The sequence below is a fragment of the Oncorhynchus gorbuscha genome, unplaced genomic scaffold (assembly GCF_021184085.1).
Source record: "Oncorhynchus gorbuscha isolate QuinsamMale2020 ecotype Even-year unplaced genomic scaffold, OgorEven_v1.0 Un_scaffold_3247, whole genome shotgun sequence".
NCBI lineage: Eukaryota > Metazoa > Chordata > Actinopteri > Salmoniformes > Salmonidae > Oncorhynchus > Oncorhynchus gorbuscha.
In genome coordinates, this window is record NW_025747543.1 from 1 (window position 1) to 53,185 (window position 53,185).

General features: G+C 44.1%; 2 protein-coding genes and 1 long non-coding RNA gene across 7 annotated transcripts; 1 reads left to right on the plus strand and 2 right to left on the minus strand.

Annotated features, from left to right (window-relative positions):
• The first annotated feature begins 3,695 nt into the window (after positions 1-3,695).
• On the plus strand, positions 3,696-10,582 carry LOC124027454 (butyrophilin-like protein 8). Its single transcript, XM_046339878.1, has 5 exons — positions 3,696-3,964; positions 6,670-7,008; positions 7,510-7,794; positions 8,055-8,177; positions 10,318-10,582. The coding sequence occupies exons 1-5, from the start codon at positions 3,751-3,753 to the stop codon at positions 10,461-10,463; spliced, it is 1,107 nt and encodes a 368-aa protein (XP_046195834.1). The 5' UTR covers positions 3,696-3,750; the 3' UTR covers positions 10,464-10,582.
• Positions 10,583-17,691: 7,109 nt separating this feature from the next.
• On the minus strand, positions 17,692-44,551 carry LOC124027455 (zinc finger protein 239-like). Of its 5 annotated transcripts, XR_006837412.1 has the most exons (3): positions 44,283-44,551; positions 33,574-33,654; positions 17,692-19,359 (listed from the first exon to the last, which is right to left on the minus strand). XR_006837412.1 is itself a non-coding variant. In XM_046339880.1 (2 exons), the coding sequence occupies exons 1-2, from the start codon at positions 44,446-44,448 to the stop codon at positions 18,368-18,370; spliced, it is 1,158 nt and encodes a 385-aa protein (XP_046195836.1). In that variant the 5' UTR covers positions 44,449-44,551; the 3' UTR covers positions 17,692-18,367. The 5 variants fall into 5 exon arrangements, 4 of the variants coding, with proteins under 4 accessions (XP_046195836.1, XP_046195835.1, XP_046195837.1 ...); XM_046339880.1 differs by lacking the exon at positions 33,574-33,654; XM_046339879.1 differs by lacking the exons at positions 33,574-33,654; positions 44,283-44,551 and adding an exon at positions 30,279-31,323.
• Positions 44,552-48,997: 4,446 nt separating this feature from the next.
• Positions 48,998-50,989, minus strand: LOC124027457. The gene is made up of 2 exons (XR_006837413.1): positions 50,904-50,989; positions 48,998-50,154 (listed from the first exon to the last, which is right to left on the minus strand). It is a non-coding gene; the product is annotated as an uncharacterized LOC124027457 (long non-coding RNA).
• Positions 50,990-53,185: the final 2,196 nt, after the last annotated feature.

Here is a 53,185-nt window from a genome sequence, read left to right on the forward strand (position 1 = left end):
CATTCGTAATTTCGTTCAAGTTGCTGCCCCTCTCACAGCTCTTACTTCTGTCAAGACGTGTTTTAAGTGGTCCGGTTCCGCCCAGGGAGCTTTTGATCTTCTAAAAGAACGTTTTACGTCCGCTCCTATCCTCGTTACTCCTGACGTCACTAGACAATTCATTGTCGAGGTTGACGCTTCAGAGGTAGGCGTGGGAGCCATTCTATCCCAGCGCTTCCAAGTCTGACGATAAGGTTCATCCTTGCGCTTATTTTTCTCATCGCCTGTCGCCATCTGAACGCAACTATGATGTGGGTAACCGCGAACTGCTCGCCATCCGCTTAGCCCTAGGCGAATGGCGACAGTGGTTGGAGGGGGCGACCGTTCCTTTTGTCGTTTGGACAGACCATAAGAACCTTGAGTACATCCGTTCTGCCAAACGACTTAATGCCCGTCAAGCTCGTTGGGTGTTGTTTTTCGCTCGTTTCGAGTTTGTGATTTCTTACCGTCCGGGTAGCAAAAACACCAAGCCTGATGCCTTATCCCGTCTGTTTAGTTCTTCTGTGGCTTCTACTGATCCCGAGGGGATTCTTCCTTATGGGCGTGTTGTCGGGTTGACAGTCTGGGAATTGAAAGACAGGTTAAGCAAGCACTCACGCACACTGCGTCGCGCGCGCTTGTCCTAGTAACCTCCTTTTTCGTTCCTGTTTCCACTCGTCTGGCTGTTCTTCAGTGGGCTCACTCTGCCAAGTTAGCTGGTCATCCCGGTGTTCGAGGCACTCTTGCGTCTATTCGCCAGCGCTTTTGGTGGCCGACTCAGGAGCGTGACACGCGCCGTTTCGTGGCTGCTTGTTCGGACTGCGCGCAGACTAAGTCGGGTAACTCTCCTCCTGCCGGTCGTCTCAGACCGCTCCCCATTCCTTCTCGACCATGGTCTCACATCGCCCTAGACTTCATTAACGGTCTGCCTTTGTCTGCGGGGAAGACTGTGATTCTTACGGTTGTCGATAGGTTCTCTAAGGCGGCACATTTCATTCCCCTCGCTAAACTTCCTTCCGCTAAGGAGACGGCACAAATCATCATCGAGAATGTGTTCAGAATTCATGGCCTCCCGTTAGACGCCGTTTCAGACAGAGGCCCGCAATTCACGTCACAGTTTTGGAGGGAGTTCTGTCGTTTGATTGGTGCGTCCGTCAGTCTCTCTTCCGGGTTTCATCCCCAGTCTAACGGTCAAGCAGAGAGGGCCAATCAGACGATTGGTCGCATACTACGCAGCCTTTCTTTCAGAAACCCTGCGTCTTGGGCAGAACAGCTCCCTGGGCAGAATACGCTCACAACTCGCTTCCTTCGTCTGCTACCGGGTTATCTCCGTTTCAGAGTAGTCTGGGTTACCAGCCTCCTCTGTTCTCATCCCAGCTTGCCGAGTCCAGCGTTCCCTCCGCTCAAGCGTTTGTCCAACGTTGTGAGCGCACCTGGAGGAGGGTGAGGTCTGCACTTTGCCGTTACAGGGCACAGACTGTGAGAGCCGCCAATAAACGCAGGATTAAGAGTCCAAGGTATTGTTGCGGCCAGAGAGTGTGGCTTTCCACTCGCAACCTTCCTCTTACGACAGCTTCTCGTAAGTTGACTCCGCGGTTCATTGGTCCGTTCCGTGTCTCCCAGGTCGTCAATCCTGTCGCTGTGCGACTGCTTCTTCCGCGACATCTTCGTCGCGTCCATCCTGTCTTCCATGTCTCCTGTGTCAAGCCCTTTCTTCGCACCCCGTTCGTCTTCCCTCCCCCTCCCGTCCTTGTCGAGAGCGCACCTATTTACAAGGTACGTAGGATCATGGACATGCGTTCTCGGGGACGGGGTCACCAATACTTAGTGGATTGGGAGGGTTACGGTCCTGAGGAGAGGAGTTGGGTTCCGTCTCGGGACGTGCTGGACCGTTCACTTATTGATGATTTCCTCCGTTGCCGCCAGGATTCCTCCTCGAGTGCGCCAGGAGGCGCTCGGTGAGTGGGGGGTACTGTCATGTTTTGTCTTAGATTGTCTTGTCATTTTGCTTTTCCCTCTGTTCATTTTCCCCCTGCTGGTCTTTTTAGGTTCGTTCCCCTTTTTCTCTCTCCCTTCCTCTCTCTCTTCTCTCTATCGTTCCGTTCCTGCTCCCAGCTGTTCCTATTCCCCTAATCAATCATTTAGTCTTCCCACACCTGTTCCCGATCCTTTTCCCTGATTAGAGTCCCTATTTCTCTCCTTGTTTTCCGTTCCTGCCCTGTCGGATCCTTGTCTATTGTTCACCGTGCTGTGTCTATGTATCGCCCTGTCGTGTCGTGTTTCCCTCAGATGCTGCGTGGTGAGCAGGTGTCTGAGTCTGCTACGTTCAAGTGCCTTCCCGAGGCAACCTGCAGTTCTTGATCAAGTCTCCAGTCTGTTCTCGTCATTACGAGTAGAATTATGCCTTTTGATTGTAAAGTTACTTTACTGGATTAAAGACTCTGTTTTCGCCAAGTCGCTTTTGGGTCCTCATTCACCTGCATAACAACTACTAGCTTGCTCTCGCCCTGCTTTTCCTGAACATGTTTATCTGATATAGCTAGTTGTTATTGTTCTTCCTTGCTCATCCAAAGCAGGCTTTTCTCCTCCTCGCTAGTCTTCAGATGCATTTATTTGATTTATTTCACCTTTATTTAACCAGGTAGGCCAGTTGAGAACAAGTTCTCATTTACAACTGCGACCTGGCCAAGATAAAGCATAGCAGTGTGAACAGACAACAAGGCATACAGTAATCGCAAGTGTTGATTGGGAGAGCTAGCTAAAACAATAGGTGAGACAACAACAGCTAATCAGCTAGCACAACAACAGCAGGTAAAATGGCATTGACTAGGCAGAGGGTCAGATTAAGTATACATCAAAACATAAACAAACATAATGGAGTACCGTGATTAATGGACAGTCCAGCAGGCATCAGCTATGTAGCCAAGTGATCATAGTGTCCAGGGGGAAGCAGTAGATGGAACAGGGGAGCCCCACTACGCTAGCGACACAGCGTTTAAAGTTAGTTGCCCGGGGGGGTGTTTGAACGTTAAATGAAGAGACAGAGGCATTGATGCGAGTAACCAGTCTTGTTCAGTACATGACAACACATCCGGGTATCTCAAGCACCCTGGTAAATCACAAGAGTTGCACTAATGAACATTTACCAACAGATGGAATCACTGTGCCATCTTACACCCATAACAGGGGCGTTGGCTGGGAGATGTGCCTGGCTCCGTGGGAGTGGCGTTAGCCAATGTCCAGGGTTTACAGCAAGGATCCGGTGGAGTATTGGGCTCTAGCCGTGTATGAGTGTGGTTCGGGTGAACAGCTGAGTAGGCCGGGAAGTGGGCCTCAGGGATAGCTTCGGTACTGGGTGCAAGCTAGCTGTAGTGGTCCAGGGATTACGGCTGGAATCCGGCGTTGTTGTGGAGAGACAGTTCGATACTGGTAGACTGGCGAGTATTATCCAGGCTAAAAAAAAAATGGCTGGCTGTGCAGAACGTAAAAGCCGCTAGCAGTGGCTAACAATGACTAAATAGCTTGTAGCTGGTTAGCTTCTGGAGGTTCTTGAATGTGTTCTAACATTTAAAATGGATATTCCGTATCACATTGGGTGAGGCAGGTTACCGGAAGGTATACTCGAATTAAAAATCGAAAAGAGATTGAAAATAAATATGGGTCAAGTGAGTGGTTGGGCTGGCTGGGGACACGGCGATTCAGACAGTTAGCAGTTAGTTGGGGGAATTGTTCATGCTACTTTGTATGCGTTATTTGTTATTTACTACGTTTTTGGAACAGATTCCTGTTGTAAACGCATACACTTCAGTTGGTTGTGTTGCGCTGCCTATGTTAAAGAAAATGAAGGATTATCGTATGCGAGGAGTGGTCGGAAACATTTTCAACAGATGGGTGGTCTGTCTGTTTCTGGAACTCCACTCGGCTGTCTCCAGTGCGGATCATCCGGGTAGGTCTGAAACCTTTCGTATTCATTGTCAAACACCACAGTACCGTCTGACGTTACAGCCGGAGAACGTTCAAACAAGTAAATAAATGGGGTCACAATTTGCATGAGCGCCCTTAAGGCTAGTTTACAGTCCGTGTATCAACATTATCTGTAGAGAAAATCCTCAAAGCACATTCCACGCCAGAACTTCCCAAGCCCTCGTTTTATACGAGGAGCCGTCTCCGGTGCGTTGTCCAACATTGCCAACGGGGAGGTTGTTAAATATGGTTCGAATTCTTAAAAATGACTACATTTCAGAATTTAAAAGTTCTGCACTTGTGAGAAAAAAAGGGAGGATCCGTGAGATACACCTGCTGGAGCGCGTGCTACGGGTGGGTGTTGCCATCGTGACCAGTGAACTGAGATAGGGCGGAGCTTTACCTAGCATGGACTTGTAGATGACCTGGAGCCAGTGGGTCTGGCCACGAATATGTAGCGAGGGCCAACTTGTTTATTGTTTACTCCATGTGTAACTCTGTGTTGTTGTCTGTTCACACTGCTATGCTTTATCTTGGCCAGGTCGCAGATGTAAATGAGAACTTGTTCTCAACTAGCCTACCTGGTTAAATAAAGGTGAAATAAAAATAATAATAAAAAGGGGTTAGTCATACAGGGTTTTTACACAACATTGGTTGAAACTCGTTTAAAAAAAAAAATTCTCACAAGCGCAGAACTTTTAAATTCTGTAATTTAGTCATTTATAACAATTCGAACCATATTTAACAACATTTAACAACCTCCCTGTTGGTAATGTTGGACAACGCACCGGAGACGGCTCAAAGGGGGAGGCAATCCAAACCCAAACTGTTATAGACCTGTATCCATCCTGCACTGCCTTTCTAAAATGTTCAAAAGCCAAGTTAAAACAGATCACCGACCATTTCGAATCCCACCGTACTTTCTCCACTATGCAATCTGGTTTCCGAGCTGGTCATGGGTGCACCTCAGCCACGCTCAAGGTCCTAAACGATATCATAACCGCCATCGATAAAAGACAGTACTGTTCAGCCGTCTTCATCGACCTGGCCAAGGCTTTTGACTCTGTCAATTACCGCATTCTTATCGGCAGACTCAATAGCCTTGGTTTTTCAAAGGACTGCCTCGCCTGATTCACCAAGTACTTCCCAGATAGAGTTCAGTGTGTCAAATCGGAGGGCCTGTCGTCCGGACCTCTGGCAGTCTCTATGGGGTTACCAAAGGGTTCAATTCTCGGGCTGACTCTTTTCTCTGTATATATCAATGATGTTGCTCTTGCTGCTGGTGATTCTCTGATCCACCTCTACGCATACAACACCATTCTGTACACATCTGGCCCTTCTTTGGACACTGTGTTAACAAACCTCCAAACGAGCTTCAATGCCATACAACACTCCTTCCGTGGCCTCCAACTTATTTTAAATGCTATTAAAACTAAATGCATGCTCTTCAACCGATTGCTGCCCGCACCCGCCCGACCAGCATCACTACTCTAGTCTGGACGGTTCTGACTTAGAATATGTGAACAACTACAAATACATAGGTGTCTGGTTAGACTGTAAACTCTCCTTCCAGACTCACATTAAGCATCTCCAATCCAAAATTAAATCTAGACTCTGCTTCCTATTTCGCAAACAAAGCTGCCTCCTCCTTAAAAAAAAGCCTCCTTCACAAAATAGCCTCCAACACTCTACTCAGACTACATCCAGTTTGCTATCACAGTGCCATCCGGGATGGCCGGTTTGGCTCTGGGGGTGCTTTGGTTCGAGGGTGAGCTTAGGGGGGGACGAAGGCCACTGGAGGGGGAGTTTTCAGTGGGCATGACACGCTGGTCATTGGAGCGGGAACGCTTTGGTGGCATGAGACACTGACCACTGGAAGGGCGGCACTTCTTTGGGTGCGTGGCACATGACCACTGGGGGAGTTGTACTTCTGGTGGCAGGATGGGGCTTGATAATGTCTATGGGACTCTTGCTGAGGGTAGATGGGGCTGGGTATAGCTGGCAGGCAAAAGCTGAGTGCAGCTGGCAGGCTCTGGGTAACTGGCAGGGCAGGCTGGGGCTAGGTGTAGCTGGTACCCTTGGGTTGAGGGTAGCTAGCAAGCTGAGGCTTAGGATAGCTAGCGGACTGGGTGTAGCTGGAGCCTGAAGGTAGCTGGCAGGCTGGGTCAGGGTCTCTCTTTTTCTCTCCCCTCTCTCTCTCTGGTCTTTGTGCTGTAGCAATTTGTTTACAATAAATGATAAAATATTTGAACAAAAATGTAGTGTTTATACACATTACACAATAAACATCTCATAAGTAATAAAAAACAACATGGAATTGATAACTAGTTAAAGATGTGTTCCAGAGGGTTTGTATACTTTTTATCCATTAACCGTAGTTCTGAAAGTAGAACTCACAACGGGTCCCTGAATAATTGTGCACAATTGTGAATTTCAATTCGTACAATATGTTGCTTAAGATCTTATTCTATCTTTAATTCACCCAATATAATTCTCTCTGGTGGTCACCTCTCTATATGCGCTCGTCTGTCTGCCTGCCTGCCCTTCTGGCTGTCTACTTGTTTGTCTAGCCGTGCTCTCATCTGTCTGGCTGCATGCATCCATGTTCCTGAAATAACTAATAAAACAATTGTTTTGCTATGTAGGCCAAGTGTCTCATAATGTGATCTGCTTTTTTTTCTGTTTCAGTTCTTGTTGTTGGTTCAACGGACCCTGTTCGTGGCATAGTTGGCAGGGATGTCATCTTGCCTTGTTTCCTGAGACCTACCACAAGTGCTGTTGAAGAGTCCGTAGAGTGGCAGAGACCAGTTCTAGAGCCAAAAGAGGTGCATTTGTACCGAGACCGTAGTGATGACAATGTGATCCAGTATCCATCCTACAGTGGTAGGACGTCACTGTTCAGGGAAGAACTGAATAACGGAAACGTCTCACTAAAGCTGACCAATGTGAAACTCTCTGATGCTGGAAATTACACCTGTTACATACCAACGTTAGGCCACCAGAAAACCACCATTGAACTCTATGTCGGCGGTGAGTCATTTGATTACCAAACACATGGTTCAGATTTCTTTGTCAGTCGATCAAATGCCAACAAAGTGATTGGCTAACTTGAATGATCAGCATGTTTATCCTTCCTCTCATTTATTGATTAACGGTGTTATATGATGCATTGGATGTCAAGAAAGGTGCCTGGCCCCAAAAATTGTTATTATGACATCACGCACATTGAGTACAGAGGTCTGAAATCTGTTCTTCTATCTCTACAATGTATAGAGGATGGGACTCCTTCATCCTCCCTCCAACCCACCCAACCACCCCTGAAAGACCAATCAGGGAAAGTCAGGGGTGAGTTTCCAAAACCTAATCAATTCATATTAGAAATGTCAACCTCTGTACAAACAAAAAGTGATATTTGATGTCATAATTACAATTATTTAATCAAATATACTTCGACATCATACTTTTAAAGGTCCATCAATATCAGGATGATAAATCCTATAAACCTTTTATGTCTTTGTGTCTGTGTAGGTGCAGCCCCTCGGCCATGGCTTTCCATTGTGAGAACCAAAGACAAGGAAGTGGTCCTGAAGTGTGAGGCAGAAGGGTTAGTCTATAAGCCTGAGTTGGTGTTGCTGAACAGTAAGGGAACCCTCCTCCCTGCTGATGAACCTACAGAGAGACCCATGGATTCCGAGGGCTTGTACACAGTGACACGCTATTTCACTGTCCAGAAGACTGCCACCAATGTGTTCACCTGTCGAGTTCAACAGCTGGAGATCAAACACATGAGGGAGACACAGATTCATGTTCCAGGTGAGTTGGTTTTTGGATACAGGACTGAATTTACTATGTTGCGAGGAATTTTAAAACCTCCTTGTTGAGGGTTGGAATGATGGCCTGAATCTCTGTGTGGGGTTATTTACTGTTGCTGTTTTCAATTGTATTTATGAACTATTTAATTTTTTATTAAATTCCAACATACAGGTCATTCACAGTTATGAACTATTTTGAAGTAATCTTTCACACTGTAGGTACTAATGTCTTATGATGGTTTCACGTTACTTGTTTTTCAGACAAAATATTTCAAGAGGAATACCCCTTGGGATGGAAAGTTGGAATTGGATTTCTAGGAGCTGTTGTAGGAGGTGTTGTAGGAGCTGTTGTAGTTTTTCTGTTCATGCGGAGAAACGCGGAAGGTAAGTCATGGATGTGTGACCTGTACTTCTTAGTTTTAGCCTTGTTCCAATACTTTAAAGTCACACTCCAGTCTCGTTTTCACCTCATTTATCACCGGATGACATCATAGGGCACCATCAGACCAACACCTTAAATGGCATACTCCTTGTTTCCAAAAGAAAACAAGTTTGGTGAACATTACTGTATTTATACATGGTATATTTTCTTTCAACAGGAAAAGTAAAAAAATATATCTATATTTTTTAAATGGAATGGGTCTTTAAAATGCATCCTTCCTTCTCTCCTCCCTTATTTACAGTATTCACTGATCTAATAAGTGACACATGAAGGGCTCCACTACATAGTAGCTTTCACCAGTCCAGTGATTTACATTTACATTTAAGTCATTTAGCAGACGCTCTTATCCAGAGCGACTTACAAATTGGTGCATTCACCTTATGACATCCAGTGGAACAGCCACTTTACAATAGTGCATCTAAATATTTTAAGGGGGGGGTGAGAAGGATTACTTTATCCTATCCTAAGTATTCCTTAAAGAGGTGGGGTTTCAGGTGTCTCCGGAAGGTGGTGATTGACTCCGCTGTCCTGGCGTCGTGAGGGAGTTTGTTCCACCATTGGGGAGCCAGAGCAGCGAACAGTTTTGACTGGGCTGAGCGGGAACTGTACTTCCTCAGTGGTAGGGAGACGAGCAGGCCAGAGGTGGATGAACGCAGTGCCCTTATTTGGGTGTAGGGCCTGATCAGAGCCTGGAGGTACTGAGGTGCCGTTCCCCTCACAGCTCCGTAGGCAAGCACCATGGTCTTGTAGCGTATGCGAGCTTCAACTGGAAGCCAGTGGAGAGAGCGGAGGAGCGGGGTGACGTGAGAGAACTTGGGAAGGTTGAACACTAGACGGGCTGCGGCGTTCTGGATGAGTTGTAGGGGTTTAATGGCACAGGCAGGGAGCCCAGCCAACAGCGAGTTGCAGTAATCCAGACGGGAGATGACAAGTGCCTGGATTAGGACCTGCGCCGCTTCCTGTGTGAGGCAGGGTCGTACTCTGCGGATGTTGTAGAGCATGAACCTACAGGAACGGGCCACCGCCTTGATGTTAGTTGAGAACGACAGGGTGTTGTCCAGGATCACACCAAGGTTCTTAGCGCTCTGGGAGGAGGACACAATGGAGTTGTCAACCGTGATGGCGAGATCATGGAACGGGCAGTCCTTCCCCGGGAGGAAGAGCAGCTCCGTCTTGCCGAAGTTCAGCTTGAGGTGGTGATCCGTCATCCACACTGATATGTCTGCCAGACATGCAGAGATGCGATTCGCCACCTGGTCATCAGAAGGGGGAAAGGAGAAGATTAATTGTGTGTCGTCTGCATAGCAATGATAGGAGAGACCATGTGAGGTTATGACAGAGCCAAGTGACTTGGTGTATAGCGAGAATAGGAGAGGGCCTAGAACAGAGCCCTGGGGGACACCAGTGGTGAGAGCGCGTGGTGAGGAGACAGATTCTCGCCACGCCACCTGGTAGGAGCGACCTGTCAGGTAGGACGCAATCCAAGCGTGGGCCGCGCCAGAGATGCCCAACTCGGAGAGGGTGGAGAGGAGGATCTGATGGTTCACAGTATCGAAGGCAGCCGATAGGTCTAGAAGGATGAGAGCAGAGGAGAGAGAGTTAGCTTTAGCGGTGCGGAGCGCCTCCGTGATACAGAGAAGAGCAGTCTCAGTTGAATGACTAGTCTTGAAACCTGACTGATTTGGATCAAGAAGGTCATTCTGAGAGAGATAGCGGGAGAGCTGACCAAGGACGGCACGTTCAAGAGTTTTGGAGAGAAAAGAAAGAAGGGATACTGGTCTGTAGTTGTTAACATCGGAGGGATCGAGTGTAGGTTTTTTCAGAAGGGGTGCAACTCTCGCTCTCTTGAAGACGGAAGGGACGTAGCCAGCAGTCAGGGATAAGTTGATGAGCGAGGTGAGGTAAGGGAGAAGGTCTCCGGAAATGGTCTGTGATGATACCAATGAATGTTTCAAATGATAGTCATAGTTATTTTCCCAAAGTAACACGTGTTTAAATGTGTCACTTAGTTGACTGTGTTCACGTGGTGTATTATTAGTCTGTTCTGTAAGAGTAAATCCCGTCTCTCATCCATTTACACAGGAACCAATAGCGGGCATGCAGTGGGATGTAACAGGAATGCCGTCCCCCTGGTTCCTGTTCTCGATAACTTCAATGTAAATGGCCATCCTAATGGTGTACGTGTGTCACAATCTGGAGAATGGGACAGCCAACATATCCTTGATTGATTCCACCAGCCACCCTCTGCGATGTAATTGAGAGAGACACTTATCACCTACAGTGAAGCCGCTCAACATTTACCATACAAGACAGTCGTGAAGAGGTATGGTATGGCAACTGCTTGGCCTCCGACCACAATGCGCTACAGATGGTAGTGCGTACTAGAGGTCGACCAATACCGATTATTGGAGGACCAAAAAACTTAATATAATACATAATTAAAATCAATTTAGCCTCAACTAAATAATGAAACATGTTCAATTTGGTTTAAATAATGCAAAAACAAAAAGTTGGAGAAGAAAGTAAAAGTGCAATATGTGCCATGTAAAAAGCTAACGTTTAAGTTCCTTGCTCAGAACATGAGAACATATGAAAGCTGGTGGTTCTGCATATACCCAAACTTCTGCATATATCCTGACTCTGCTTGCACGGAACGCAAGAGAAGTGACATAAGTTAACAAGTTTCCCTAGTTAATAGAAATTCATGTTAGCAGGCAATATTAATGAAATATACAGGTTTTTAAAAAATATTTGTGTATTGATTTTAAAGAAAGGCATTGATGTTTATGGTTAGGTACACATTGTTGCAACGACAGTGCTTTATTTGTGAATGCGCTTGTTAAATCATTACCCGCTTGGCGAAGTAGGCTGTGATTCAATGAGAAATTAACAGGCACCGCATCAATTATATGCAACGCAGGACGAGCTAGATAAACTAGTAATATCATCAACAATGTGGTTAACTAGTGATTATGTTAAGATTGATTGATTGTTTTTTATAAGATAACTTTAATGCTAGCTAGCACCTTACTGTGGTTCCTTGCTGCTCTCGCGTAACAGGTAGTCAGCCTGTCACGCAGTCTCCTCGTGGAGTGTAATGTAATCGGTCGGTGTAATGTAATTGATCGGTGTCCAAAAAGGCAGATTACCGATTGTTAGGAAAACTTTAAATCGGCCCTAATTAATCAGCCATTCTGATTAATCGGTCGACCTCTTGTGCGTACGACCCAGTACACCACTGGGGCCAAGCTTCCTGCCATCCAGGACCTCTATACCAGGCGGTGTCAGAGGAAGGCTCTACAAATGACCAAAGACTCTAACCACCCTAGTCATGGATTGTTCTCTCTGCTACTACACGGCAAGCGGTACCGGAGCGCCAAGTCTACGTACTAAAGTCTTTTTAACAGCTTCTACCTCCAAGCTATGAGACTGTTGAACAGCTAATCAAATGGCTACCTGGACTATTTGCATTGGCTGCGGCTACCCGCTGTTCATTATTTATGCATAGTCACTTTATGACTACTACGTGTACAGTTTCAGTCAAATGTTTGAACACCTACTCATTCAAGGGTTTTTCTGTATTTGTACAATTTTATACATTGTGGAATAATAGTGAAGACACCAAAACTATGAAATAACACATGGAATCATGTAGTAAACTAAAAAAAAGGTTTTATATTTGAGATTCTTCAAAGTAGCCACCCTTTGCCTTGATGACAGCTTTGCACACTCTTGGCATTCTCTTGAATTAGGTTACGGACACACTCGGATGCATTAACATACAGTGCCTTCCGAAAGTATTCAGATCCCTTGACTTTTTCTACATTTTGTTACATTACAGCCTTATTCTAACATTGATTAGTGTTTTTACTCTTTGATCTAACACAATACCCCATAATGACAAAGCAAATACAGGTTTAGTTTTGTTTTTGCTAGTTTATAAAAAATATCAGATTTACATAACTATTCAGACCCTTTACTCAGTAATTTGTTGAAGCACCTTTGGTAGCGATTACAGCATTGAGTCTTCTTTGGTATGACGCTACAAGTTTGGCACACCTGTATTTGGGGAGTTTCGTCCATTCTTCTCTGAAGATCCTCTCAAGCTCTCAGGTTGGATGGGGAGCGTTGATGCACAGCTATTTTCAGGTCTCCAGAGATGTTTGATCGGGTTGAAGTCTGGACTCTGGCTGGACCAGTCATGGACATGGACCACTCGAAGCCACTCCTGCGTTGTCTTGGCTGGGTGCTCCGGGTCGTTGTTCTGTTGGAAGGTGAGCCTTTGCCCCAGTCTGAGTTCCAGAAAGCTCTTCATCAAGGAGCTTTCTGTACATTGCTCCGTTCATCTTTGCCTCGATCCTGACTAGTCTCCCAGTCCCTGCCGCTGAAAAACATCCCCCATAGTATGATGCTGCCACCGTAGGAATTATGCCAGGTTTCCTCCAGGCGTGATGCTTAATATTCAGGCCAAAGAGTTCAATCTTGGTTTCATCAGACCAGAGAATCTTGTTTCTCATGGTCTAAGAGTCTTTAGGTGCTTTTTTTGAAAACTCCAAGCGGGCTGTCGTGCCTTTTTACTGAGGAGTGGCTTTTGCCTGGCCACTCTACCATAAAGGCCTGATTGGTGGAGTGCTGCAGAGATGTTGTCCTTCTGGAAGGTTCTCCCATCACCACAAAGGAACTTTAGAGCTCTGTCAGGGTGACCATCGGGTTCTTGGTCTGCTCCCTGACCAAGGCACTTCTCCCCCGTTTGGCCAGGCAGCCAGTTCTAGGAAGAGTCTTGGTGGTTCCAAACTTCTTCAATTTAAGAATGCTGGAGGCCACTGTGTTCTTGGGGACCTTCAATTACTAGACATTTTTTGGTACCCTTACCCAGATCTCAGCCTCGACACATCCTGTCTCGGAGCACTACGGATGGTTCCTTCGACCTCATCGCTTGGTGTTTGCTCTGACATGCACTGTCAACTGTGGGACCTTCTATAGACAGGTGTGTACCTTTCCAAATCATGTCCAATCAATTGAATTTACGACAGCATGTTCCAGTTCCCGCCAATATCGATCAACTTCGCACAGCCATTGAAGAGGAGTGGGACAACATTCCACAGGCCACAATCAACAGCCTGAGATGTGTCATGCTGCATGAGGAAAATGGAAAACACCAGATACTGACTGGTTTTCTGATCCATTGCCCTATTTTTTATATATATATTTTTTTAAGCTATATGTGACCAACAGATGCATATCTGTATTCCCAGTCATGTGAAACCCACAAATTAGGGTCTAATACATGTATTTCAATTGACTGATTTCCTTAAGACTGTAAAATCCTTGAAATTGTTGCGTTTTATATTTTGTTTCAGTATATATGTATCCACCCTATATAAGTACATACACTGGGTGTACAAAACATTAGGAACACCTTCCTAATAATGAGTTGCACCCACTTTTGCCCTCAGGACAGCCTCAATTCGTCAGGGCATGGACTCAGCAAGACGTCAGCAGCGTCTCACAGGGATGCTGGCCCATGTTGACTCCAATGCTTCCCACAGTTGTGTCAAGTTGGCTGCATGTCCTTTGGTTGCTGGACCATTTTTGATACACACAGGAAGCTGTTGAGCGTGAAACTCAATAGCATTGCACTTCTTGACACACTCAGACGCAAACCGGTGTGCCTGGCTCCTACTACCAAATCCCCATTCAAAGGCACTTCAATCTTTTGTCTTGGCCATTCACCCTCTGAATGGCGGACATACACCATCCATATCGCATGTTTTAAAAATCCTTTAAACGGTCTCCTCCCCTTCATCTACACTGATTGAAGTGGATGTAACAAGTGACATCAACAGCAGATCATAGCGTTCACCTGGCCAGTCGCTCATGGAAAGTGCAGGTGTTCCTAAAGTTTTGTACACTCAAATGTATTTGTGTTGTTTATTTGTATGTGTTGGGCTTTAGCTGAGATTATTCTTTCGAGTCCTGAATGCTGATTGGCTGACAGCCGTGTTATATCTGACTGTATATCACACGCAGGACAAAACATGTATTTTTACTGCTCCAATTACATTGGTAACTACTTTATAATAGCAATAAGGCACCTCAGGGGTTTGTGAGATATGGCCAATACCAATGCTATAAACATTACCCGGAAACTCTTATTTTTATGTATCTTGGAATGTTCTCAAACCATGATATCGGCAAGCATACGGATTTCCCATTTGAACTATTGGGGGAGGGTTCAAAAGGCCAACCTCCAGATTTCAAGGAATTTATGTGAAAATATTGGGAGTATGTGCATGCTATTTTGATTCCCAGTTACATTGTTTTTCCATTTTGAAACAAATAGAAATTGTGCGAGCAATGATGGGACCAAAGCATAGTTTACATTGTTTAAAGAATTTATCAGTGACTCAAGACCACCTCTGCCATGGAAATGTGAGACACCATATTTCTCTTTATACACAGCCAGAGGGCAGAAGAATCACGTATAAACCGATTTAGGATGGGGAAAATGCTAGAGCCTGGAAATACAACTGAAAGTTTGGGACGGATAGTCCTAAATATTCCCCTCTTTGTAAGAGTAAGTTTATCTGGAGTCGTTAACCTTGCCATATACATTTTGAAAGTGTATCCCAACAGTCACAAGGGGGAGCCATGGGATAAGGGGGAGCCATTTGACAATAGATATTCTGCTGGTTATAGCAACTGGGATAGTAAAATGGCAAAGGCGAAATTGGATCACCTTGTCTGCTGCTTCTAGTGATATTGACATAACATTTGAATCCTATTAATGAAATTGGAGCCAATTACCATATGTTCCAAGACCAGAGATACTGTATGCCCATTCTAGTCTATCAAAAGCTTTTTCTGCATCGAGAGATAATACAGCCCAAGGCACTGTTTTTAACAAAGTGTTTAAGATATGTAATAGTAAACATTTTTTAACAAACCCGCTTTGGTAAATTAATTAAATTAAGTAAATCTCGAGATGGGACGACAACATTTAGGAAAATAATGTATCTGTGTTTATCAAAGGTAAGGGGCTATAGTGAGAATACTGGGTGGCATAGTTACCTTAATATATACAAAAATAAAAGCAAAATTAGTACTATATTCACATCTCTCCCAAATCAACCTTTGTGAATGGCCTTGTTAATCATTGAGCAATAGTGGACCTAATTGATTACAAAATGTTAAATAGACCTATGGTGGGTGGAGTTGGGAGGGTCGTCAGCTACATGGGGAACACCTGGACCACTTACACTACTGATTACACACACCATTGTATATTGTACTTGGTTTACTTTATTTAATAAATATATGTTTTGTTACTCCTTATCTCCACGTTCTCCCTTTTTAATACAGGCTTTGAGCCGGTTTGTGACAGTTGAGAACGTTCTAATACTGTCAAATACTTTATTACAACATCGTCTCCCCTGGCAATATATAAAGTTGACAGTACCATGTAAGAGCATGACGCGCTTCCTTTGAGCCTAAAACTAAGAAAACCGGTGCAAAATAGCAGGAGATCCTCGCACAGGGCTGACGATATTATTATATAGATGCTATTGAATTGGGACAGGAAAAACACTGTTGGGCACTTACAATAGTGTGCACTCATGAGGAGTCTACTGTATATCATTTGTCCAAATTTTAAACAATATCATAAATGACTCGCATGAGGTCAAAATGGATTAAATATACTCTTGGACAGATGGAAGGACATTTTCTGGATAAAGTGGATAAGTATACATTTTTAACAAATCAATAACATCAGTCATTCCATTTTCTCATCACCCTGAGAATTATACACTGCTCAAAAAAATAAAGGGAACACAAACAACACAATGTAACTCCAAGTCAATCACACTTCTGTGAAATCAAACTGTCCACTTAGGAAGCAACACTGACAAATTTCACATGCTGTTGTGCAAATGGAATAGACAACAGGTGGAAATTATAGGCAATTAGCAAGACAACCCCAATAAAATGAGTGGTTCTGCAGGTGATAACCAGAGACCACTTCTCAGTTATGCTCTGTTATGCTTCCTGGCTGATGTTTTGGTCACTTTTGAATGCTGGCGGTGCTTTCACTCAAGTGGTAGCATGAGACGGAGTCTACAACCCACACAAGTGGCTCAGGTAGTGCAGCTCATCCAGGATGGCACATCAATTCGAGCTGTGGCAAGAAGGTTTGCTGTGTCTGTCAGCGTAGTGTCCAGAGCATGGAGGCGCTACCAGGAGACAGGCCAGTACACCAGGAGACATGGAGGAGGCCGTAGGAGGGCAACAACCCAGCAGCAGGACTGCTACCTCCGCCTTTGTGCAAGGAGGAGCACTGCCAGAGCCCTGCAAAATGACCTCCAGCAGGGCACAAATGTGCATGTGTCTGCTCAAACGGTCAGAAACAGACTCCATGATGGTGGTATGAGAGCCCGACGTCCACAGGTGGGGGTCGTGCTTACAGCCCAACACCGTGCAGGACGTTTGGCATTTGCCAGAGAACAAATTCGCCACTGGCGCCCTGTGCTCTTCACAGATGAAAGCAGGTTCACACTGGGCACATGTAAGTCGCTCTGGATAAGAGCGTCTGCTAAATGACTTAAATGTAAATGTAAAATGTGACAGACGTGACAGTCTGGAGACGCCATGGAGAACGTTCTGCTGCCTGCAACATCCTCCAGCATGACCGGTTTGGCGGTGGGTCAGTCATGGTGTGGGGGGGCATTTCTTTGGGGGGCCGCACAGCCCTCCATGTGCTCGCCAGAGGTAGCCTGACTGCCATTAGGTACCGAGATGAGATCCTCAGACCCCTTGTGAGACCATATGCTGGTGCGGTTGGCCCTGGGTTCCTCCTAATGCAAGACAATGCTAGACCTCATGTGGCTGGAGTGTGTCAGCAGTTCCTACAAGAGGAACGCATTGATGCTATGGACTGGCCTGCCCGTTCCCCAGACCTGAATCCAATTGAGCACATCTGGGACATCATGTCTCGCTCCATCCACCAACTCCACGTTGCACCACAGACTGTCCAGGAGTTGGCGGATGCTTTAGTCCAGGTCTGGGAGGAGATCCTTCAGGAGACCATCCGCCACCTCATCAGGGGCATGCCCAGGCGTTGTAGGGAGGCCACACACACACTACTGAGTCTCATTTTACATCAAAGTTGGATCAGCCGGTAGTGTGGTTTTCCACTTTAATTTTGAGTGTGACTCCAAATCCAGACCTCCATGGGTTGTTTTGTTGTCAGCACATTCAACTATGTAAAGAAAAAAGTATTTAATAAGAATATTTCATTCATTCAGATCTAGGATGTGTTATTTTAGTGTTCCCTTTATTTTTTTGAGCAGTGTATATTTTTCCCATCCAGATCTTCCGGTTTCTAATAAGGTGAAAACAAAAACAGAACAGTAGATTGGTGAGATTCCCATTATAAATGCACTACTCCTGGTTCATTTCTTAATAATTTAAATCCAATCAAACTTTATGTACATAGAACATTTTACAAAAGTAAATCCATAATGTATCTCTCTAAAATACACAGCATGAATGATCCAGTTGATTTTTATTCCCATCTTCTGACAGAACATCTAAGTCCATTTTCTTCCTTCTTTCAGTTTATCTTGTTTGTGTATGTTCTTTTTCCATGCTTCAGTAAGTTTACCTTCTGAGTGACTCTTTTACCACAAACTGGGCAGCCATGTGATATCTCTCCTGTGTGTCAGTATATGCCTGGTTAGGTCCCCCTTCTTAGTGAGGCTTTCCCCGCGGTCACCACAGCTAAATGATTTCTCCCCTGTGTGAGTCCGTAAATATGTTAGGTTAGGGCTCTATATCGCTGAAGCGGTACAGATTGCACAATAGAAATGTTAAGGTAAATTCTGATTGAGGCGACGTATGCAGTGTTTATCGTGAATACAGTCTCCGCTAACTCAGCAACATCGAAATGTAATGGCAATCATGCTGAACTTCCAAAATACTGATTGAATAGAGCCCTTAGGCTTCGTAATTAAACAATTCCAGCAGTCATCACAGATAAATGAGTCCATATATGAATTCTCAGCTTCCCCTTACAATTGAAGCTTTTCCCGCAGTCACCACAGATAAATCTCTACTCTCCTGTGTGAGTCCGCATCTACTCTCCTGTGTGAGTCCGCATATGTGCAGTTAGGTGCTCCTTGCGAATGAAGCCTTTACCGCAGTCGCCACAGCTATATGGTTTCTCTCCTGTGTGAATCAGTATATGCCTCCTTAGATCCCTCTTCTGCCTGAAGCTTTTACAGCAAAAATGACAGCTAAAAGGTTTCTCTCCTGTGTGAGTCAGTATATGTCTTCCTAGGCCCCCCTTCTGATTGAAGCTCTTCCCACAGTCACCACAGCTAAAAGGTTTCTCTCCTGTGTGAATACTCATGTGCCTAGACAGATGTCCTTTGTGTTTGAAGGTCTTGCCACAGAAGGGGCAGGTGCTGGGTTTCCCACCGTGACATAGTCGGGCATGGGCCTTCAGTTTACAGGTGGAGTTGTACTGTTTTTTGCAGAAGTGGCATTCACTGAGTCTCTTCTTGTCGAGATTCACATGCCTCTGCAAGCCCGCTTTCAGAGGAAACGTTTTGCCACAGTCCCGGCAGCGGTAAGCTTTTATAGATATGGTGCTGGGTTTGGAACAATGTTCCCCCATTGGTAGGTTCGGATCCAATGGTTGGCTGCTGTCATGTCCTATTGGGTCGCTGCTTTTGGCTGAACTGTGGCTGGACGCATTGCTTTGATTATCTGGAGGGTCACAGGGAATATCAAAACCCTTTAGGTGGGTCACAGTGGAAAAATGTTTAGGGTCACTCTCTTTGTTTTCCACAGTCTGGGTTTGGGGAAGAGTCAAGGACCAAAGTGGGTCCTCCTGATCACATTCACCTTTCACACAGGAAGGAGTGAATTGGAACTCTATGATATCAGCCTCCAGCCCTTGAAGCTGCTCTTCCTTCTGACTGGTCCTGACTTCCTCCTGTTCCTCTTTAATCTGTGTGGGCTCGGGGTCCTCCTGCCCCAGACTGGGGCTCCACTCCGGCTCACAGTGCTGCTGCTCAGAGGGAATCTCCTCTTCAGAGACAGCGAGAGAGAGCTGCAGGGAGTCTGGAGGGAAGGAGGAGGAGAAGTGGTTATCGACAGGTGCCTATCATCATAAGTATTCACCCCCCCGGAGTCCTTCACATTGTAAAATGGATTTAATACCTTTTTGTTTTTGTCAACAATCCACACAAAATATGATAATGTCAAAGTGGAAGAACTAATATATATATATATATACATACATACACATATACATATATTTTAAATAAAACATATCTAAATCGTTATTAGATAAATATTCACCCTGAGCCAGTACATGTTAGAATCACCTCTGGCAGTGATTACAGCTGTGAGTCTTTCTGGGTAAAAGTCTCTTTACACACCTGGATTATGCAATATTTGCCCATTATATGACAAGCCTACAGACAGTTCCCCAGTAACGGAATTATTACAGAAACTAATTTTTCACTTCAAAATCTTACCAAACAAAAACATTGATTTCAAAGTTTAACAAACCACACAACTCTATGCACAAGGACTAATTGAAACAATTTCCACTGAACATTTTATTGTGCAGATGCAAAGTTCAGTAACAGAATTTCAGTAAAACTTCCCTCAGTTTATTTTTTGTGTCCACGCTTCCCCAAAACTCTTAAATATCTGCTCCAAATCAAGATTCAAAGATGCCTGCAGCAAGAATGGGGTGTCAGCTATGACATGACACCTTGAGATTGAAAAATATATATTTTGGTTATAGAACTACAGTAAGTGAAGTGGATCCAGTAAATCCAGTAACATAATTACAATTATGGGTCCCTGATCTGAACAACACAAAACTGCATAATTATGGTTATCAATACCATTATCGTCATGGTGATGTATCCTGAATAGATACACAAAAGGTAGAAATATGTAATACCCTCCACCCCAAGCAAACACAAATTTGGTTGGTAAGGACCAATCATAAATGTATATGCGTCACAAGTTTTGACATCACAATACAGCCCAGTTCAGTAACATTCAGTACAGTACATTATACTAGTGTGCTCTACTGTACAGTACTGTACTATCCAAACTTGTGAAACATAGACGTGATCTATGATTGGCTTAGATTTGGTCTGTCCGTGGACGTCCGGTGTTGGTCGGTGCTCAGTGGGTGAGGATGCTTGCTACAGTAAATGGAGAGGGTAGGTGGTAGGTGTCAGATAGATCCGGGAGGGGGGTCATTAACTGGAAAGTATGGATAGGTATCGTTAAGATTTGACCGGTATTACTACTCTTACCGATACTGCTTATCGATCCGGTACTTTAACGGTATTACTACTCTTACCGATACTGCTTATCGATCCGGTACTTTAACGGTATTACTACTCTTACCGATACTGCTTATCGATCCGGTACTTTAACGGTATTACTACTCTTACCGATACTGCTTATCGATCCGGTACTTTAACGGTATTACTAATCTTACCGATACTGCTTATCGATCTGGTACTTTAACGGTATTCTTATTTTTTACGAGAAAAAACCCCAAAACAAATTAAGAACAGAACATAGCTTTATTTTCTGAAATGTAAAATAAATTATTTACAGCAAAAGAAACAGCAATGTTTTTTAATAACAAATCACTATTATAGACTTAATTTGTTTTAGATTACCATCACAACATTAATGAACAATATTTTCCTGCAAAAGAAAAGACAGTGGTATAGACCAACACGGGTGGGTCATGCAGGTAGGCTGTAAAAGAAAAGACAGTGGTATAGAACAACACGGGTGGGTCCTGCAGGTAGGCTGTAAAAGAAAAGACAGTGGTATAGAACAACATGGGTGGGGCCTGCAGGTAGGCTGTAAAAGAAAAGACAGTGGTATAGAACAACACGGGTGGGTCCTGCAGGTAGGCTGTAAAAGAAAAGACAGTGGTATAGAACAACACGGGTGGGTCCTGCAGGTAGGCTGTAAAAGAAAAGACAGTGGTATAGAACAACACGGGTGGGGCCTGCAGGTAGGCTGTAAAAGAAAAGGCAGTGGTATAGAACAACACGGGTGGGTCCTGCAGGTAGGCTGTAAAAGAAAAGACAGTGGTATAGAACAACACGGGTGGGGCCTGCAGGTAGGCTGTAAAAGAAAAGACAGTGGTATAGAACAACACGGGTGGGTCCTGCAGGTAGGCTGTAAAAGAAAAGACAGTGGTATAGAACAACACGGGTGGGTCCTGCAGGTAGGCTGTAAAAGAAAAGACAGTGGTATAGAACAACACGGGTGGGGCCTGCAGGTAGGCTGTAAAAGAAAAGACAGTGGTATAGAACAACACGGGTGGGTCATGCAGGTAGGCTGTAAAAGAAAAGACAGTGGTATAGAACAACACGGGTGGGGCCTGCAGGTAGGCTGTAAAAGAAAAGACAGTGGTATAGAACAACACGGGTGGGTCCTGCAGGTAGGCTGTAAAAGAAAAGACAGTGGTATAGAACAACACGGGTGGGTCATGCAGGTAGGCTGTAAAAGAAAAGACTGTGGTATAGAACAACACGGGTGGGTCCTGCAGGTAGGCTGTAAAAGAAAAGACAGTGGTATAGAACAACACGGGTGGGTCCTGCAGGTAGGCTGTAAAAGAAAAGACAGTGGTATAGAACAACACGGGTGGGGCCTGCAGGTAGACTGTAAAATAAAAGACAGTGGTATAGAACAACACGGGTGGGTCCTGCAGGTAGGCTGTAAAAGAAAAGACAGTGGTATAGAACAACACGGGTGGGTCATGCAGGTAGGCTGTAAAAGAAAAGACAGTGGTATAGAACAACATGGGTGGGGCCTGCAGGTAGGCTGTAAAAGAAAAGACAGTGGTATAGAACAACACGGGTGGGTCCTGCAGGTAGGCTGTAAAATAAAAGACAGTGGTATAGAACAACACGGGTGGGTCATGCAGGTATGCTTTAAAAGAAAAGACAGTGGTATAGAACAACACGGGTGGGTCATGCAGGTAGGCTGTAAAAGAAAAGACTGTGGTATAGAACAACACGGGTGGGTCCTGCAGGTAGGCTGTAAAAGAAAAGACAGTGGTATAGAACAACACGGGTGGGTCCTGCAGGTAGGCTGTAAAAGAAAAGACAGTGGTATAGAACAACACGGGTGGGTCATGCAGGTAGGCTGTAAAAGAAAAGACAGTGGTATAGAACAACATGGGTGGGGCCTGCAGGTAGGCTGTAAAAGAAAAGACAGTGGTATAGAACAACACGGGTGGGTCATGCAGGTATGCTTTAAAAGAAAAGGCAGTGGTATAGAACAACACGGGTGGGTCCTGCAGGTAGGCTGTAAAAGAAAAGGCAGTGGTATAGAACAACACGGGTGGGGCCTGCAGGTATGCTGTAAAAGAAAAGAGAGTGGTATAGAACAACACGGGTGGGTCCTGCAGGTAGGCTGTAAAAGAAAAGACAATGGTATAGAACAACACGGATGGGGCCTGCAGGTAGGCTGTAAAAGAAAAGACAGTGGTATAGAACAACACGGGTGGGGCCTGCAGGTAGGCTGTAAAAGAAAAGACAGTGGTATAGAACAACACGGGTGGGGCCTGCAGGTAGGCTGCAGAAGGACTAACAGTTCTTAGCAGTTATTCTGGAGAAAGATCAACATATTTGCCTTCTCTGGCAGAAGTCGGGGCATCTCCTAGCTTATTGTGTTCCCTGCTGTCGAAAATACCCTCTCACTAGGGGTGGAGGGCGCTTGAGCACAGAGGTAGCTTGTTGCAATGTTTGTGAGGAGGGGCAGAGTATCTCTTCTTCCACCACTACATCACAGGATCTTCAGCCATGGAGATGGGAGGCAGGCCTTCATAGGACTCCACCTCTAGGTCAACACGCTCGCTGAGGGTGAGGGACGAGGTGTCCTGTTGGATCGTCAACCTCAACTCCCTGTCCTCCTCTGAGAACAGCTCCTCCAAGGCACTCCTTGTTTTGTACAATGGAGGGACTGCTCCATTTCCTCTCCTTCTCCTTCAGACTCCTCCTCCTGTTGCTGGTGCTCCGTGTCCGTCTGCGCCGGCTCCTCTGACAAGCCTTGGTGTCGCTCCTGTCACATTGGCCTCAACAGTTGCCTTCCTCAGCCTGTCCCAGGTGGCGTCACTCACCGGCCTCCCTTTAAATCCGGGGTCCATTGCTGCGGTCTCATGCAGGAAGGCTTGAATGTCCTCATCCTGATAGCGCTCGGAGAGGTTCTCCCACACCTTCTCTTTGATGGTTGCCACAAACGTTGTATCTTCATGCTTCACAGTGAAGTGCTCCTCCAGTTTGTGGAGGATGGGTATGATCTGTCCACAGGTGGCGTTATTGTCACATGACACACACAGTGTGGATGTATAGAGGATTACCATGAGCTGGACAAACTCCTCAGCCTTATGAAAGTCCTTGTCCTTCAGACGGTCCAGGTTGTCCTTGGTCATTGCTTTTCGCAGTCGTGGGGTCCAAGGATGCTGCTTGGATCGCTGGATACTGCTCCATGAATCTCTCTATCGTTGGATAGTTCCATCTGGTCTTGACATCAAAGATGAGTGAGTGTTGCGGAAGGCCTGAAACAACAACAAAAAAACATGCATTTAATTATTTAATTACTTGAAAATTGAATGAAATGGTTAAATGCGAACATTTCTAAATAATACCTTAATAGATTGAACTGGCTTCTTACCAAGGAGCTGCTGCTTTTCCTTCAAGACTCTTTTGGACTTCGAGGATCTCTTGAACCACACGACCACTGCTCTGCTTCAGGCTGCCCATTTAGTAGATTTTCTGTGCTGCCAGATTCAATGTGTGCGCAAAGCGTCCTATTTTTAGGATGTGTAGCCACTTGATGGCAACATCCATATTGCCAGCATTATCAACAGTTGCGGCTACAATCATCCTCGGCTCCATCTCAAACTCTTCCAGAAATCTTCTCTGCCACTACTTCGCCAGATTGCAATTTGTACACTGTCCTGCTGGAGGAACTTCTGTTTTACACTGCCCCTGGCTTGTGTAGCACACTAACAGTGAGATAGTGGTCCTCAGGCTGGTCCACCCGTCTGATGTGATGGCCAGTGTCATGACGTTGGCCTGGGGTTAGGTTTATGAGTCATAAATACCTCTTCCCCCCTTTTTCCTCTCTCTACCCTACTAATGTGAAATTTGAAAACCTCTTGGTTAACATAGAGATCCTGGGAACATCAGGAGGTGGGGGGAAATTAACTATATTCTGGTAATCCGACCAATTGAACATATGCGGTGGTACTTAATGAATATGTCAGTTCGGTTGTCATCTGAGACATTCTCATCGATGATAAGATGACAAACTCTACAGTGGAAAGTCTACACATCAATTATCAGATTCACATGGAATTGTTGTTCAATTTAAATGTTTGAATATAAAAATTATTGGTGAAGAGATGAAATGTAATTTTAGCTACCAAATGAGAGATTTGGGTTTTCATAAGGTTAGGGCTCTGCTCAATCAGTGGCCCGCCCCTGTGAAGGGACATGGGTTATAAAACTTTTCAAACACACCCTCCTCTCCCTTCCAATATAAAGCCTTGACGACAATATAACCTCCTGTTCTGAGGATGACGGTCCGATGTCAGAATGGTTCAGATAATAACTACAGAACGAAGCCAACATCAGCGTGAGCTTTGGTTGTGAATGGTATGAACTTTGAACTCTTATTCACTACAGAAGTGATACCTCCTAGCCGTTGAGTTAGCAACAGCAGCTGCAAACGAGGGTTAGGAAGGAACAGAGAGTATCCCGTCTATCACAAACTGATGTTACTACAACGTATACAATTGACCACCAGAGATATTCTTCAAAGGACAAAGGACTTGGTTTGGCAACACGGCCTTCCATCTACCATCCAGCCTTCAATCTACCACCAACCTACCAAAATATTTATTGCATTTTCCTTTTCCAAATGGGCGGTAATTTAGAATGCATAAAATACTGTTTTTACGATAGCACTGCTTCTTCCTTTGTCCCTCAGTCTTCCCGCTCTTTCACTCAAACCCAGCCCCTTTTCTTTTGTGTAACCAGCTGTCATATCTGTTCCGCCAGCTAGGGAAATTTTCCTTTATGACGTAATTTGTAATCAAGGTATGATGCATTCTGTGTGATTAGTTAGGTATTTAGTAAATAAATAGTGAAACTCAATTTTGTATTGCTCAATCAGGTAATATTGATTACGGAGAAAGAATTTTATAGAATATCATGTCATATCACTTAAGCCGGCACAGCCAAAGACACGACACCAGCTTTGGCACGTCCCTCAGCTCAGTGATCACTTTTCTACACCACATCAGGTAGGAATGAATATGTCACTGAGGTAACTCCTGGAGGGAGGGGTATTTTTGTGGTTGAGTGCCTTGCTCATCTACCTACAGTAAAAAAAAAGAAAGATTGTTTCCATGTGTTGAATTATCATCATTTAATGATTGTGTTGTTGTGTATTGTAGAGTGATGGGACTAACATACAACCCTTTTATACTACCATGTCCTAAAAATGAATACAACTCAGTATATACTGACAGACTGTTACCGAAAGCTCTTGGACTCCACTGTTGCAAAGGGGTGTAGCCCTTTCACTATGAACTTGGTCACAGCTAGGTGGCACTCATTCACCCTCTCCTCAGTCATCCTCCCACTAGCTTCCAGCGTGAAGGGGCTTTGGGCTGGTCTTTGGCTTGGACCAGCGGTATCAGAGGGAGGAAGTGGGTTGGTTCATTGTAGCTGCAACTTTAACAAAAAAGTTGCAACATCTTTAAATGGGTGATTTAAGTTATGAACGCACCCATAGCTAAACAATCAGCTGGCTAATGGTTGGAGGTTTGGACAGATTTGCTTGTCAGGGCGGAAACACGAGCAACGTCTTGTTGCACTTGCGGCAACGAGCATTGTCAGCATCGACTCTGGTGAAGTGGAACCACACTTTTGAACGTTTCGTTCTCTCCGCCATTGTCCTCATTAAGAGCGGGGCCTTTCTCGTGTGTGTTCTGTAGGATGTGAGAGACAGGCTCCACGCGAGAGAGATCGCTCTTCTGGATTGCAAAAATGCATCGTAGACGAACGTCTTCATCTAATTGCAAATTAGATGGGAATTAACGGGAATATATGCAAATGTATAATAATACCATTTAAATGTTGATGTTTTTTTGCATTGGATATATTTACCATATATGGAGACGGTAAAAGGTTTGTTTCTTAGACATAATTGCAAATGATTAAATCTTTCCAATAGAAATAAAAATGACTAGTTTCAAATTGAACTTTAATTAAATTAGTTGACTCTTCACATGGGATGACTTCACTGAACAACAAAAGGGAATATTGAATGATCCCCAATGATCCATCGCATCTCCAAAAAACATTTTAAACATCTGTAAAATTATTGTGTAGAAACAAAAGCTTTGGTTGTCTTCCCCCTCCCTTGAACTCCTCAATGTCCACCTCTTGAATATCAGACTCTGAGGCCTCATCTTCCCTTCCACTTTCCAACCTTGTTGAGGATGGCTTCTTGTCCGGTTCAAAAAGCCTCAAATTTGCCCGGAGAGACAACAATTTTTCAACCCTTGTATTGGTCAGCCTGTTGTGTGCTTTGGTGTGTGTTCTCAAACAAGGACCAGTTGCGCTCTGAGGTGGCTGATGTTGGTGGGATTTGGAGGATGATGAAAGCAACAGGGGAAAGAGCCTCAGATCCACAAAGTCCCTTCCACCAGGTGGCTGATGCGATATGTTGGCACGACTGCCATATTGCATCTCCATCCCAAAGCCCTTGCTTGGAAGTGTACTTCGCCAGACTGCCAAGAACCTTGCCCTCATCCAGGCCAAGGTGGTGAGACACAGTAGTGATGACACCATAGGCCGTGTTGATCTCTGCACCTGACAGGATGCTCTTGCTAGGATACCTGGGGTCCAACATGTACGCTGCGGTATTTATGGGCAGTTTCCTCTGCTTGTAACAACAGTGAAGTGGACAGAGCAGTATGGATTTCTTCTCTTACATCTGCAAAGTCTGAACATCAGACGGGATGGCATTGTCTCCCTCAATCAGTGCAATGGTTACTGCTATAGGTTTCAGTAGTTTCGGGCTGCTTACCACTCTCTCCCAAAATACATCATCCAGGAGGATCCTTTTGATGGGGCTATCCATATCGGCAGACTGTGATATGGCCATTTCTTGAAGACTCCTTCCCATCCAGGAGACTGTCAAACATGATGACAACACCATCCCAATGGGTGTTGCTGGGCAGCTTCAATGTGGTGCTCTTATTCTCCTCACTTTGCTCTGTGAGGTAGATTCAATGCATGAGCAATAATGGGTGTGATGTGATGACCCTTCACATACCTAACCATTTCCTTGGCTCTCTTGCAGAGTCTGCTTTCTCTATGATTTGCTTGACCTTCACTTGTTGAACTCTGCATCCAGCAAATGAGTAGATAAAGCATGTCAGGTTGGAGGGATGTATGCTGGGCGAAGAACATTCAGAAATCTCTTCCAATACACATTGCCTGTGAGCATCAGAGGTGAACCAGTTGCATACACAGCTCGAGCAAGACATTCATCAGCATTTCTCTGACTACGTTCCTTCATTGAGCCAAAAGAAAATCTGATTCCAGGAGGACCATGAGCTGTTGCTATCGATAAGGTGTCTGATTCATCATTTTCACCTCGAATAGAAGTAGAGGTACTTTTGTCAGAGGTTGCTTGTTGTGAGCGATGATGGAACTTTATGCACTTAGCCAGAAGATTCTGCATCTTTGTCATTCTTCACATATGATTCAGCACAGTATTTGCAAATGTACACAGCTTTTCCTTCTACATTAGCTGCAGGGAAATGTCTCCACACATCAGATAGTGCCCGTGGTATTTTCTTGTAAAGATTAGAAAAAAAAATAGTAAAATAAATAAATACAATTCCATGTACAGATAAATAGTTAAGCAGTTAGATTAAACAACTCCCTTTGTAAGATAAATGTTTTAAATAAAAACATGTATGGAAACAGGTGAATTAACACTCTTCAGTTAGCAGGCTCAAGCAGGCTCAAGCAAGCTAAAACCAACTAGCAGAAATGATTTAAACCCACTTTGCTGTAGGCTACTATTTACTAGTTAACAAAAAATTGTCGTATAAAATATATTCACCCCACCCAGTATCTTAACTTACCAGACAGCATGTAGTCCTTGGCTCAGACAGTTTCATAGTGTGGGCTCAATAGCATCTCATTAGTGTGCAAGATCTTGAGAATCAGCTGTACATATGATGGAAGAATGAACTGTGCATGCAGAGGGTTGCAATTCCAATTAATTGTGGATAGTTTAACGAAAATATGCCACAAGACCTAGAATTGCCTTATGTATATCCCACAGAAAAGGTTCACTGCTATAAGCTAACGTTTTTGATGAATTTAAGCAAAATTCCCAGGCTCAACTCGCCATGAAACTTTTTCGGTTAAGTTTCGAACCTTTGAAACCCTAACCCCGACACAAATCTATGGTTGCTACACAAGCCGGCTGGACATTCTATCGGTTGCCAGAGATGCGATCCAGTCGTTCAGTCTAAATGTTCCATTGCCATACTTGCTGGAAACATTCTTATCCCCTTGCTTGCTAGCTAGCCACCTAGGGCTAACTTATAGTCACATCAAACCGTGCAGCCAGAATAACAGCAGCAGCAGCTGCATTTGGTTAAGATGTTTTCTAGTGACTTTTATTTTGACACATCCATAACAATGAGCTAATGAGGTGCGATTCCGCCTGGCATTGAAAATATGCTCTCTCGTCAGGACAATGTTTTTCAGAGGAGCTAGCCAACAACACAGCTAATACAATCACTTCAAACTGAAGCTGGAAAGACCGCAAACTAGCTGCACTTTTTTTAGTTTTACCTGTTTTCTATTGATAGTTATTTGTATATATCCATGAAATTATACTGATTCGTGATTTCGACTGGCTGAGAAAAGCTGCCTGCCTGTCTCATCCCGACACCATTACTATGGGACAGCTGGATATTGAATCTGAATATTGAAACAATGATGCAAATTTGTGCACTAGACACCAGCTGGATACCTTCAGGTTGAGAGCATCAAGTTCCTTGGTGTCCACATCACCAACAAACTAACATGGTCCAAGCACACCAAGACAGTCGTGAAGAGGGCAAGAGACTGAAAAGATTTGGCATGGGTCTCAGATCCTCAACGGGTTCTATAACTGCACCATCGAGAGCATCCTGACTGGTTGCATCACTGCCTGGTATAGCAACTGCTCGGCCTCCGACTGCAAGACACTACAGAAGGTAGTGCGAACGGCCCAGTACATCACTGGTGGCAAGATTCCTGCCATCCATGACCTCTATACCAGGCGGTGTCAGAGGAAGGCCCTAAAAATTGTCAAAGACTCCAGCCACCCTATTCATAGACTGTTCTCTCTGCTACCGCATGGCAAGTGGTACTGGAGAGCCATACGTCTAGGTCCAAGAGGCTTCTAAACAGCTTCTACCCCCAAGCCACAAGACTCCCGAATCAAATGGCTACCTAGATCCCCCTTTTACACTGCTGCTCCTCTCTGTTGTTATCATCATCTATGCATAGTCACTTTAATAACTCTACCTACATGTACATATTACCTCAACTAACCGGTGCCTCTGCACATTGACTCTGGACCGGGACCACCCTGTATATAGTATCGCTATTGTTATTTTACTGCTGTTCTTTAATTACATTAATTTATTATTCTTATCTGCATTTTTTTAACTGCATTTTTGGTTAGGGGCTCGTAAGCATTTCACTGTGAGGTCTACACCGGTTGTATTCGGCTCATGTGACTAATAACATTTTATTTGAATGTGCACTATCAGCTATCAGCACTCAGAATCAGATCCATCGTTGTATAAAGAAAAACAAATGGAGAACATTTGCCTAAACAGTATGCGAATTTAGTAGAACTATAGGTAACTATCAGTATATCTACAAACGAACCTCTTTTGCATAGTTTTATCCCCGGTGTAATCCGCAGCAGTCCACGAAGCCGATGATTCTCCTCCTGATACTCCACTACCGTTTTCTCAACGGCCCCGAAAATCTCCGCCGCAGCCGCAGTTAAGCGCTCATTTAAAAACACACGCAACAAATCTAGTGTAGACATTTTCAGTCAAATGAGAGTTAGGTAGACCCTTCAGTTGAGTCACTTGATCTTTCTTTATTTCTAACAAGGTATGCAAAATCAAACCGACGGTGAAGCGGGCAAGAATACATAAGTACTTCCGGGTCACCGATTTTTGAAATCCTTCAAAATAAATGTCCCATCCTGTACATTTTGTAAATGTATAATTAATGTGAAAATGATGGAACATGTGCACAATCATCAAAATATTTCATACTAGTTATCATACAAATAATAATTACAAGTATTTTAAAAATATATATATATTTTTCTATTAAAAAAATATTTACACCTGAATGGTCAACAAAATTATCTGCAGCGATGCTCCTCTGAATATAAACTTTGTAGATTTTGAAACCAGAAGTGCTGTTAACAATAATGTCAATGCTATAATATTACTTGAGCCATTAAGGCGACTAACTTTTTAAAAATGTTTTATATTGTTAAACAAAATTCTAAGTTTGCTAACATTTCCTTACAAATGGTCTAAATGTATAACATTTTATATTATTTTTCACGATCTTCATTGTGGGACTATTATTTTGAAGGAAAATCCCCGAGGTCACAGCCTTATTCTTGCTGGTAGAACGGGTAAAACTCCAAACTCGAGTCATCGGGTCAAATGTCGTCTCGGGCCGAACTGCGCATATGCAGGCCGTCAAATCAAAAAGTTGTTTTTGACGAAAATGAAAACGTACCTGTCACCTTCAACAGTTTGAAGTAATAATATGTTCAACAACTAAGGAAGAATTTTCAATTCGATCATTTGAATCAAAATATATTTCAGATACTGGAACTTGTAAATTCAATGAGACTTTACTACAAAGTAACAAAGCCGAGCAATTCCATGGAATAACTGAATTCTCTTGCCACAGAACCCAGGCTTTATAGGTTTCCACTTTCAGATAACACACATGGTCACTCCCCTCTACGTAGATGATTAACACCCCTTGGCCTCCTGCCACCATTATCTTTCTGTCTCAATTCTTGCTTGTTTACCGATTCTATTGGTGGCTTATCCATACACAAATGCACGTGTCTGTCCCATGGTACTCATGGTACTACACAATGGCTCTCCCAAAGCCTGTAATGGCACAGACATACATACATAATGCATGTCTGTGCATGTCTGTGCCATTAATAATACATAATGCAATTGTATGTCTCAACGCTAGTCATAGGACAAGGTAAGTACTTCCCTCAGGCCTATAACAGCACAGGCATACATTTTCAAATTACGTTCTTGTTTTTGCATGTCTAGTGATTAACACCATGTTGACCCAGTCTATACATTCTCCTGCGCTAAGCCTTTATTCTGCTTACACATGTCTATGAATTAACCCTGTGTTTTCTGCCTCAATAGTTATGGGAGAATAGTCTGGATACTGGAAAATCAACCATAGTCATGAATTTTCACCTACACGTGCAACAGGGGCAATTGAAGGCAAGCTTCACCAAAAAATATATATTGTTAAAACAGTTCTAGCCTATCCGTCGATGGGTATCAGGGTTGAATGTTATGCTTGACATTGTCAGTTTTCAAGCACAAAACACCAGAAAATTGCCAAAAAGAGCCACTCACCTGCTGTTACAGTATTATTTAACCAAATGTAAATATAATATAGTTTCACCATATTGAAATAACAATTCAGTTCATGTAAGAGGGTTGACCTTACAATTAGGGAAAATTAATTCATCACTAATAAATAAATAATAATCATAACAAATTACTTACTGTCAAAGCAAGAACATAACTAGGGCTTTACAATGATGTGAAAACTTGGAGAAGTTTTCGGTTAAAGTCGGTTAAAATCTTCCTAGAAGTTCAAAAAACGTGACTAGGTGAAAATGTTAATTATTGGCACTTTAGCAACACATTTTTACAAATTTCCATGTGGTCTATATTTAAGGGCACTTATTTTAATATAAATGGCTTTTTAAATGCAATGTTGGTGCACAATTTCTACTTCAAATATCAAAGAGACGCTAAAAATACTCTATTCGTGGAATGCAAATTCAAATGAAATGTTATTTGTCACATGCGCCAAATGTTTACTTACAAGCCCTTAACCAACAATGCAGTTAAGAAATACCTAAAAAGAATAAATAAAAGTAACAAATAATGAAAGAGCAGCAGTAAGATAACAATAGCGAGGCTATATACACGGGATACAGAGTCAATGTGCAGGGGCACCGGTTAGTTGAGGTAATTGAGGTAATTTGTACATGTAGGTCGCGTTATTAAAGTGGCTATGCATAGATAATAACAGAGAGTAGCAGCAGCGTAAAAGGGGGGGCCTTCCTCTGACACGCTGGTACAGAGGTCCTGGATGGCAGGCAGCTTGGCTTTGGTGAGTATCCTGCACAACCCTCTGGTGCTGTAGGTCGGAGGCGAGAGCAGGTGCATACCAGGCAGTGATGCAACCCGATCAGGGATGCTCTCGATGGTGCAGCTGTGCAGAACCTTTGAGAAATATGAAATAACACATGGAATCATGTAGTAACCAAAGAAGTGTTAAACAAAGTAGCCACCCTGTGTCTAGATGACAGCTTTGCACGTGGGGCAATTTTTCGCCAATTTGCAAGAGGCTGAATGTATCTCACTGGAGAAAGTATCCAAGCGAGCGAAACAACGCTCCTATGTCTCTGTATGTGTAGGCCATCTATCTGATGTGGTCTGGTCATAAAGAGTATGACATTGTTGATGCCAGTAGCATTAAATGCAAGGGAAGCCAGAATGTCAATTTAAACAATCTGACATCTTGTTCTCTGACCCTCAGTACTGGTGCACCACAGGGCTGCGTACTGTCCCCTCTGCTCTAGTCCCTCTTCATGAACCAGTTTACATCTCAGGAGACCTCAGTTAAGGTCTTTAAATATGCTGACGACACTACCATGATCAGCCTCATCACAGACAACAATGAAACACAGTATCACTGTGAAGTGGCTCGGACGGTGACGTAGTGTAAGGACAACGACCTCATGCTCAACGCTTCAAAAACCACAGAGATAGCAATAGACTACAGGAGAAGAAAGAACCTCAAGGCTCCCGTCATTTTCACTGACCAACCAATAACACTGACAGATTATTTAAAATTAGTCGGCACTTACATCAACGACTTACTGAAATGGGACATCAACTCGAACCACATCATCAAGAAGGCCCAGCAGAGACTGTACTTTCTGAGACAACTGAAAAAGTACAAGGTTAAACAACAGCTGCTGGTTCAGTTTTACACAACCATCATACAGAGCATTCTCACGTCATCCATTACAGTTTGGTATGGGAACACGGACAGTCACAGTGAGAAGAGGGTGGACTTTATGGGTTGTTGATATTACATTTATGAATTGCGGTGATGCTATTCGCCGACTGGTCAAGCACTTCGAGCCCCGGTACACACTACCAAGTAGGTGCTATTTTTCAGGTGTTGCCCTACCGGAGTTACACAGTATTGTTGAAATGCACATCCCTGAGCTACTTGCTACTGCTATTAGCTTCAAGACTGACATTTGGACCAGCGATGTCAGCCGCATGAACATGCTGCGTCTAACAGCACAGTGGGTCGACGAGGATGTTGTACTGAGGAAGTCTTGACTGCCACACCACCATTACCACTCCCTCGCTTGGAGTATTGCTGTGATCACAGAGCTCAGCAGGGCTATAGGCTACCGGGTCGACCAACGCCGAGACTGACAGTACACGCTTGACTGTGCCAGTAAGATAGCTTAATATAGGTGGGAGTTTCGAACCCGGACCTTGAAAAATATTTAGGCGGGAGTCTCGACCCCAAAGCATGACAGGTCGGCGCCAACAGTAAGTATAACTTTCTCTCAAAGAATCCGAAACTGATACTGAGGTAATCGAAAGAATACACGAGACACACCAAAACAAAAAGCAATTTTTTGTTACCTTTGTCTTGGAATACACCTCTCTTATGTGAAAATCCAACTCTCAGCCTCAGATGAGGATACACTTTGCATGTTTTGCTTGGGAGCTGAACATGCTCAAGCGGCTGCACAGGGTAGCAGGTCTTGCGCTCACTGTCAAAAAAACAAAGCATCGATATCTCGACTCGCACGCTTTGGGGGCGGAGCCTCCGGATATTTATCAGATGAGTCTGCTACACAAATCAATGATCATTCCAAACCCCTTAATCACCCCCCGGGATCTACCGACCAATAAATCAGGTGACAGCATTCGAGAGTCAGAGGCTCCTAGGCCTCCTAGCTGCTGCAGTCCATGCTATACCATTGGGCTTCCTCCCAATGTGGCCAAATACAGTGCTGGTAGAACAAACACAATTTATGTCCCGGAGGGGACAAAAACAAAAAGCTGACAGTTTCAACAAGTTCCTGGGGAGCAATACAATGGCGCTTCAAATTCCTAGTGGAGTTCCCCGAGGCGCAGTTCACAACCAGGCGACTTTGACCACAGACACCTCCATACAGGGATGGGGAGCAGTCTTGAACCAGTCAGGGGTTCATGGTGTAGGGTCAGCAACATGGACAACTCACATGAACGTACTGGAGCTCAAGGCGGTTCCCCTTGCACTCCGGCACTTCCACCCAGTACTGAGAGGACAACATATACTGATATTGACAGACAACACAACCGTGGTTACACATATCAACCGCCAGGGCGGACTGAGGTCAATGGCTCTGCACCAGGTAGCAAGGGAGCTACTGCTTTGGGCAAAACGGTCATCTTACATCACTCAGAGCAAATACACCTGCCGGAGGTGGAGATTCAGGCTGCAGAGCTTCTCTCCAGAGGAGGCCCTCTTCAATCTGTTCGCATTGCAAGACTTAACCCATTGTCCTATGTCATGGATGGGCAACGTTTGAAGGCCCTCGGATCAACATATGGGTACATAGACCCTTGAGCAACTAATGCCCCTCATGATGAGTTCAGATGTTTTGTGGGCCCTACCCCCATCAAAGTTGCCCGTCCCTGTCCTATGTGGTTCTCCATAAAGGGTCCAGCAGGCGCACTCAGGGTTGGTGCCCTATCACACAGACGGCCAAGGGGGCTGATGTATGCCTTTCCACCAAATACCTTGGTCCCTCAGGTTTTGAAGACGATCAGCCTCGAGAGCGCATCAGTTATACTTGTTGCTCCACATTGTTGCTCCACACCTCTCTCCGAGCAGACCTCCTATCACAAGTCGAAAGGTAAGCTTTGGCACCCCTAACCCAGAATACCGAAGGTGTGGGTGTGGCCACTGAACGTGACCGCCTTGTAGCTGCAGGGTTGACCTCCTTGGTAATTGATACAATTCAGGCAGACAGGCATCCTTTACGCTAACCCTGTATTCCTGGAATGTGGAATGTGTTCAGGAAGTGGTGTGTCGACCATGCAGAATCACCTGCCCAATTTCTGACATTTTGACTTTCCTCCCGGAGCTTGTGGCTACAGGGTAGTCCCCTTATACATTCAAAGTGTATATGGTACCCATCTTTATGGGCCATGACCAGATTGCAGGTGCATCACCATAGGCAAACCCTCTTGTATCGCAAATTCATGAATGGTGCCCGCAGGTTACGGCCCCCCAAAGCTTATTCAGTACCCTCATAGGAGTTATATGTTGTCCTACAATCACTTATGTGCCCACCATTTGAGCCCGTCTTCACTTGAGCTATGTGAGCTTTCTATTGGCAATTTTTAAGTTAAGCATGCTTTCCATGCCCTCCCATCCATCATGCCTCAATTTAGCAGAAGATGGATCTAAGGCAGTGCTTCGACCAACCCCAGCATTCTTACCTAAGGTGCTTTCATCATCACATTAACCAGCCCTCACAGGAGATTTGTGAGTTGCATACACTTTGCCCGGTTATGGCATTGAGTGCCTGTCTTGCTGCAGCAAGAACTGTTGGTCAAACAGAACAGTTTTTGTTGTGCGTTATGGGGAGAACACCAAAGGGCACCCTGTCTCAAAGCAGGGACTGGCACATTTGATTACCACTACAGTGTCAAAATCATACAGTGCAGAAGGTAGACCGACTCTAGACAGCGTAGTAACATACTCCACCAGGGACATGGTCACTTCATGGGCCCTGTCAGAGGGGCCTCCCTGGACTCGATCTGTACTGATGCAAGTTGGACTACACCCACCCAAGACTGGATTTGATAGAATAAAAAAAATACTTGAGACTTGACTTGGACTTGGAACCTCAAGACTCGGGACTCGACTTTGACTTGAGACTGAGTCTACGTGGATGAATCTACACGCAGCCAGAGACAGTAGCCACAACCTTCTGGGCAGAGTTGCAAAGAAAAAGGCATATCTCAGACTGGCCAATAAAAAGAAAAGATTAAGATGGGCAAAAGAACACAGACACTGGTCAGATGAACTCTGCCTAGAAGGCTAGCATCCCGGAGACTCACTGTGTTTTGCGGTTACTATTTAATGAAGCTGCCAGTTGAGGACTTGTGAGGCCTCTGTTTCTCAAACCAGACACTCTAATGTACTTGTCCTCTTGCTCAGTTGTGCACCGGGGCCTCCCACTCCTCTTTCTATTTAGGTTAGAGCCAGTTTGCACTGTTCTGTGACGGGAGTAGTACACAGTGTTGTACGAGATCTTCAGTTTCTTGGCAATTTCTCGCATGGTATAGCCTTTATTTCTCAGAACAAGGATAGACTGACGAGTTTCAGAAGAAAGTTCTTTCTTTCTAGCCATTTTGAGTCTGTAATCTAGCCCTTTTGAGCCACATCCCTGCTCCAGATACTCAACTAGTCTAAAGAAGGACCGTTTTATTGCTTCTTAAATCAGAACAACAGCTTTCAGCTGTGCTAACATAATTGCAAAAGGGTTTTCTAATGATCAATTAACCTTTTAAAATTATAAACTTGGATTAGCTAACATAACGTGCCATTGGAACACAGGAGTGATGGTTGGTTCGATCACGTGGACTGGGATATGTTCCGGATAGCCTCTGACAATAACTTTGATGTATATGCTGACTCGGTAAGCAGGTTTATTAGCAAGTGCATCGGAGATGTCGTACCCTCTGTGACCATTAAAACCTTCCCTAACCAGAAACCGTGGATTGATGGCAGCATCTGCACAAAAACTGAAAGTGCGAACCACCGCTTTTAATCATGGCAAGCCGACCGGAAACACGACTGAATACAAACAGTGCAGCTATTTCCTCCGCAAGGTAATCAAACAAGCAAAGCGTCAGTATAGAGAGAAAGTAGAGTCGCAATTCAACGGCTCAAACACGAGACGTATGTGGCAGGGTCTACAGTCAATCACGGATTACAAGAAGAAAACCAGCCCCGTCGCAGACATCAACATCTTGCTCCCAGACAAATTAAACAACTTCTTTGCTCTCTTTGAGGACAATACAGTGCCACTGACACGGACCTCTACCAAAGCCTGTGGGCTCTCCTTCTCCGTGGCCAATGTGAGTAAAACATTTAAACGTGTTAACCCTCGCAAGACTGCCGGCCCAGACGGCATCACTAGCCGCGTCCTCAGAGCATGCGCAGACCAGCTGGCTGGTGTGTTTATGACATATTCAATCTATCCCTATCCCAGTCTGTTGTCCCCACATGCTTCAAAATGGCCACCATTGTTCCTGTTCCCAAGAAAGCTAAGGTAACTGAACTAAATTACTATCGCCCCATTGCACTCACTTCAGTCATCATGAAGTGCTTTGAGAGACTAGTCAAGGACCATATCACCTCCACCGTACCTGATACCCTATACCCACTCCAATTTCCTTACCGCCCCAATAGGCCCACTGATGATGCAATCGCCATCACCCTGCCCTATCCCATACGGACAAGAGGAATACCTATGTAAGAATGCTGTTCATTGACTACAGCTCAGCATTTAACACCATAGTATCCTCCAAACTTGTCATTAAGCTCGAGACCCTGGTTCTCGACCCAGCCCTGTGCAACTGGGTCCTGGACTTTCTGACGGGCTGCCCCAGGTGGTGAAGGTAGGAAACAACATCTCCACCCCGCTGATCCTCAACACTGTGGCCCCACAAGGGTGTGTTCTCAGCCCTCTCCTGTACTTCCTGTTCACCCATGAAAGCGTGGCCATGCACGCTTCCAACTCAATCGTCAAGTTTGCAAACGACATTACAGTGGTAGGCCTGATTACCAACAACGACGAGACAGCCTACAGGGAGGAGATGAGGGCCCTCGGGGTGTGGTGTCAGGAAAATAACCTCTCACTCAACGTCAACAAAACAAAGGAGATAATCGTGGACTTCAGGAAACAGCAGAGGTAGCAACCCCTATCCACATCGACGGGGCAGTAGTGGAGAAGCTGGAAAGTTTTAAGTTCCTCAGCGTACACATTACGAACAAACTGAAATGGTCCACCCACACAGACAGAGTGGTGAAGAAGGCGCAACAGCGCCTCTTCAACCTCAGGAGGCAGAAGAAATTTCGCTTGTCATCTAAAACACTCACAAACTTTTACAGGTGCACAATCGAGAGCATCCTGTCGGACTGTATCACCGCCTGGTACGGCAATTGCACCGCCTTCAACCTCAAGGTTCTCCAGAGGGTAGTACGGACTGCACAACGCATCACCGGGGGGCAAACTACCTGCCCTCCAGGACACCTACAGCACCCGATGTCACAGGAAGGCCAAAAAAATCATCAAGGACAACAACCACTCGAGCCACTGCCTGTTCACCCTGCTATCATCCAGAAGGTGAGGTCAGTACAGGTGCATCATAGCTGGGACCGAGAGCCTGAAAAACAGCTTCTATCTCAAGGCCATCAGACTGTTAAACAGCCATCACTAACATAGAGAGGCTGCTGCCAACATACATACTCAAATCTCTGGCTACTTAATTAAACGGACTCAATAAAGGTATCACTCGTCACTTTAAATAACGCCACTCTAATAATGTTTATATATCCTACATTATTCATCTCATATGTATATACTGTATTCTTCACCATCTACTGCATCTTGCAATTGCCGCACGCCATTGCTCATCCATATATTTATATGTACATATTCTCATTCATCCCCTTACATTTGTGTGTATTTGTGTGTATAAGGTAGTTGTTGTGAATTTGTTAGATTACTTGTTAAATATTACTGCATAGTCGGAACTAGAAGCACAAGCATTTCGCTACACTCGCATTAACATCTGCTAACCATGTGTATGTGGCCAATAAAATTGGATTTGATGATCATGGGCCTCTGTACGCCTATATAGATATTGAATAACAAATCTGCCATTTCCAGCTACAATAGTCATTTACAACATTAAAAATGTCAACACTGTATTTCTGATCAATTTGATGTTATTTTAATGGACCAACATTTTTTGTTCTAAATGACCCCAAACTTTTGAACGTTAGTGTATTTTTTATTTCATTATTATTATTATGAGTGGTCTGGGGTCCTAAGCAACTGCTCATGTTGCTTCTGCCTGGAGCATGCCCTGGTTATATGGTTAATTATCACACTTTGTTTTCTGAAATACATACAGCCTCTCCCAGCCTCTTTGGTACAGCCTCTCCCAGCCTCTTTGGTACAGCCTCTCCCAGACTCTTTGGTACAGCCTCTCCCAGCCTCTTTGGTACAGCCTCTCCCAGCCTCTTTGGTACAGCCTCTCCCAGCCTCTTTGGTACAGCCTCTCCCAGCCTCTTTGGTACAGCCTCTCCCAGTCTCTTTGGCACAGCCTCTCCCAGCCTCTTTGGCACATCCTCTCCCAGCCTCTTTGGTACAGCCCCTCCCAGCCTCTCTGGTACAGCCAGTCTCTTTGGTCAGCACATCCTCTCCCAGCCTCTTTGGTACAGCCTCTCCCAGCCTCTTTGGTACAGCCTCTCCCAGCCTCTTTGTACAGCCTCTCCCAGCCTCACAGCCTCTCCCAGCCTCTTTGGTACAGCCTCTCCCAGCCTCTTTGGTACAGCCTCTCCCAGCCTCAGCCTCTCCCAGCCTCTTTGGTACAGCCTCTCCCAGCCTCTTTGGTACAGCCTCTCCCAGCCTCTCCCAGCCTCTCTTTGGTACAGCCTCTCCCAGGCCTCTCCCAGCCTCTTTGGTACAGCCTCTCCCAGCCTCTTTGGTACAGCCTCTCCCAGCCTCTTTGGTACAGCCTCTCCCAGCCTCTTTGGTACAGACTCTCCCAGCCTCTCCCAGTCTCCCAGCCCCTCTCTTTGGTCAGCCTCTCCCAGCCTCTTTGGTCAGCCTCTCCCAGCCTCTTTGGTACAGCCTCTCCCAGCCTCTTTGGTACAGCCTCTCCCAGCCTCTTTCCCAGCCGCTTTGGTACAGCCTCTCCCAGCCTCTTTGGTACTCTCCCAGTCTCTTTGGTACAGCCTCTCCCAGCCTCTTTGGTACAGCCTCTCCCAGCCTCTTTGGTACTCTCCCAGCCTCCCAGCCTCTCTTTTGGTCTCTTTGGTACACTCTCCCAGCCTCTTTGGTACAGCCTCTCCCAGCCTCTTTGGTACAGACTCTCCCAGCCTCTCCCAGTCTCTTTGGCACAGCCTCTCCCAGCCTCTTTGGTACAGCCTCTCCCAGCCTCTTTGGTACAGCCTCTCCCAGTACAGCCTCTCCCAGCCTCTTTGGTCCCTCCCAGCCTCTTTGGTACAGCCTCTCTCTTTGGTACAGCCTCTCCCAGCCTCTTTGGTACAGCCTCTCCCAGCCTCTTTGGTACAGACTCTCCCAGCCTCTCCCAGTCTCTTTGGCACAGCCCCTCCCAGCCTCTCTCTTTGGTACAGCCTCTCCCAGCCTCTTTGGTACAGCCTCTCCCAGCCTCTTTGGTAAGCCTCTCCCAGCCTCTCCCAGCCTCTTTGGTACTCTCCCAGTCTCTTTGGTACAGCCTCTCCCAGCCTCTTTGGTACAGCCTCTCCCAGCCTCTTTGGTACAGCCTCTCCCAGCCTCTTTGGTACAGCCTCTCCCAGCCTCCTCTCCCAGCCTCTTTGGTACAGCCTCTCCCAGCCTCTTTGGTACAGCCTCTCCCAGCCTCTTTGGTACAGCCTCTCCCAGCCTCTTTGGTACAGCCTCTCCCAGCCTCTTTGGTCCTCTCCCAGCCTCTTTGGTAGCCTCTCCCAGTCTCTTTCTCCCAGCCTCTTTGGTCAGCCTCTCCCAGCCTCTTTGGCCTCTCCCAGCCTCTTTGGTACACAGCCTCTCCCAGCCTCCTACAGCCTCTCCCAGCCTCTCTTTGGTACAGCCTCTCCCAGCCTCTTTGGTACAGCCTCTCCCAGTCCCAGCCTCTTTGGTACAGCTTCTCCCAGTCTCTTTGGTACATCCTCTCCCAGTCTCTTTGGTACATCCTCTCCCAGCCTCTTTGGTACATCCTCTCCCAGTCTCTTTGGTACAGCCTCTCCCAGTCTCTTTGGTACATCCTCTCCCAGTCTCTTTGGTACAGCCTCTCCCAGCCTCTTTGGTACTCTCCCAGCCTCTTTGGTACAGCCTCTCCCAGCCTCTTTGGTACAGCTTCTCCCAGCCTCTTTGGTACAGCCTCTCCCAGCCTCTTTGGCGACCGTTACGAAAACTAAAGAAAACGTTCTCTCTGAGTAGAGTTTCCTAAAGTCTTTCACTTTGAGTAATAAGGCACGCTCCAGACAATCACGCATAGATTTTTTGGCTGGTGTCTAAATGTTTTGATAAACAGGGTATTTCTGTTAACATCCTTGACACTGCCCTTACTGATCATAGAGCTATTTATATTGACATTAAACTTTTCATCCCTGATAATGGCCTTGGCAGAGCATCCTACTGGAAGCTGAATAGCTCTATATTAAAACACGAGTTGGTCAAGATGGAGATAAACAAATTAATTACACATTTCTGGAACAAAGCTATAAATGACAATTCATACAGTAATAACTGGGAGCTTTTTAAATAACGAGGTTAGAAAATATTTAAGAAAATATGGGAGTATTCTTGCCAAGACGAGGAGAGCTGAGGAAGAAAGTGTAATTACAAAGATCACCTCTCTTGTTCAAAAGCATGTTGAAAGTCTCTCAGAGGAGGACAAATCTGTTCTGTTTGAGTTACAACACAAGTTGGATGATATGTATAAACTGAAAGCAGAGGGAGCCTTTGTCAGATCTAGGAAGAAGCTGCAAGAGGAGGGTGAACAAAACTCATCTTATTTTTTCAGGTTATAAAAATACCACTCTAAAAATAATACAATTCAACAATTAAATATGATCCCAAATTCATCTCTATCTTTAGCTGCAACTTCAACATGAATTTATATAGTATTGTATAAGTATTGTGAGGTTTCCTCAACTGTTTTTTTTTACTCTCTGGGGGATGTGAAATATATTGGGGAGGCTGAGAGAGAACAGATGTACGAAGGGCTATATAAATACATTTGATTTGATTTGAACAGTGTGATGACCCTATTATAGTTGAATAAATCATTTATTCTATTTGAACACCTTAAAAAATAAGTCTCCTGGGACTGAGTTTTCTAAAACTTATTTTCAACAGTTAGCCCCATTTCCATTGGAGGACTTTTCTGAAAGCATTGCAAATAATGCTCTCCCTCCCAGTTTGACTCAAGGTCTGATTACATGAATAACTAAGCCCAAGAAAGACTTGCTTCTCCTCGATAATTGGGGTACATAATGACTACAAAATATTAGCCTCTATATTTGCAAAAAGAATTAAGGCAGTATTGGACTCAATTATAGAAGAGACCCAATCTGGCTTCATGAGGAATAGCAAGGTCACCCAATTTCACCGTTCCTCTTCCTGCTTGCAACCCAACTTCTTACAAGTTTTGTTAAATCCAGCGATATAATTTCTGACCGAGATATTACCATAAATCAGCTTGCAGATGACACCACCCTCTTTTTGAAAGATGCTGACCAGATTCCTAGAGCAGTTGATTGATGTGATAAATATTTTTTCCAAAGCATCTGGTCTTTCCCTATTACAGTTGTGAATTGTTTGCTGTTAAAGACTATGTGATACCCTCTATATACAATATTCCAGTCAAGGAAAAAGTAACATACCCTGGGATTACCATATCTAAGATCAACAGGAAAGATGCTCATTAAATGTCATACATATTATTGAAAAAAAAACAGAAAGATATTCATAGTTTTATCATTTTTAACATTCTTGATGACTTTCGTTTTTTTATGGGAGAATGTGCTGCCCTGTTTCCTTAACTATAATAAATATAAAGAAAAATAATTTTACTTCAATTTTACTGCGCTAATGGCAAAATCTTATAATCATACATGTAAATTCACTAATAAAAAAACACTCTTCCGTGTTTTCTATAAGGAATTAGAGCAGTACATTAAGACCATTCTACATTCTTCTAATACGAAAGCTGTTAAAACAATCAATATGTGTGTTTCTTTTAAGGTCTTTTTATAATCTGTAATTTGCTGTAGCCCCTAGCATATGTTATCATTGTCTGTCTGTATACTGTTTTTTCTGCAATAAAACTTTTTAAAAGATATAATAAAAATAATAATTAAAAGAGTTGAGTAATTGCATAGCTTTCATGTCGTTCGCCTCTGTGGGGTTCAAGTGGAGTAATAGAGACCACCCCGCCTGTTATGGTGACATATCACATATCACGTGGGTACAGTAAGGGTGTGGCGTGACCGTAAACATGTTTGATATTAAGCATCTCAATCACATCGCGTGAACTGGAAAGGAGTTCCCATGTGTCGTTCTCTAATCAGAGAACCACGGTTACATCCGTAAACAAACGTTTTCGCGACGCAGACAATTGTTTTTATCCATGTACGGTAAAAGTTTCAAAACAACTCCTTTAGCATGGTTGAAACGGTGATCGCTGGTAGCTTAATTCAAAAAATTAATTGATTGAGTAGAACTATATATCAGTGGAATAGCATACGAACCTATTCTACGTTGTTTTATCTCTGGCGTGACCCACAGCAGTCTCCGTAGCCGATCATTCTCCTCCTGGTACTCCACTACCGTTTTCTCAACTGCCCCGAAAATCTCCACAGCAGCCGCGGTTAAACGCTCATTTAAAAACACGCGCAATAACTGTAGTTGATACATTTTCAGTCGAATATGAGTTAGGTAGGTAATTTAGTTCCGACAGTAGGCTATGTCATTCTTTACTCCACACAATTACATGCAACATCAATACAGACAGAATGGGTTTGTGCACAGGCGCACTTCACAGAGGAGGCGTTCCCTAAAACGTTCTACAACACGCCAGTAGGAGCTTCACCCACCTACTTGCATGTTCTTTCCACTATGCTTCATTTGCGCCCACTAAACGACACAGATCAACTATCTTGGGTTAGTTATAGATATATTGGACAAAGTCGTCTCCAATGCTACTTCCGTGTTCTAGTCAATAAATTCAGCGTCGCTATCGACATGGGCAAGGTATCCTACAGACCAGTAGTAAAGAGACTAACTACAGTGCCTTCAGAAAGTATTCGTACCCTTTGACTTATTCCACATTTTTGTTGCGTTACAGCCTGAATTTAAAATGGATTAAATTTAGATTTTTTTCCCCTAAATGTTAGCAAATGTATTGAAAATGAAATACAGAAATATCTCATTTACATAAGTATTCACACCACTGAGTCAATACTCTGTAGAAGCACCTTTGGCAGCGATTACAGTTGAGTCTATCTGGGTAAATCTCTAAGAGCTTTCCACACCTGGATTGTGCAACATTTGCCCATTATTCTTTTAAAAATTCTTCAAGCTCTTTCAAATTGGTTGCTGATCATTGCCAGACAACCATTTTCCGGTCTTGCCATAGATTTTCAAGTAGTTTAAATTGGCAGCTCAGGAACATTCACTGTCTTCTTGGCAAGCAACTCCAGTGTATATTTGACTTTGGGAGTCCCATAGAGCGGCGCACAATTGGTCCAACGTCGTCCAGGTTTGGCCGGGGTAGGCCGTCATTGTAAATAAGAATTTGTTCCTAACTGACATGCCTAGTTAAATAAAGGTTAAATTACTTTCTTTTTTTAATTAGGAAGGTGTTCCTAATGTTTTGTACACTCAGTGTAGGTGTATAATTAAAGGCTCCTCCCAGGTTGGTGTATAATTAAAGGCTCCTCCCAGGTTGGTGTATAATTAAAGGCTCCTCCCAGGCTGGTGTATAATTAAAGGCTCCTCCTAATGTTTTCCTCCCAGGTTGGTGTATAATTAAAGGCTCCTCCCAGGTTGGTGTATAATTAAAGGCTCCTCCCAGGCTGGTGTATAATTAAAGGCTCCTCACAGGCTGGTGTATAATTAAAGGCTCCTCACAGGTTGGTGTATAATTAAACGTTCCTCCCAAGTTGGTGTATAATTAAAGACTCCTCCCAGGCTGGTGTATAATTAAAGGCTCCTCCCAGGTTGGTGTATAATTAAAGGCTCCTCCCAGGTTGGTGTATAATTAAAGGCTCCTCCCAGGTTGGTGTATAATTAAAGGCTCCTCCCAGGCTGGTGTATAATTAAAGGCTCCTCCCAGGCTGGTGTATAATTAAAGGCTCCTCCCAGGCTGGTGTATAATTAAAGGCTCCTCCCAGGTTGGTGTATAATTAAAGGCTCCTCCCAGGTTGGTGTATAATTAAAGGCTCCTCCCAGGCTGGTGTATAATTAAAAAGGCTGGTGTATAATTAAAGGCTCCTCACAGGTTGGTGTATAATTAAACGTTCCTCCCAGGTTGGTGTACTCCTCCCAGGCTGGTGTATAATTAAAAAGGCTCCTCCCAGGTTGGTGTATAATTAAAGGCTCCTCCCAGGTTGGTGTATAATTAAAGGCTCCTCCCAGGCTCCTTGGTGTATAATTAAAGGCTCCTCCCAGGTTGGTGTATAATTAAAGGCTCCTCCCAGGCTGGTGTATAATTAAAGGCTCCTCCCAGGCTGGTGTATAATTAAAGGCTCCTCCCAGGCTGGTGTATAATTAAAGGCTCCTCCCAGGTTGGTGTAAAGGCTCCTCCCAGGTTGGTGTATAATTAAAGGCTCCTCCCAGGCTGGTGTATAATTAAAGGCTCCTCACAGGCTGGTGTATAATTAAAGGCTCCTCACAGGTTGGTGTATAATTAAACGTTCCTCCCAGGTTGGTGTATAATTAAAGACTCCTCCCAGGCTGGTCAGGTTGGTGTCCCAGGTTGGTGTATAATTAAAGGCTCCTCCCAGGTTGGTGTATAATTAAAGGCTCCTCCCAGGTTGGTGTATAATTAAAGGCTCCTCCCAGGTTGGTGTATAATTAAAGGCTCCTCCCAGGCTGGTGTATAATTAAAGGCTCCTCACAGGTTGGTGTATAATTAAAGGCTCCTCCCAGGCTGGTGTATGATTAAAGGCTCCTCACAGGTTGGTGTATAATTAAAGGCTCCTCAGGTTGTATAATTAAAGGCTCCTCACAGGCTAAAGGCTCCTCACAGGCTGGTGTATAATTAAAGGCTCCTCAGGTTGGTGTATAATTAAAAGACTCCTCCCAGGTTGGTGTATAATTAAAGACTCCTCCCAGGTTGGTGCATTGTATAATTAAAGGCTCCTCCCAGGTTGGGGTCACAGGCTGGTCAGGATAAATAGGAGGCTGGTCATTGTAAATAGGGGACTCACAGGCTGGTCAGGATAAATAGGGGCATTGCAGGATAGTCAATACGGACTTTCGAGGTTGGTCAGTGTACAGGCTGTTAAATAATTGTTGATTGTAATTGTTGATTAACACTAACAATGTCATTGTTCTTCTATTTCAGACAATGCTTCCTGTGCAAAAATTTACCGGTAAGTCATCATCTCTACAAAATGACCTAAACTTAACGGAAATCATGACATTCTAAAAGTGTACAAAATCATACAAAAGCAAATCAATTTGCAGAACAATCACACATACGCAATTGATACATTTAAAATATATTTTTAAAAGACTGAAATAGGAACATAACTTTAAGACTAGTTATGGGATTTGTCTACTTGTCCAACACTTATGTTTACCTCTTTGTGTTCTTTAGGTGAAAGGGCCAGCCCTGCCCGCATCTTTCTCCCCCCAAGCAACCCCAACCAATCAATCCAAACCCCCATTGACGGCCTACCCCGGCCAAACCCGGACGACGCTGGGCCAATTGTGCACTGCCCAATTCCCAATCACGGCCGGATGTGATACAGCCTGGATACAAACCAGGGACTGTAGTGATGCCTCTTGCTCTGAGATGCAGTGCCTTAGACCGCTGCAGCACTCGTGAGCCCAATGGTACCAAAAAATATCTGCAGCATTGAAGGTCCCCAAGAACACAATGGCCTGCGTCATTCTTAAATGGAAGAAGTTTGGAACCACCAAGACTCTTCCTAGAGCTGGCCAACAAAGTGTTTAGAGCGTTGGACTAGTAACCGAGAGGTTGCAAGATCGAATCCCTGAGCTGACAAGGTAAAAATCTGTCATTCTGACCCTGAACAAGGCAGTTAACCCACTGTTCGTAGGCCGTCATTGAAAATAAGAATTTGTTCTTAACTGACTTGCCTAGTTAAATAACAGTTCAAATTAAAAAGGACCTTGGTCAGGGACGTGACCAAGAACCCAATGGAGCTCTACAGTTCCTCTGTGGAGATGGGATAACATTCCAGAAGGACAACCATCTCCGCAGCACTCCACCAATCAGGCCTTTATGGTAGAATGGCCCGACGGAAGCCACTCCTCAGTAAAAGGCACATGACAACCTGCTTGGAGTTTGCCAAAAGGCACTTAAAGACTCTCAGGCCACGAGAAACAAGATTCTCTGGTCTGATGAAACCAAGATTGAATTCTTTGGCCTGAATGCCAAGCGTCACATCTGGAGGAAACCTGGCACTATCCCTACAGTGAAGCATGGTGGTGGCAGCATCATGTTGTGGGAGACTATTCCAGATCGAGTGAAAGATTAACAGAGAAAAGTACAGAGAGATCCTTGATGAAAACCTGCTCCAGAGCGCTCAGGACCTTAGACTGGGGTGAAGGTTCACCTTCCAACAGGACAATGACCCTAAGCACACAGCCAAGACAATGCAGGAGTGCCTTCGGGACAAGTCTCTGAATGTCCTTGCGGGGCCCAGCCAGAGCCCAGACTTGAACCCGATTGAACATCTCTGGAGAGACCTGAAAACTGCTTTGAAGCGACGCTCCCCATCCAACCTGACAGAGCTTGAGAGGATCTGCAGAGAAGAATGGGAGAAACTCCCCAAATACAGGTGTGTCAAGATTATAGCGTCATACCCAAGAAGACTCGAGGCTGTAATCGCTGCTAAAGGTGCTTCAACAAAGTACAGAGTAAAGGGTCTGAATACTTCTGTAAATGTGATGTTTTTTAAATTTTATTTTAAAAACATTTCTAAAAACCTGTTTTTGCTTTGTCATTATTGAGTATTGTGTGTAGATTGATGAGGGGGGGGACTATTTAATTGATTTTAGAATAAGGCTGTAATGTAACAAAATGTGGAAAAAGTCCAGGGGTCTGAATACTTTCTGAATGCACTGTATGTGTTTTTCAGTTTCTCACTGGCAACCCCCAAAACCTTGCTACCACCACTTTGAGAACCACTGATCTATAAGGTATTTATTCAGTGATTTTCTTCTTTGTCTAATATGTACGTGGAAGAAAACAGAGAGATAGACACACATATGTACTGCCAGTTCTTTAATATGTAATAGTAATTAACACTAGGGTAGAGGGGAACACATTCATCCTAATTATGTTTACATTCAGACACAGTTAGTTCATAATGTGTGTTCCCTATATATATTTTATTTTATTTTAATTCAAATTGTTATTATTATTTTTTCAAATGATTTTCTTTTACAAATGAGTGCAAAACAAAAACACAAAAATAACAAAAAAAACAGCTACCTGACTTGTGAAGTGAAGTATTGCCTCAGCAAGACATGGGACAAAAATAGAAGAACACTATAACAGTTACAACAAAAAATGTGTTCCTAATCAGTGTTCACAATCAGTCCAGAAAGACAGGAAACGGACCCCAACTTTTGAAAAATCTTCTGGAGGAGTTAGTCCTGATTTAAAATGTTTAAAAAAAAAATGTTTATGATGTTAATCTTTTCTGCTTGCCATCTACGGAAGCAAGGGGGGGATGGCTAACTTCCATTCTGTGAGGATCATTTGTTTTGCAGCCACCATTCCAAACATCAGAGCCTGTTGTTCCTCATAGGACTATCTTAGAATAGACTGAGCACCGAAAGAGAGCAAGTTCGGGGTCAGGTTCAATGTCCTTCTCATATACCTTTGAATACCAATCGTTCCTCCAAAAATGATTAATTAGGGGGCAGAGCCAAAAAAGATGAGTTAATGAATCCTCCTCATTTGTCACACAGTGAGGAGACCTGGTGTTAAATTATATGTCATTTGGTTTTGGCTTTGACTTTGTATTGTATTAATTGATATTTTCATTGATGGAACAGGAGTGATTCTAGACAGGGCTTCTCCCCATAGATCATCTGAGATGTCAATATTGAACTCTTTACCCCATTTCTCCTTGAGATGACTAGTAGAGGCCTCTGTGTAGCTGGAGACAAACTGTGAGATGAGGTGTTTTGAGTCGGGAGGGCGCTGTAGCGGACCAAAACGAATGTTGTACAGGGAGGGTATCAACATTTTGAATTTTCCCTTTTGATATAGTGTCTGACTTGTAAATAACATAACATATGATTGAGAGAGTTTGAATGTATTCTTTAATTGGATGAATGATGCTAATTGCTTATCTATATATGTCTTCAATTGTGGCCAGTCCCTTCCCCTTCCACTCAACAAACACCTTATCAGACCTAGAAGGAACAAAATAAGGATTTAAGCATATCAGGGTGTATACAGAGGTACCTTATAAACATGCTTAATCTGGTTTAGAATTCTTGAAGAATTTCTCAAAACAAGGTTGTTGCCTGTCAGTGTGTTTGACCACTCTGCTTTGGAGGAAAGCAAGGCTGGAAGAGAGGAATGTGTTACAGACTTGACTTCCTTATTTAGCCACAAGGGGGCAACCGTCTCCAATTTAAGACGTTTATGAATCGACGTTTATGACAGCGTCCCAGTTCCCACCAATCCAGCCACTGAAGAGGAGTGGGACAACATTCCACAGGCCACAATCAACAGCCTGATCAACTCTATGTGAAGGAGATGTGTCGCTCTGCATGAGGCAAATGGTGGTCACAACACTGGTTTTCTGATCCACGTCCCTCTCTTTTTTTAAAGGTATCTGTGACCAACAGATGCATATCTGTATTCCCAGTCATATGAAATCCAGAGATTAGGGCCTAATGAATTTATTTCAATTGACTGATTTCCTTACATGAACTGTAACTCAGTAAAATCTTTGAAATTGTTACATGTTGCGTTGATATTTTTTTTCCAGTGTAGTATCAATTCCATCAGTATATGCTAATTATTTATGTTATTATAATAAAATAAACAAATATCACCATTAAATTGACAGAGGAATAAAAAATATATAATAATACTTTAAAAAAAACGTAACATATGGTACATTCATTGCATGTCGTATACTTTGAATATTCACCTACTGCCGGTGGCGGGAGATTATAAGCAGTGATGATTGGCTGGAAACCTGGCTCGGCAGGTGCAAGGTGATAGAACCACAGCTGTATGAAGAAGAGAAATGATCTCAATGAGCCTTACCTGAACATAATACAGAGAGTTAGACATTTGCCTTTTTAACTATTCCAATTATTCAGCAATACAGCAATACAGTATCAATATACAATGATTGTGATTTTAAGTTTGCTGTAAAGGAATAGACTATAGTAGTCCCAACTGTTCGAGACCACTGAGGTCAACTTCTCCCAAAGGTGGTTCATAACGACAGCGGGATGTATAGCCATTTATATCGGTCCAAGTTCCTGTGAGATCGTGAATGCTTCCTGCAAACGTTATGATGTGTTACTTTAACATGCATCACTGTAAATTCACCAAATCTATTTATATCATGAATTGAATTCATATTAGCTTTCCCTATTGTATATGTCGATGACCTAACTTATGCTCAGCCGAACAGCCCCCCAGTCTTCAGGCAGAAGAGCAACTTTGAGTGCACACAGATGAGAAGGACTGACTTCAGGGATCTCTGTCCATTCCGGTGGAATCCCTTGTGATAAACAAATAACCCAAACCCATCATCCCACTTCTGACATCAATGTAGCGAACATTGATAGTGTCCCTTGCAGGTCGAGAAACAGTTTATGTACTAGAGAGACCCATTTTGACTAATGTGGATTATGGTTTCTCCTTGTTCATACCTTCAAGGTGAGAACACACATATTTTGTCATCTGAGTGAACCATCCTTGGGCTATCAACTCACCATCTTCTAATTTCTCACAGGTAACACTGTGGATTTGAAATAAACAACCATTCAAAAGATGGATATTGCATCAAAGCTTTTTCACGTAAAATGTGCCTGTTTTTTTTTTATATAGGATAAATAAAACTTACAATTGAGGGTGATGGCTGAGCAGTAAGCAACTAAGAGAATAAAATCAATGTCAAATGATACAACTTTAGTCATCTGTAGTTGCAAAACAAATATCACGTGAAAGGGTCTGCCCTATAATAAACTCGTGACGGCCCCAAATCCATCCGCCTACGGAAGTTGAGTCTTGGTTAAATATGAGGACAAGCTACAGTATGTACCGTTAAGTGCGCTTGGCACCCGGAGCTCTGGATTGCAGGGTCCCATGGCAGGACCAATGATGTGTATGACCCCTGCATGATTACCAGGGGGAACTGTATTGAAGCCACACCGCAGCCATCTTGGTATTCCTCCTCCGTTGTAAAAAAATATTTTGGAAGCTATAAAAATTCATTTTTTAATATCTACATTATTTTTGACTAGTTTACTACATTACATACACCTTAAATGCATACATTTAAATTATATTATGTGAGCTAAACATATATATATATATATATATATATAAAAACATTTTCCTTAAACAATTTTTGTTGTTGTTGACAGTACAAATGTTACTCTCCTCACTCTGGCTATACTTCGATATCAGAAGACTCTCGTCTGAGAGTGCCAGAGAGCAGAATAATTAACTGAATAACAATTTAGAGCAGTTATTCACCAACGCTCTGGATAACACGAAAAAAGCCTAACCAGCTCTGCTGGGGCGAGTAAAATTATCAGAGTGAGGTGTTCTCTCATTTGTGTCTGGAAGTAGCTAGCAATCTAGCCAACGTTAGCCAGTTAGGTTGGGTGCTTGACTGCAGTTGGGAGGTCAGAGCGCTCTGATCAACCCTACTACTCGACCAGAGAGTCCAGTGTGTGTTCTGAACACACCGGGAGCGAAACGCTCTGAATTTATGAATGGACATTCTACCAACGCTCTGAATTTATGAATACCCAGAGTGCACTCTAGCACTCCAGAGTGGATTTATGAACGCACACTTAAATACATGTAATTTTGTCCTTGAAACATTTAATTGAAATACTGTAAAATTCCATTCATTCCAATGGCAGAACGCTCCTACTAGGGAGTGCAATAGCCAGTTAATTAGGCGTTCAGGAGTCTTATGGCTTGGGGGTAGAAGCTGTTTAGAAGCCTCTTTGGACCTAGACTTGGTGCTCCGGTAGCGCTTGCCATGCGGTAGCAGAGAGAATAGTCTATGACGAGGGTGGCTGGAGTCTTTGACAATTTTTAGGGCCTTCCTCTGACACCGCCTGGTACAGAGGTCCTGGATGGCAGGCAGCTTGGCCCCAGTGATGTACGCACAACCCTCTGTCGTGCCTTGCGGTCGGAGGCCGAGCAGTTGCCATACCAGGCAGTGATGCAACCCGTCAG

Coding starts and splice junctions, on each gene's coding strand:
- LOC124027454 (XM_046339878.1), top strand. CDS start 3,751: ATGCTACTTTGTATGCGTTATTTGTTATTTACTACGTTTTTGGAACAG. Junction 7,009..7,509: donor CACCATTGAACTCTATGTCG/GCGGTGAGTCAT, acceptor GTGTCTGTGTAG/GTGCAGCCCCTCGGCCATGG. Junction 8,178..10,317: donor CATGCGGAGAAACGCGGAAG/GTAAGTCATGGA, acceptor CCATTTACACAG/GAACCAATAGCGGGCATGCA.
- LOC124027455 (XM_046339880.1), bottom strand. CDS start 44,448: ATGTATCAACTACAGTTATTGCGCGTGTTTTTAAATGAGCGTTTAACC. Junction 19,360..44,282: donor GATAAAACAACGTAGAATAG/GTTCGTATGCTA, acceptor CCTTCCCTCCAG/ACTCCCTGCAGCTCTCTCTC.